Here is a 60,948-nt window from a genome sequence, read left to right on the forward strand (position 1 = left end):
GTATTTGGCGTGCTGTCCGGGGGGAGGGCTCCGAGCTCGGAGTTCGGCCCGAACCCAGAGTACTCCCCCCAAAAGGCTAAAGAGCAGAGGACAGCCGCCGAACTAAGACCCCCCCAAATGAGTGCCGAGTTTGGCGGGCTGGTATCTCGAGAAAGGGTCTGGATGTTTGCCCAGGGGGGCCCGTGATGGTGGCTCACTGTGCCTGGACTGACGAGCCCTGCTGGCCTGCAACGGGGAGCAGTTGTAATTTGGAGCGACCGATCGGGAGAGTTTGCGCCTTCTTTCTCCGCTGTGAGACCAATGCTCGCTGGACAGAAAGAGGAAACAGGAAAGAGGAAAATGAGAGCTTGACCGGGAGATTTTCTCACACTGCGTCCGCTGTGAGACCAAATGCTCGCTGGACGAAAGAGAAAACGTAACTGCTCTACCGGGCAAGTTCTCACTGCGTCCACTGTGAGACCAAATGCTCGTTGGACAGAAAGAGGAAACAGGGAAGAGAAAAAATGGGAGCTTGACCGGGAGATTTTCTCACACTGTGTCCGCTGTGAGACCAAATGCTCGCTGGACGAAAGAGAAAACGTAACTGCTCTACCGGGAAAGTTCTCACTACGTCCACTGTGAGACCAAATGCTCGCTGGACAGAAAGAGGAAACAGGGAATAGGAAAAAATGGGAGCTTGACCGGGAGATTTTCTCACACTGCGTCCGCTGTGAGACCAAATGCTCACTGGACGAAAGAGAAAACGTAAGTGCTCTACCAGGAAAGTTCTCACTGCGTCCGCTGAGAGACCAAATGCTCGCTGGACAGAAAGAGGAAACAGGAAAGAGGAAAATGAGAGCTTGACCGGGAGATTTTCTCACACTGCGTCTGCTGTGAGACCAAATGCTCGCTGGACGAAAGAGAAAACGTAACTGCTCTACCGGGAAAGAGGAAAATGAGAGCTTGACCGGGAGATTTTCTCACACTGCGTCCGCTGTGAGACCAAATGCTCGCTGGACGAAAGAGAAAACGTAACTGCTCTACCGGGAAAGTTCTTACTGCGTCCGCTGTGAGACCAAATGCTCGCTGGACAGAAAGAGGAAACAGGAAAGAGGAAAATGAGAGCTTGACCGGGAGATTTTCTCACACTGCGTCCGCTGTGAGACCAAATGCTCGCTGGACGAAAGAGAAAACGTAACTGCTCTACTGGGAAAGTTCTCACTGCGTCCGCTGTGAGACCAAATGCTCGCTGGACGAAAGAGAAAACGTAACTGCTCTACCGGGAAAGTTCTCACTGCGTCCGCTGTGAGACCAAATGCTCGCTGGACAGAAAGAGGAAACGCAACTGCTCTACCGGGAAAGTTCTCACTGCGTCCGCTGTGAGACCAAATGCTTGCTGGACGAAGAAGAAAACGTAACTGCTCTACTGGGAAAGTTCTCATTGCGTCCTCTGTGAGACCAAATGCTCGCTGGACAGAATTTTTTTTTTTTTTTTTTAAAACCCCGGGTTTTTAATCAATGAGGGTTTGGTGAGCTTTTTTAATGTGGAATCGGTTGGTCCTGATATACAGGTCCTTTTTCAAAAAATTAGCATATTGTGATAAAGTTAATTATTTTCTGTAATGTACTGATAAACATTAGACTTTCATATATTTTAGATTCATTACAACACAACTGAAGTAGTTCAAGCCTTTTATTGTTTTAATATTGATGATTTTGGCATACAGCTCATGAAAACCCCAAATTCCTATCTCAAAAAATTAGCATATTTCATCCGACCAATCAAAGAAAAGTGTTTTTAATACAAAAAAAGTCAACCTTCAAATAATTACGTTCATTTATGCACTCAATACTTGGTCGGGAATCCTTTTGCAGAAATTACTGCTTCAATGCGGCGTGGCATGGAGGCAATCAGCCTGTGGCACTGCTGAGGTGTTATGGAGGCCCAGGATGCTTCGATAGCGGCCTTAAGCTCATCCAGAGTGTTGGGTCTTGCGTCTCTCAACTTTCTCTTCACAATATCCCACAGATTCTCTATGGGGTTCAGGTCAGGAGAGTTGACAGGCCAATTGAGCACAGTAATACCATGGTCAGTAAACCATTTACCAGTGGTTTTGGCACTGTGAGCAGGTGCCAGGTCGTGCTGAAAAATGAAATCTTCATCTCCATAAAGCTTTTCAGCAGATGGAAGCATGAAGTGCTCCAAAATCTCCTGATAGCTAGCTGCATTGACCCTGCCCTTGATAAAACACAGTGGACCAACACCAGCATCACTGACTGTGGGTACTTGACACTGGACTTCAGGCATTTTGGCATTTCCCTCTCCCCAGTCTTCCTCCAGACTCTGGCACCTTGATTTCCGAATGACATGCAAAATTTGCTTTCATCCGAAAAAAGTACTTTGGACCACTGAGCAACAGTCCAGTGCTGCTTCTCTGTAGCCCAGGTCAGGCGCTTCTGCCGCTGTTTCTGGTTCAAAAGTGGCTTGACCTGGGGAATGCGGCACCTGTAGCCCATTTCCTGCACACGCCTGTACACGGTGGCTCTGGATGTTTCTACTCCAGACTCAGTCCACTGCTTCCGCAGGTCCCCCAAGGTCTGGAATCGGTCCTTCTCCACAATCTTCCTCAGGGTCCGGTCACCTCTTCTCGTTGTGCTGCGTTTTCTGCCACACTTTTTCCTTCCCACAGACTTCCCACTGAGGTGCCTTGATACAGCACTCTGGGAACAGCCTATTCGTTCAGAAATTTCTTTCTGTGTCTTACCCTCTTGCTTGAGGGTGTCAATGATGGCCTTCTGGACAGCAGTCAGGTCGGCAGTCTTACCCATGATTGCGGTTTTGAGTAATGAACCAGTTTTTAAAAGCCTCAGGAATCTTTTGCAGGTGTTTAGAGTTAATTAGTTGATTCAGATGATTAGCTTAATAGCTCGTTTAGAGAACCTTTTCATGATATGCTAATTTTTTGAGATAGGAATTTTGGGTTTTCATGAGCTGTATGCCAAAATCATCAATATTAAAACAATAAAAGGCTTGAACTACTTCAGTTGTGTTGTAATGAATCTAAAATATATGAAAGTCTAATGTTTATCAGTACATTACAGAAAATAATGAACTTTATCACAATATGCAAATTTTTTGAGAAGAACCTGTAGCTTTGGAAAGCATCTGAGGACCATCTCCCAAGGGCTTGGATCTGCTGTTGGGAGAGGCCTTTTTGGGCTGCTGAAGTTGCTGCCCCAATACGGAAAGAGTGACTTGAAAAATTCTTTACTGGAATGCCTGACTGTTGGAGAACAGATTTGAGGTGTTTCTGGAACCAAAAACGTGTCACAGGTTTTTTGGATTCGTCTATGAATAGGGGTTCCAGAGGAGATTTAGCCTGGGAGCTTCTCCATTGCAAATATGCCAGAATTGACTGGTATGGTTGGATTGGCGATGAGAGGTTAAAGATGTAGATGAAATGACCTTTTTTGGTTTGGTCGGTCTTACTTTGTTTAATCAAATATGAAATTGTTTCACCGTCTAGTACTGATAAATCTGAGATGGTGGGGTGGATTTTTTGGTCGAATTTGGAAGTGATGGCGAGTTCCGAGCATCTGAGAAAACCAAAAAAGGCTAGGATAAACATGGCGTCGAGTGTGCGGGCGGTACTGATGGGCTGGTAGCCTGTGCGGAGGCCGTGGATACATTTGGTGAGAATGTCTAGCGTTATGGGTTGTCTGGCGTCGGGATGGGTGGGCTGGGATCTTTGAATCCCTTTGATCAGGAGGGAGGTTTTGTGAATTGTTTATCTCAGGGGAAGGAGCGCCGTACATCAATTTATGGAAAAACTGGATGCCGCTCAAGTAACCTTTGATGGACCCGACTTGAAGGCCCTTGACGCTATTAAGGTAGGAAATAAAAGAGGTGATTGAAAGAAGAGAAAAATCAGGGAAAGGCATGTTATAAGAGACATGGAATGATTTGAAACATCTCCAAGCAGTCACGTAGGATTGGAGGGTCCTGGGAGAAACTGCTTGGAGGATAGTGTCGAGCGATGCGTCAAGCAGGGGTTTTAACAGGTGGGTTACGGGAATATTAGTTCTGAATAGCGAGGTACTGGAGTTGGGAATTGATCCGCCTCTGGAGCCAGCGTCCTGAATTTCTGAAACAGAAAACGAGACAGGGAGTCAGCGATTTGGTTTTCTGACCCAGGGATGTGTTTAGCAATTATGATGAATTGGTCGCAAGCTGAAATCCAGGTGAGACGCCTTAAGAGTGGCATCAGAGTAGGTGAATGGGAACGGTCTTTGTTAATGCAATGCACTGTTGCGTCGTTGTCGCAATGCACTAAAATGCTACTAGCAGCCCATTCTTTCCCCCACAGAAAAGCTGCTACTACGAGAGGGTAAAGCTCGAATAGAGCTGAGGATTGGGATATATCCTGGAGCTGCGGTAAAATCCCCCGAAACCGATTGAGGGAGCGGCGTCTGTGAACAGTTGGATATCGATCGGGGACGAAACAAGGTTGCTATAGAAAAAGGATAGGCCGTTCCACTGGTTTAGAAATGTTATAGAAGTATTAGTTATAGAAGTATGAGTTATAGAAATGAGGTCCTCTAGCGAGTGGACGGAGGACGTGAGTGAGAGGAGGTGCGATATGAAGGGGCGGCCCTGCGGAATGATGCGCATTGCGAAGTTTAAATGGCCGAGCAGGGATAGGAGTTCGCGTTTTGAACAATTAGATTTTTTAAGGAGAGTAGAAGAGACGAGAATTATTCGATCAATTTTGTCTTTGGGCAGGGATGCTTGGAATTTGTCTGAATCCAAATTAATTCCTAGGAACTCAATGGATGTTGCAGGGCCCATGGTTTTTTCCTCTGCGATAGGAATTCCTAGCTCAGAAAAAACGTTTTGGACCGTGAGGATGTGCGCGGCTGGGATGGCATTGGGAGACGAGATTATTAAAAAATCGTCTAGCAGGTGAATGAGGTGGGGAATGGTGTAGTTGTTCGACAAAATCCAGCAGACGGCTTCTGATAGCATGTCGAAAATTTTAGGGCTGCTTTTGCATCCAAAAGTTAAACGCACTGCAAAATAATATTTCCAGAGCCAGCGAACTCCAAATAGGTGCCATGAATCTGGATGGATGGGCATTACTTTGAAAGCAGATGTAATGTCGATTTTTGCAAGCCAAGCACCCCAACCTGCGATTTTGATCATGTCGATAGCCTGATCTATGTCGTGGTATTTCAGCGAAAATTCATCGAGAGGGATCAAGCTGTTTATGCTTGGGAACGGGGAATTGTGCGGGGCTGACAGGTCGATTATTAGGCGTTTTTTACCCGAGAATTTTCTTGTAGCCACTCCGATGGGGCTAATACGAAACAGATTAAATGGAGGATTGTCGAACGGGCCAATCATGAAGCCTGACTCAACTTCTTTTTTGATCAGTTTGCTTACAACTTCAGGTTCTATGACGGCGGATTGAAGATTATTACATGTGATGTTTTGGGAGAGCGGGCATTCTAAGCCGGGTTTAAATCCGTTTTTTAGACCTGACAGCAGATAATGAGTAAATTCAATGTCCGGGTGATGAGCTAGTTCAAATTGCATGCGTGAAGTATTTGCAGGAGTCGCCAAATAATTTTTAGATTTTTTATTCACAGATTTGTAAACTGGACATACAATGCGGGCATGAGCGCCGCCACAGAAGCTACAAATGTGCATGAACCGGCAGCGCAATCTGTTACATTTACCCGCGTTGAAATGGTTACAAGGATGTCTGCTTTCGTCGAAAGCGGAATCCTGGTTTGCGCTGGTGGTGGCTATGATTGCTTGATAATCATTCAGTTCGCGCCGCCTGTGGGGGAAAGCTGAACAGATGATTTCAGTGTAACGGGAAAAAGCAATAGAAAATTCGGAAAATGAAAGAACGCGAGATGAGTGAGTGTTTGTGTTTTTTAGGGTAACAGAGAAATCCCCGCAATCTATTTGGTGGTCTGGTTCAGCTGGGGGGAGTAGAGAGAGAAGAGAGGAAAGGTCTACATCCGCACCTGAGAGGATCTGTGCGCGGATGTTTTGGGATACTGCTGGGGGTTCCATAGCGACGGCGTTGGACGGAACGGGCATCGGTGTTGCTGTGAACAGAGAATAAGGTGATTTATGTTGTAAAACAGAACTGGGAAGGGTATAAGCCGGGTCTGCAAATGACGGCGGCGGCCCCACGCTTGGATGACCTGCTGTGGTTTGAAAAGGAAAGTTAGTTGGAGGATATGGAGGAATGGAAGGATTATATGATGAAAAATGGGCTTGAGCTGCAAGCGGAGGCGGGCCCGTGCTTGTTTGAGCTACTGAGAGCTGCAGGCCACTGAAAGTGGGCGGGATTGTAACCTGTTGGATGAAACTGTTGGAGTGATTGGACCTGTGCTGCTAGCGGTGATAGCCTCGCGCTAGTGTCTGTGACAGGAGCTGGAGGCCACTGAAAAGGAAAAGGGTTATAAACAGCGGGAGTATGAAACCGAGTGGTTGTGGGGAGGCCGCTGGGCCCGGCTGTATGCGGCGCTGTGGCAGCAGAAGCCGTGGTGGAGGGCTGGGCCTCATTGAGAGGTGGGGGTGCCATGGCGGAATCTGGTGCGCGGCCCAGGCTCGCTGAAGGCTTGTTGCTGCGTCTTGATGGGCGAAGCGATCCGGATCCTGTGCGGGAAGATGACGGTGGTGATTGGGCAAGCGATTTTTGGGCCCTGCGGGCTTTGCTCTGCCTGTGGGTCGTCTTGGGAGTTGATTGTAAGGAAACATACAGATCATACAGATCCGCCTTGTTCATTTTCCGTGAAGCTTGTACGTCTGAATTCCCCAGTGCTTGTTTTAATCCCGCTACGGTCCAATTCCTGATAGGTGGGATCGTCGAGACGGCCGAGCGGTAGGAGGAAGCCGGAGAAGATGATGGAAGTCTTGCCGGGGGCGGTGAAGACTGGCCACGGCGTCTTGGTGAGCGCAGGGCTGTTCGGGCCGGTGTGCGGCCGCGTGAAGAAGCCTGGGGCTCAGGTGCGACGTCCGGCTTAGGAGGTATGGTCGTGGGACCGGTGGAATGCGCAGGGGCATCCCTGGCAAAGTTTACTTCTTCGTTGGAGGAAGAGCTTGGACGTTCAGACATGCTGCAAACTGTCAATGGAATGAGGTGAGACTGCTGAGTGTATATATACACCTCTTACCATTGATTGCTGAGTGCTCTCCACTTGTGTTAATTATCTGAACGTGCTCCTCCCGAACTTTGTTAATAAAACATCATTTAAAGAGCGTGTTAGTAATATGCGCCTATAGGCGGGTCCACAACGCGTGCACTGTTGTTATTACACAAAGGGACGCAAATCAGCACACAAACATGCCAAATATTAAAAATGAAAGGATTACAACGTAAAAGATTATTGTTGTGTAGGCTTCATAAATATAAAAATGCCTACATGTCTTAATGGATAGTCATTGCATGAATCAGAATAAGGCAGCTCTGTTTCCTCTCTGGAGACGCGTTCAGTCTTTGCACTTGCAAATTCCGCCGTGTAAATAATTCGCCATGGTGCAAACACAACGGCCTCTTAAAGGGAGTTACTCACTAAGAGAACAGGGACAACCCTTTTAGATCATGCGCTGGGCGTGCCGACTGTTTTTCCCGTCGTTAAACTAGCAAAAGTGGATTCGGACACGCCCTAAGTGCACCTGCACCGTGCGCTTTAGACCATGCACTTAGATCGGTAAATGGGGCCCATGATAATCAAAACCAAACAGATGTTTTGGTAATGTTAAGGCACAGCCCTATTCTGGAAATGGGGGTGGGGAGCAGAAGCTAATTTGCATTTAAAGAGACATGCACACACAGTGTGTTTCTGCTTCCACTCAAAATGAGCATTTTCAAAATTATATAATAAATGATCTGTGGGGTATTTTGAGCTGCAAACTCACAGACACATTCTGAGCACACCCGAGACTTATATTAAATATCGTAAAAGGGGGCATAATAGGTCTCCTTTAAGACTCAATGGACAACTCTATGGACATTGAAGCTTTCAGATTTCAAAAAGTATATGTTTCATTGATTCATAAGAAACTGTTACATTAAGTCTTCTGAAGTCATATGATGGATTTGTGTAAGGAGCTGATTCTAATTTAGTCATTGTTAGCTATGTATAAATCATGAACCTATCATTAATTTCAGTGAGCCATTTGATCCAATCCACAAAACTATTCAAATTCATTAATTCAAAAATCAGATTTATGTGACTTGTGCAGGCCATACACCTGCACACGTCACATAATGATAGATTCTCACACAAAACCATGTTTATCCCTTCAAAGGACTTTGTATTGTATAATATTGTAGACAATTTGAGTGGACTACTGTTAGTGGTACTTTTATGGTGAAGCTTGAAACCTCTAGTCCCTATTATAATGGATAAAATGCATAAATACAACCAGTACAGTCATAAAACATTTATTTTTGTGTTCCACAGAAGAAAGTAAGCCATTTCGGTTTGGAATAATTTGAAGGAGAGTAAATGAAGACTTGAACTACAGTACTGCCTCATTAGCATCCTGAGTCATTGTTCTATTGGTGCCTTATTATATGTGTCGACCATTCTGCAAATGACAGCAGCAAACTGTCACTGACTCATAGGCACTCTGACATGTAACCCATGCTTTATTGTTATACAACCAAGCCACTGACACAGTTTTTCTCTGCGGCACTGCCTTCATAATGCCACAGTAAATAGACTGCTGAATGCCTTCTGCTTTCACACCACAGTCTGCAGGATTAAAACCGCCTCACTACTCTTCTTAGTCCCATCAAAGTTCCACACGGGTTATATTGTGATGTAAAATGTTATCCAATGTGTCTGTCTTATTATAGATATTGTAAGTTGATCAGTTGGTGTGTGTGTGTGGGAACTCTCCTCCATCTGACAGATCAGCTTGTTCTCACCCTTCTGACACCACAAGGCATCACTATAGCAACCCCTCACTTTGTCACCCTCCTTTGGTCTTGTTGAGAACGCATGACATGATAGCACACATACACACGCATAAGACGACCTCACCTCATCTATGTTGTTCATTAGAGATGTGAAGTTATTACACTGAGAATTGCTTGGCTTGGGCATTCTAGTTAGCTAGCATCATTATAACTCTGACATCTAGTTGGCTGACTCAATTTTTGAAGATAACATCCTAACCATCATGGAACCTCTTAAGCGACTGTTTTGGAATGCAGAAACTCAAATAGCACTCCAAACTCGACTCTTGACTAGCATTTGATTTCAATTGGCTTGTTAAGTCATGACGTAACAAATAGGCCTGCTGTTTTCTGGTGTAAGCCTCCATTCTGTTTCAAGTGAGAATACTATCTTAACAGTCATTTATGGGCACTATTCATACACCTACTGTATAAGCTAAGGTTTTAAAAAACAGACCTGCAATATTTTACGGATCCATAAAGAATGAATCACTGTCTGGCCAACTGAGACATTCGGTATGGAGATAAAGGTTAGAATCATGATTTTTTTGGTAGTATTACAGCACTTTTTTTTTTGCTTTTGGCATCTGATAGAGCGCTTGGACCCAGAAACCGTGACGTGTGACATCAGAATTAAAAAGCAGTTCGCGTTTGACATTAGCATGTTGCTGATCTAATGCCATTAATGTGTAATAATCATAAAACTACAAACATATTGAGTGAAATAATAAACCTTTTCAATCATGTGAATTTTTATTTAATTTTTATTAGTGCCTTTCTGTATTACATAGGATATACATTTATTTATAATCTTGGCTGGTTCTACGGAAACATAGAAAGTTCCCCTAACATTAGCATATTGTTCCTATTTGTTTTTTGTTTTGTTTTTCGGGAACTAATCAATAATAATGGATTATTCTTTGTAGGCTATTTTTCCTACAAAGAACGTTATATTTAACATTCCAAGAAAGTTCAGTATTTATTAGCTGGAATCATATGGACCTGAGAGGTTGATTTAGGCAAATCAACCAAACCATCTGGATTCTCTAGCAACCATGTAGACCAGTGGTTCTCAATCTTTCTGACTCCAAGATTGTCTACAACAATGTTCAAAAGAAATAAAAGCATTTTCAAGTATTTTGTGATATACTGGATATGGATTAAGGACAAGTTTGTATGTATGTATGTTTTTATTTAATTATTTATACATGCATATATACATAGGCTACATACACCAATAAATATTCCAGAGTGTCTATTTACACTAAAGTACAAATATCTTGCCTTGTTGGCAGAGGCTATTTACACTAACTCTGCCCACCAACATGTGATTGGGCTAGTCAACATCATTAAAGACGGCTACTTATCGACAGCTCCAGTGGCGCAGATGGTAAAACATATATCAAATACAGTTTGATGCGATCAACCCAGGTTTGAATCACATCAGAAAAGCATTTATTTTCAATAAAATTAATCCTCATATGAATACCTCATATATCCAAGTTTTTCTGGTTTTCTATTTTTTTATTTTTTTGTGTGTGTGTGTGTATTTTATTGGGAATCCTGGTTCTTCAAAGTGTTATGACTTATTTTAATGCTCGATTTGTCTCATTTTAAGCCATTTTGAGGCTCATTTGTAAATTTTGCTGTGGCCCCATATTTAAAAACCACTGACATAGATGACAGAAGTAACTTCTATAAGAGCAGCATATACTGCAGCAGCCACCCAAATCATTTGAGCACCATGGGATGCGAGTTTTGCACCGTCAAGTATTGTTCACATTTTGTTTGGGACATTTAAAAATCTACATGGTAATTGTAGCAACTGTTTTACATTATTTAGAGCAAAAGGGTCAAATCATTCTTGTTCTTATTCAAACAGCTTTGACATTGTCATCAAATATTTGCTGAACCTTGTAATGGGAGTGAGTCTAGGTTCTAGTAGATTTTTAAGATGTGTGTTACCAGGAGTGAAATGTGCCCTTGGCTGGACTAATATATCTGGCTGCCCACATTTCCGTCTTTATCCCTCCCTATTCTCACATGTCTGCTGGGCAATGCCAGATCAGGACAAAGCTACAGTGTTCAGGAAACTGTACTGCTGTTCCAGTGCAACTCTAAACAGCTGGGCAGCTCCAGGTGAAATAGACCACCAGTCAGTGGTGCAAAAGAAACATATATACACACACACCCTGAGGCTCTACAGCAACTATATGAGGCATTTTAGAGGGTAGAATCTAAAAATTATTTTTAAAAAATGTAAATGATGTGCAGAGAATGATATTTCACAATGAATATCATTAAACGAAGGTTTCATTCCATTATGCTGAAAACAATAGAAATGACCCCTCAAAGATGGGAAGAAAATGCTTATCTCAACCTTTTTGAATTGTAGTGCTGACTCTGGTTAGATGTTTGTTTCTTAACCAAATTCATTGTTGACTGAAAGAATGTCTCTCACACAAACATGCATTGCCAAACCAACATTCACTTATCTATTCATTTCTGGAATTGTCATATGTATATCCAGCATATATCCAGTAAGTAAGAGTAAGGGTTAGAGCTAGAGCTAGAGAAACATCACCTCTAATGTGTGTGGTCAACCTCATAGCCACTCTAAACTGTAAACAAATTTTCTTTGTGTATGTTTCTAGTTTAGTTCATTCCATCCAATGGCTTCAGAAACCAAGAATTAGAATCAAAAACACACATTTCAAGATCATGATGGCAATGGATGGGCAAATGATTATTAGATCGTTTCTAAGAATTCTAGAACCTCTACAAAGTTTACTTAAACTCCGATCTTTTGGCTGGGTTTGAACTAACTTTAAAAATACCAATAAGGACTGATGAGGAGAACAATGTTGGAATATCAAACCCACTAAGCAATCCTCTAATTTGCTTCAGTTTTGCTCAACTTTTATTCGACTTGAATCTGTATACAGACTAGGCCTCTCAATAAAACACAAAACTTTTTTTTTTTTCTCTCAGACTGACCCAAGTACAGAGATTTTGAAATCTTTCTTGCTCTATTGCTAGAGATCTCTTTAACAAACATAGAAAATGTTAATTGACTTATGACACTTTCACACATGCATTTGGCCTTTTAAGCAGAAGTTTGCAATCTTTTTAAGAGCATCTGATGTGCAACACATAAACCATAATATGTTATATCATGCTGTATTCTCTTATTAGAAAATCTATATACAAGGCAACCAACGTATTTGACAAACTAGTGCATTTAAACATATTTATCACCAGATTTCTCGCTAATTTTCATCATCTCAAGTGAAACCGCAAAGCTTATAGATCAACAGCAGAGGACACCTTTCACCAACATCCTGTGAAGAGCTGCTAGCATGCTTTGAAACCTGTACTGCTATCTTAATGTTCATCAGATGACAACAATAGTGTGATAAAGTGTTGGTTGTCTGACTGACAGCAGACTAGTCACACAGGAAACCAGTGGGCAGACAGACTTGTACATTGCTCCAGCTTTGGTTAGCACTTCCTGTCGCTGGATGTAGCACTTCCTGTTTTAGTTCCAGCTGTTGTAAGCATCTCTCAATGTAAGTTCAAAGCATGTTGCAACAAAACAGCAGTAATTGCATCTAAATTAACTGCATCGTGTATATAAATGTTTTGGTACTTTCTGAAGCGTAACAGGCATCACTAAACTGTTTTTGTATGGAAAAGAGTTTTTTTTATTTTAAATTCATGAAACATTTTTTTGGATTGATGGGTAAATAGATAATAATGGAATTTAAATTTGATAATATTCCTTTAAAGCCTACAATAGGTAGGCCAAATAAGGCATGTCAGTCATTCTTACAGATCTTTGATTGGACTAGATAATATTGTGGTGTAGCCTGATACATCAGCTTTCTACCCAGAACTGATCTGTGAGGTTAAAAGCACCTAGCAGTGCAGACCACGGTCCATATTTAGACCTAACATGTATTCTAATGCTTTCTTTTTTCTGGCAATAGATCAGCTAGACTAGTTTCCCCAAGCATAAACAAGCACCTGTGTTCTTATCCAAATGCAATTTGAAAAGATACAATATTCATCATGGTTTTATTTTCATGGTAAAGTTTATCTAAACTTTTATGTTAGCTGAATGTGTGTGGTCATTTTTACAATATAGCTATTTTAGGCTGATAGATTAAAAACAACAACAACAAAAAACAACATTTAATTGCCTTCCTGTGGCTGTGCTAGCAAAACTAAGCACATAGCAGTAAGGGTTATTTTTCATGTTAACCTTATGCTGCATTCAAGTGCTATCAAATTATGTAAATACCAGCTTCCTAGTCAGAAATTGTACATAAACAGCCTTAGAGAGGCCTTATATGGCCAATTTCCGACTAGGAAACGTACTTTAATTCCGATAGCACGTGAATGCAGCATAAGTTACAACTGAAGTGCTAAGATGTAGTGAAAAAAAATATTTGGGCCCTTGCCTTTTTCTACGGCGTTCAGCAACACGACGACAACGTCGATGAAGTGAATCTTTGTCGCCATCTGCTGGTCACGTGCCATAGCAGGTCATCAGTCTTTATAGCAGCAGGGGGCGTGGCATATATTTAAACTCATCATCACTACATATGCACTTGCTCTGCAAACACGCAAACTGTCCTGTGCGCTCATCACTGAACGGGGCTTTTCTGTTCCTGCTCAAGGCAGCAAGCAGGTTCTGTGGAGGACAGCTGCACGACCCAGTCGCGTGCAGGGACTTCAAGGTGGGAATTCGAGAAGCAACGTTTGCAACAGAGTTGTGTTGGAGGCACGCGCATCGGTAGCGGGAAACACCTTGCGCTTTCGACTCGAGACATCTGGGAAGTGACATTTTCTGAGTAGTTACAGGAAATCAATAAATATATTTGAAACCGGGGCTAGAAGGTAAGTTTTGAGTCATTCCACTTGAGACGCTTGTAGGATGTCACAGGTGCGCAGTGTTATGAATCACATCAAGCATGTTTTGGGGTTGCAAACATGGAGGTGATTGAAGTTGGGGTTTAACCCGTTAAGAGTCACTCCAGGGGACGTCTTTTTTCTTTGGTGTCACCGAAATCCCAAATGATTTTTAGATTATATTAGATGCTGCTAATATATTACTTAAAATATATTGCTTTGCCAAAAAAAAAAAGAAAATAAATATCCATCCAAAAACTACAACTTATCAATAAATTACACCAATAATAGTTCGCCTGTTCTAAATTAAAGGGGTGACAATACTAAGACAAGTCATAATATCTATTTTTTTTTTTTTTTGCTTATTATCTGTGATGTGTTTTTCTTAATGTAGCAAAGACCTGTATACTATTGCAGAGCTGCTAGGTGTGATTTCAGCTGTGATTCTTCTACAGTTTGTCAAATTTTTACCAAAATTGATTGTCTGTGATACATGTTTACTGTATGTTTTGTCTTTTACTGTTTTGCATGTTTACAGTTATATTAAGTTGCAGCTTTATCTGACAACATTGAAACTTCAAATCAATGCTCCGCGGCAGCTATTATTATTATTATTATTGATAAAAGCAACATGGTTCTACAATGATTTTGTATTAGCTTACCATTAATTAAAAAAAAAAAAAAAAACTTTAAATGTTGCAACTGTTTGGAAACAACTGCAGTTGTAATAATCAAAAATAACTACAAATAGCCATAAATGCTCAGTCTTCTTTATTATTTATCTAGCATAATACATAAATATATAAACCTTTCTATACAATTAATATAAATATTTATTTAAATGTATAGTGATTTTTTTTTTTTTTTTTTTGTGTCCTTGAATGTAATTTGTCTCTAAGTGGGTTAATGTTCACACTATTTTTCATTGTGAAATGCACACAGGTGTGATTGCAGCGGTGATGGAGTGGCGTCAGCAGTCTGCAGTCAGCTGTGAGCTGGCGTTCCAGGAGGCGCAGAGATGGCTTGAGGTAATGACGTCATTATCAAGTTTTTCCCCAATCCCCATGCTGGCTGCAAAAGTACAGGTCTTTTCACACTCATGTTCTGTTGAGACTGACTTTGTTCTTTGTTCTCAGAGAATCTAATGTTTTAAATATGTAAGGCAATTACATTAGTCAGTTTTTAAAACAACCTGATAGATATATTATTGAAGTCTTAGCCCAGCTTTAGTATTACATGCACTTTTCAAAATGCAAAGAACATATCCTGATGTGGGTGAGCTCTCAGGAAATGCTTTATTTCCTGAAAGTTATTTTAGGTGGAACAATTAAATGAAGTCTAGACAAGATAACACTCATCATGATGTTCCCTTCTGTCTTGAATGCTTGTGTTTTTAAAGTAGCCTTGGATAACCTGTAGCATTTGTGGTTGTCTTTCTTTATCGGCTTTAAACTATTTCCAAAGAAGTACCATCATCTCCACCTTTATTCACCTATTGATTGTTTTGAATAATGATGTAATGCTTTCTTTGCTTTCACCAGAGTGGGTTTTATAAAATGTCATCCAGGAGTTAGCAGCAAGGTACAAGACGTAGTACCTTTATTATAAAGTACTGTGTCTGTAATACAGTACAGTGATATATTAGATGACTGATGATATAATGAATAATTTTAATATGCTGATTTGCTGCTTGAGCAACATTTCTTATTTTTTTTCAATGCTGAAAACAGTTGTGCTGCTTAATATGTTGTGGAAAAATTTTGTATACAGAATTCTTTGATAAATAGAAAGTTCAAAAGAAATTAATTTATTTGACATTTTATTTTATTATTTTTAATGTTTAGATTTGCATGTTGAATATTTTTTTTTTGTTTAAACAAAAAAAAAAAGATTAGATCCTTTACATTCTGCCTTGGCTCTGTCAGGTCTCTTTTGATGTAGACTGTACACAAGCAGCCATTGATGGATTACATTCCATGTGCCCAAACAAGCTGATGATCAGGATGCAGAATTGGACAGGCATCAGGCATGGATGCTTCAGTGCATCTCAATCTGAACACAAAGGACCCCTGAGTTGTTTTCCACATTCTGTTTGCCACATGCCCACTCCACCACATGACTGGTACGGTCAGGTGCTTCTTGCTTGGTCACCTCATTCTCCAAACATATTGTACTGTGTGGCATAATGGAGGGAGGCTCTGAGGTCCTGTCTGAATGTGCAGTATTATAATGTGTGGATAGGATGACTTGATGGATGGTCATTTGACTGGAACCGATTCAGTATGAAAAGAGAAAGTGTGGTTTTGGTTAGAGCGCTGCCTCAATTGGCTCAATGATGGCTTGGGTTTATTTTGTGATTGTGCCATCTTTTTTGGAAATTATAGGACACTTGTTGATTTTGCTCACAGTTTGTTTTGCTCGCTTAATGGCAGTAAAAGCAATTATGTGGTGTGCTATTGCATATGATGACTGAAGATCAGAATGTACTCTGAAATGTATCTGGTTGGAGTGGAAAGTTGCATGCCATGTTTTTGAGAGGGCCTGTGGTTTCCTGTCTGCGGACCTTCACCAAAGTCCCTTTCAAGGAACGTCTGTTCACTCGGCCGTCATATTTGCAACACTTCCAGGCAGCTCAAACAAGACCAAGGACTATCTAAAAATGAATGGGGGAATCCTGAAATCGATTAAATTACATATTTCAAATCGGCACCAAAATCTGAAATGAACTACCCCATGAATGCTGTTTCTTATGCTCAAATACCGTTTAAAAAGCTTATTTTTCAGGCTAGACCAGCCAATGCGCATGCGGAGCTCCAACGCGCTTAATATGACTGTGCATACGCATCGACTGGTCCAGCCTCAGGTTTCTATGGGAAGCACTTCTAACGGCCGCTGCAGTGATGCAATGACTTTACCAATCAACGATTGGCTCTTTCATTTAGAAGGCGGGACTATTTCGCCATATTGCGCATTGCAGTTTCTCCCATTCGTAAGTATAGGAGTGAACAGTCTTTGTATTTCTGTAGTCTTTGCCTTCACTCAATGAAATGGATTCTTACTCTGTAATCTGTATGTGTTGCTGACAGGATTTGCTTTTATATGTTTTATAATATACACTGACCAAAATTATAAACGCAACACTTATTTTTTCCCCCATTTTTCATGAGCTGAACTCAAAGATCTAAGACTTTTTCTATGTACACAAAAGGCCTATTTCTCTCAAATATTGTTCACAAATCGGTCTAAATCGGTGTTAGTGAGCACTTCTCCTTTGCCGAGATAATCCATCCACCTCACAGGTGTGGCATATCAAGATGCTGATTAGACAGCATGATTATTGCAAAAGTGTGCCTTAGGCTGGCCACAATAAAAGGTAACTCTAAAATGTGCAGTTTCATCACACAGCACATTGCCACAGATGTTGCAAATTTTGAGGGAGCGTGCAATTGGCATGCTGACTGCAGGAATGTCCACCAGAGCTGTTGCCTGTGAATTGTCTCCAAAGGCGTTTCAGAGAATTTGGCAGTACATCCAACCGGCCTTACAACTGCAGACCACGTGTAACCACACCAGCCCAGGACCTCCACATCCAGCGTCTTCACCTCCAAGATCATCTGAGACCAGCCACCCGGACAGCTGCTGCAACAATTGGTTTGTATAACCAAAGAATTTCTGCACAAACTGTCAGAAACCGTCTCAGGGAAGCTCATCTGCATACTCGTCATCCTCATCGGGGTCTCGACCTGACTGCAGTTCGTCGTCGTAACCGACTTGACTGGGCAAATGCTCACATTTGATGGAGTCTGGCACTTTGGAGAGGTGTTCTCTTCATGAATGAATCCCGGTTTTCACTGTACAGGGCAGATGGCAGACAGTGTGTATGGTGTTGTGTGGGTGAGCGGTTTGCTGATGGCCCATGGTGGCGGTGGGGTTATGGTATGGGCAGGCATATGTTATGGACAACGAACACGGGTACATTTCATTGATGGCATTTTGAAAGCACAGAGATACCGTGACGAGATCCTAAGGCCCATTGTTGTGCCATTCACCCACGACCATCACCTCATGTTGCAGCATAATGCACGGCTCCATGTTGCAAGAATCTGTACACAATTCCTGGAAGCTGAAAACATTCCAGTTCTTGCATGGCCAGCATACTCACCGGACATGTCACCCATTGAGCATGTTTGGGATGCTCTGGTTCGGTGTATACGACAGCGTGTTCCAGTTCCTGCCAATATCCTTGGCAGGAACTTCGCACAGCCATTGAAGAGGAGTGGACCAACATTCCAGTGGATCAATTCTATTCGAACGAGATGTGTTGCACTGCATGAGAAAAAAAGGTGGTCACACCAGATACTGAGTGGTTTTCCGACCCCCCAATACAGTAAAACTTCACATTTTAGAGTGGCCTTTTATTGTGACCAGCCTAAGGCACACCTGTGCAATAATCATGCTGTCTAATCAACATCTTGATAAGGCACACCTGTGAGGTGGATGGATTATCTCAAAGAAGTGCTCACTAACACAGATTTAGACAGATTTGTGAACAATATTTGAGTGAAATGGGCCTTTTGTGTACATAGAAAGTCTTAGATCTTTGAGTTCAGCTCATGAAAAATGGGGGCAAAAACAAAAGTGTTGCGTTTATAGTTTTGGTCAGTGTATATAATAAAACATAAGTCATAAATATAAGTTTAGGGTCTGTATTTTCTTTCAATGTTTTTGAAAGGAGCCTTATGTTCAGCAAGGCTGCATTTATTTGATAAATACAGCAAAAACAGTAATATTGTGACATTTTTACAATTTAAAATAATGGTTTTGTCTTTTTAATATGTTTTTAAATATAATTTATTCCTGTGGTGCAAAGCTGAATTTTCATTAGACATTATTACAGTCTTTAGTATCACATGATCCTTGAGATCAGTCTGGTATGCTGAATATTATTAATGTTGGAAACCATTTGGCTGCTTATTTTATTTTTTAAATTTTTTTTTGGAAACTTTGATACTTCAAGATACTTGATGAATAAAAGTAAAAAAAACAAAAACAGCATTTATTAAAAAATAAAAACTTTTGATATTGTTAGTTCTAATTTGTGCTTGTGATCTGTTTGCGTTCTTTGCTTAACAGGAAGTAACAAAAAAGCATTTTGGAAGTAAAAGCTTTCGAGTGGCCTTAGAGGACGGGGTCCTTCTGTGCGAGTAAGTAATTTTTTTTTTTTTAATTATTCTTTTATTTATTTAAAGCTGCAGTCCATAAGTTTTGCCTCTGTCACCATCTCTGTTTGAAAACCTGGAGTTGCAGCTCTGTGCGGAATTATCTTTCGTGCGTGGGGGTTGTGCTCCGCCATGGCTCCAGCGCGGATGAATCTAATGTTTTGATGAGTATGTTTGGCTGTCAGCTGGTGTGGATACTGTACTTGCGAACCACAGATTCTAGCCTACATCTTGGAATATATGACCCAAATAAGAATTTTCACCGTATATTGCCATCTGAACAAGTAACAAGTCTGCCACGTTTGTTCTGACCAACTGAGGAGAAAAGCATTACCATAAATCGTGCTACCAAAGGTGATATAAAGATCGGTTAGCTCACATCACATCAAAACCGTGCAAAGTAGTATTATTGTTATACTTTATTCTCAAATTGTTAATGTTAACAACATCAGCATTGCGTGACAAGGAGTAGGCTATAGTGTGTATTAGCGTATAGATTTAAATTTCTGTACAGTCTAATGTATAATTGTCAGGGCTCCAGACAAAAAAATCAAGTAAGGAGCCATTGGCTCCTATAAAAGAAATAGAAGAAGAATAAAAGTGGTTTATTTTATTATTATCATTTTATTTTTCCTCCCTATTTTAACATTTCAATCATTTTGTCATGTGTTTATGTCTTATCTTTTCTAGGCTTTATCAGCATTTTAATCCATCTTGTAGATGATCAGGTCGACCAGGGGACTAAGGTTCACTTAAAGTGTGAATTAAATGTCTTTTACAACTTGAAATATACAGTCACAAAGAATTGTTCGTTACACAGAATCTGTACCAATATCATGGACCATAAGCATGACTTGGCAACTGAGTGCAGTGCATCCTATAAATGTCGTCAAGTCTTTCACACATTCAGTCTGTTTTTCTTCATTAGTAAAATGCAATTTTATAGGAGTTGAATCATGTACAACAGAATAAGTAAAAATATTAATATGCAACAGCGCATAAATATAGCAAAACGCTCCTCTTTATAGTTATTTTTCTAGCTGACTATTTGATAAAAAGTTTATGGACACTGATTGGTTATTCTGAGGTAAATGTATTACAATGCAATGTTTACAAGCTTTATACATTTCCTCAGTTTGAAACACTGAATGAGCTTTTACATAAAACATTTCAGTAAGTTGTACTATAGGCTTTCTTATTGCCTACCATTTGATCATGTTCATTTCATACTATAGTAGTAAATCGAAATATATAATGGGTTCACGTGCTGCTTTAACTGAGGTGCTAAAGAGATCGCGCCTGAGCATTAAGTGCGATACTCTCCGCTCGCGCGATCCGGACGCATACACGGACCGTGTGGACGCGGGGTACTGGTGTTTATATTACCGAAAGTGTGCGCTTGTGGTCCGCATTAAAGAGCATCCAAACCGCATCATTTGAATTTCGTAGCATTTTAAAGCTGATACTTTGTTTATTAAAAAGTAAGACAGCACAAAGCTTTTTGCGATTACTGGATGGCAAGTGCGCTTCAAATAACAGGAAGTCCATGCATTAACAGAACACAGCATATAGACTAAGATCTCGATAAGAAGAAGCCATATTAGTAATGATTATAAATGAGAATTGTTGACGATATTGCCAGTATCCGCAGAGCTGACAGCTTTACCTGTTGAAGTTTGTTCAAGTTGTGCACGAAATAGACACGGCTTTTCTGCACTTGCACTTTGGGGCTGTTTACACCTGGCCACTTCATGCATTTTTTCCTGATCGGATAGCTATCTGATCCTGAAAAGACCAGGTGTAAATTCCGTCCGAAACGCATTCGAGACGGATATAAATCCAATCGCTCGAACCACTTCAGGAGGTGGTCTGGGCGAAACCGGACAAGTGTAAATGCATCTGGTTGTTGAAACCACATATGGTAATTTTACTCCTCCCATAATATTAAAATAATAGACGTGTGAGAGCGTTTTATAGGCTATATGGCATGTTATAGTCAGATATGACAGCGCAATGCAACAAGCATCACCGCGGATGAGTAGCGGAGTATTTCTTCAGCAAGCGACGCGCAAACTGAATGAACCTGAAAGTAAGTCGCAGACGCTCAACACACAATCTTCTTCATTAAAAGTAGCGAGACTAGCCTATCTTTCCAGTGCTGATGCCGCGCGCTCTCTTGTTGCGGTCTGTGATATTGAAATTAGCTGATAATTAATAAAATTATCCATTGCTTTCATTGATGTGAACTCCGTTATATTTGCATATGAAGCGGGAATTGAAGAACGGATTTATATCCGTTTTGCGAAGACACATTTATGTGGCCAAGTGTAAATGGGGAAACGTTTTAACAAATCGTATAGATATCCGATCAGAGAAAATGCATGAAGTGACCAGGTGTAAACAGGCCCTTTCAGGTCTCTCTCACTTTGTTCAGCAGACTGTGTGCGGCAGAGACGAGGACTGTTTGAAACTCTTTTCTAGTAAAACTTTGATGCGCATCGTCTTATGTAAGTTTAATACGTGAACATAACAAAAGATGTGAGCGCAAAACAATCGGGAAAAAAGTCCTTTCATGCAAATTATATATAGTCGCCAGTGGCGACCTCAGCAAAAACTTCACTCGCAAATTAATATTTTTGGTCGCAAATGCGACCATTTTAGTCGCAGTTTGGAGCCCTGATTGTTATACCATTCGAATTAGGGGTCGACCGATATGTGTTTTTCAGGGCCGATACCGATTATTACAGACCAAGTAGACCGATAACCGATATATTGAACCGATATCTGGTGTAAAAATGAAAATTAATGTCAAAATTAAGAATAACAAGGGCTCTGACAAAAACGGCCTTCCCTAGTGTTGGTTGCACTTCTTACTCTTGTCTTCCCCCATGCATCCATCTACAATAAGGGTAATATATAAAGAGAGAGTTAAAAGTGAGGCCACTGCATGCTTCATGATTAAGCCTATGAATACTAAATACTAAAGCTAAACAGCTTAGGGAAATGTAATGTATTTGGCTTCAATAATTTACATGTTAGAAATGTATGTGTAATAGCATAACCTCTCATAATTCTTCATTAATTATTTTCGGTTGACTAAATCATAACCTACAAGAGGTGACTATTCAATTCATCATCTAATGCACATCAATTGATTAATTTAAAAAGCGCAATGTATATAATACGTGTAAATAATTTAATTGTCTTCATAGCTCCATTGTAGAAGTTGCAAAGAAGACCGCAACTATTTTAATGAAACTATAACACTAATAGCCTGTTATAGGCTCACTTGGTTCAATAGCCTATTGAAATGTCCCAATTTCCGTCATCCTAATCTTGGCCTATGTGACAGTAACTTAATCTTGGCCTATGTGACAGTATCTTAGTCTTGGCCTATGTGACAGTAATTTCCATTAGTTTTCATTTACAGAGCAGTGCAAATGAAGGCATAAAATATTAATTTAATTTATTTTAATCAAATGAGAGTTGAACTCTATTTTTTGGCAAACAAATGTGTTTACTATAAATTAAAACATGTAAGAAATAGCGTATTGTGAGATTGTTCTTTTAAACAAGTTGTAATAATTGTAGTAGCATTAATAAATAAACTGAACTTTTATTTTGACGGGTTGCCATGAGGACCTCTTAAGTTTCTGTAGCCTATTTATGATATGACGATCGTTTTACTCAAACGAAACAGTCAAATGCTCATGAAGTAACTCTCAGAGCAGTTCTGGGGATGATGTTCATGTATTTATGTCCTCATTTAGTGACATGGCAGATGCGGAAAACACCGCGAGCGTCGCGCACTTCAGTGTGTGTGTGTGTGTGTCAAAACCGCGCATCTGTGCCATTCACATATACAGAGATACGCCGAACATGCAGAATTCATATTTAAATAGTCTTTTTGCAGCTTAATGTTTACAGATAGTCCATATCATGAGTCGATGTAAGTGTCTTTTGATTAATTCATCCAAACTTTGACTAATTCCGTGACTCCGCGTTATACAGTAAATTCCATATGACTGGATTCCGCGATTCCCCCTGCGTTTCCCCCATCTCGGAAACCATAAATAGATAAAATTGAGGTTTTTACAACTTCAGTGTAGTGGATTGTAATTTATTGCAACTTGTGCAAGGTCTGCTGCTGCCTTTGAGAGATAACTGATGCGTGATGAAGCAGCACCAGTTAGCAAGCGCTTTCGGTGTGAGAGTGCCTTTAGTCTTCCACGTTGATTGGTCGGACTCCTGACTCTCAACAAATCAGATGCGCGGTGGGCGGAGACTGCTCTAGGCCACAGAGTGGTGAGTGCCGACAGGCTGCATCAGAGCCAAATAGCGCGTTTCAAAATTAAATAATTTTATTGGCACATCGGTTTTGAAAATGACCGATGCCGATTATCATAAAAATGCTTAATATCGGTGCCAATAATCGGCCAGGTCGATAATCGGTCGACCCCTAATTCGAATTTCATATTAAGAAATTCTTTTAACCCAAAAAGCAAACTGTTCCCTTCGAACTGGTTGTCTTAAAATTCAAACCTTGTGTAATCCCAGGCTATCTGTAATCAGAAGCACATTTAAAACTAGAATATAATTTAATTTCATTCACGTGTGTTTCATAAACGCATCCTTTCTGGATTACAATCCGCCATCGAAATGATAAATTTATTTAATTATTCCAGCTGCTGTGAGAAAAGACTATAAACGAGCCACCACCTACAGGATCCTCGCATGCGATAGCCTACTAGCCCGGACAACTTTGTTTACAGACGTGATGTAATGATGCAGTGCCATGCTCGAATGTCCCGCAAAAACCTACCCGTACCACTCAAATTAAAAAAAACATTATTATAAGCTAACCGTTGTGAATCGGGCTAAAGTAAGGCGTTAGTTTTGAACACTAGCTGGTTATGTACTTCCTCAAATATTTTTAACCCAAAAAAGTTACGGACTGCAGCTTTAAGCATAACACTATGATTTGCAGATTTTTTTTTTTTTAAGGTTTACTTAAAGTATATTTCATCCGTTTTCAGTCTGATCAACACATTGAAGCCGGGGATCATTAAACGAGTGAACAGGTTCTCCACTCCCATTGCAGGCTTGGTGAGTGTATTATAAATGCAGATTTATTTAGATTCAGTCAACCAGCTTCAATGAAATAATTATTTAACATGAAATGATTTAAGGTATAAATATTGCACAAATGTCAAGACATTTTCCTACGAGTCCAGAGAACTTCCAGTAGTAAATGCTGACAGGACCTGACAACTGTCTCCTTCAGTTCCCACCCCTTTTTCTGGTTAACTAGTCTATCTTTTATACTGGTCTCTTCTCAGTGGAGCTTCGTCATCCAAGCTTCTCTGCCTAGTACTCTCAACTCAACTGTATTACTTCATCGGATACTTAAGAATTACAGATGACATCTAACTTTTCATTAACAATAGCTGCAATAGTCAATGCTGGTTTCTCTTCAGGACAACGTGAATGTGTTTCTCAAGGCTTGTGAGAAGTTGGGGCTTAATGAAGCACAGCTCTTCCATCCTGGAGATCTGCAAGATGTGTCCACTCGTGTGACTGTCAGGTGAGCAGAGAGAAGTAAAAGCAGAAAATGGTTGAAGTCTCTGTAATAAACTGTCAAAGTTGGATTTGTTGCCTGTGCCTTCTAAATGTCTCTTTTGCATTATATTTGTGTAATTCAATAAGCCTTAAACATCTGATGCAAACCTATCTACATATATTAAAACTTTTATTACTACTTTAGCTGTTTGTGTGAGTATAAAGAAAGAAGTGTTCTATGTGACTGACTGAAGAGGGTTAATTTGAATAGTGTTTGCAGTCTGATTACATTTCCATACCAAATGAAAGGCTGGATGGGTCCTGTCACACATTATCTGTCCAGCATCAAACTCAAACAATGATACCTGACCAACCCAGACCTATGTTTTAGTCAGGTTGCCTTATGAAAATGTATTTTGAATCGAATCTGATGGCATTTAAATGGCAGAGCAGTCAGACATGACACATTAACTCATGGTCCGTCATTATTAAGATCAGGGCCCGAGATGTTTTCTGAGCATAAACCACTCTTGGGATTAAACATTTGTCAACTTCAAATGGCATTCATGGTTCAGTTTACATTCGCCAGAATCGTAAATGTTGTGTCTATCCCATGTAATTGGAGAAAAGAGGTTTAAAACTAAAAGGGCTTGGTTGATGTCTTCCTAAAATCCAAGTCTTATTAGAAGCAGGGCAAGTTGAAAAGATTACAAAGACAAACATTTGCTTTTGGAATAACATTGTGTAGATATTTAGAAGAAATACATTGTTTAAAGCAGGGGTGTCCAACCCTGTTCCTGGAGATCTAACTTCCTGCAGATTTCAGTTGTAACCCTGATCAAACACACCTGTCTGTAATTATCAAGTGCTCCTTCAGATCCTAATTAGTTGGTTGTGTTTGATCAGGGTTGGACCTGAACTCTGCAGGAAGGTAGTTCTCCAAGAACAGGGTTGGGCACCCCTGGTTTAAAAGGATGGTTCACCCAAAAATGGAAATTGTCATTAACTCACCCTCATGTCATTTCAAACCTGTATACGTTTCTTTCTTATGTTAAACACAAAAGAAGATATTTTGATGACCCAAACAGTTGTTGGTCCCCATTGACTTCCAGGGAAATCGAAAGTCAATGGGGACCACCAACTGGTGGATTACCAGCATTCTTCAAAATATATTCTTATGTTCAACACAAGAAAGAAACTCATACAGGTTTGGAACCACATGAGGGTGAGTAAATGAGACATTTTTCATTTTTGGGTGAACCGTCCCTTTAATACATGCATTAGTTGTCTGAAATTTGACAGTGTTTAGAAGTTGAGTTATGGTGCTCATGTGGACATTGAGTTTGCGTTTGGCTTGTGTAATGTTTAGTTTCCATTCCTTCTATCTTGTTTATTGTCCTCTCTCTACTACAGTGGTTTTCAACCATTTTGACAAAGTCCCCTGTAAACTTTATTACTTTAAATTTTATTACATCTAATGGCCCCTATAAAGGTTTGTTGTGGGCCACGACCCCCTGTTTGAGAACCACTGCTCTGTTATCCCTGTCTATGCAAAAAAAAAAAGTATTTTCAAAACCATATGGAGTTTCCATGAAGTATTTCCAATAACCAATTTCAGTCTCAACTCTTGCTTAATGAATTTCATCGCACTGCCTCATTTTTCAGGTCTTGACTCAACCCTGAACAATAAATCATGTTGTCCATCCTGCTGAGATGTCCCTACCATTGGCCTTCTAGAGGGACGAGGGGCACGAGAGGGTGGAGTGGGGGCACAGTGACCTCTAAATTTAGCTCCATATGACTGTCCCTTCAAACCAAATGCTATAGTGGATCTGACTGCTATTTTTAACTTGCATACTTTCTCGGAGTCATGTTGGTTTAGGGCTCAACGAAATAACATACACACTTTCACTTAATAACCTCTTCTTATAGCCTGTCTGACTTATTTTTGAGATAACATGACACTTAGTATCTGGTGTTTAAATAGCTGAATTCCTTTGTAAAACCATATTTGCTAGTTCATGGTGACAAACAGATGGCTCACATGTCTGGTGTCAGCACGCTGAGGGAACAAGTATGTTCCTCTGCCAGATAGTTTAGAGTTTCTTTTTGAACATTTGCTGATTGCCTTTGTTAAATTAGCACTGCAAGCTTTGTATACAATGCTTGTTGTGAATAAAACTCAATGTACATGATTAGTGACTTACTGTAAAACTTATGTGGTATGTAGTTGAGGTCCATTTATAGAAATGACTTAATTTTATTGAAGGGTATGGGGTGGATTTAGTTGCTGGTACTGTTGGTGTGAGCTGGAACTGATCTGTGTGTGAGACAGTGACTGTTCATCACATTTAACCTCCTTCTCTCCTTCTGCTTAGACGTGAAGAGACAAGCAGGAGGCTGAAAAATGTAAGTGTTTTTGCTATTAAAAGCTTGTTCGTAATCGCAAACCAATAACTTATGACCTAAACAGAATGCATCAAGTGAGTATACGCATGGCTTGTCTTTAATGTGAACTCAATTTGGCCTTTGACTCTTTAGTTTGCATACCAAACAAGTTGATTTGTAACTTTATCTCGTCGCAGTCTTCTGCTGAAGGTGTTATTGCGGTGTCATTTAAAGCCACTTAAAGCACTGCTTTGCATGCAAAATATATGGATTAATGACTCAATTGAAGACCAATGTTTGAACTATGAACAATTGTTTAATTTAGAAAAGTGTTTTAGTGTTACACCTCCATATGGTCCTCAAGTAGCTCTCTTACATTCTCACGATTGTTCTCCAGTGCACTCGTGATTGTTTCCCAGTAAGTAATATTAGGGGAAAAAAGACAAGTGGTACTGATGATGACTAATGATTAATTCTAATAAGAGTTTTGAACATGTAAAAGGAATTTGAACTGGAACTGCACAGCATCTGCAGGTACCGTCTGCCATGCATCTTTGTTTCATTGGTAATATGTTGTTTTGCTAATATTTGATTCCTCATTAGAATAATTCATCTTAGAGGTCCAACAGGCACCACAAAGCCCTGTTGTCTTCATTGTCTTGTACGTGTGCCACATTCCTGTCCTGTTGGCACCCTGTGTGTGTGTGTGTGTGTGTGTGTAAATGGTCATAGTTTTGTAGATGAGAACAGGAATGTAACTGGGACACAGAAGCCATTCATGCCTCACGCACAACACTGAATTCTCAGAGGCTTTGCTTTTGTCATTTTGTCATTTAAAATTCAGAAAATTCTGATTTAAATAATTAAATGATAAATTAATATCTACATGTTAATTACGGAAAAAATACAGATTCAAGTTTATCTTCCTCTTTGTTGTCAATTATATTTTGTCCTCATTTGTTTGAAGTCTTTTATTTTTTTTTTTATCTCTTTCTATCATTCTGTTATTACATACAGGTTTTGATAACTATATACTGGTTGGGGAGGAAGGCCCAGTCTGATCCGTTTTACACTGGACCACAGCTGAATCTAAAAGCCTTTGAAGGTTTGCTGGGCACAGCATTATCTAAGGTATTTACTTTTGATGTGTGTTTTTCCTCTCTACTCTTACTTTCTTTTTATTCAAGGAAGTGCAATGTAAGTTTGAGAGCTGAGGCACAAGAACAATGAATGTTAGTTTTATGTGTTTATAGCCTAAATTACCTTTTACTACAATTAAACTTTTACTTTTTTTTTTTTTCATTTTTAATTTATGAAATTATTGTAAAAAAATAAACAAGGATGTAATTACCAGTGTTGCTAAATTAGAAATGTCTGCTTTTTATTGCTTAATGCCTTCAATGCAATGAATTTACTTTTAAATCATTTCAATATTCAATAATAATGATAATAACTATTATTATTTTTATTATATCATATATATATTAGTTGTTGCACAAACAATAAAATGTAAATTTGTTGTTTATAGCTTAAAATACCTTCTCATTCAATTCTAAAACATTTCACAGTTTTTACAATTTAATTTCTATAAAGTGTTTGTATTGGAAAGGATCCATAAGACAATCAAGCCCCTCGCTAGTCAGAATCATTACATTAATGAATTGGAGAGATGTTACAGTTGAGTCTTACGTGATTTGGACGTTTTTTTTTTTTTTTTTTTTTTTTTTTTTTTTTTTTTTTTTTTTTTACAAAGGGCGTCATGCAGGTCCAGAACTCCCCATTAATTTTGGCTACTGATAAAATGATTGTCAAACGTAAGTCAGTGTTGTCAGTCTCCACATAGTAATTATCAAAGAATTGACCGAAATATTACTCAGCATGTAGGTAATTTCTTCAGTCAGTAAAATGAAAAACCACTGTAAAGGTCTGCTGGAGCTCAAGTCTGTTCGCTAAAACTCTCTCTGAAGTTTTGGCTCTTTATTCACCACCTTCCAGGCTCTGGAGGAGTCTGTGCAGTCCAAGTCGAGTGTGAGGGACAGTGGGTACGCGGAGGGCTGGTTCTCTGACAGGGAGGATCTGTTCAGCCTGAAGCAGTCGGGCTACAGGAGAGAGGACTCAGTCGAGAGCCTGGACTCAGTGGAGTCTCGCACACTCAGCGTGGCTTCAGACTGCACTCTCAGAGCCGACAGTGAAGGTAAGACTGGATGTGTGTGTCTGGTGGTGGTGTTTTTTGTGTGTGTATGTAATTGTGTAATGTCCTTTTTATTGTACTTGTGCTCTATTTGATTTGGTCATCACAGTGGGAACTTTGCAGTGGACAATGGGTGTTTTAACATGCACTGATTTTTAGCAATCTGACTGAATCACATTTCAGATTCTGGAAGTAATGTTTATATACACTTTCAAAGGTTTTGAAAAGTTTTATTTTTAGAAATGTAATTATTTTATTCAGCATGGATGCATTAAATTGATTAAATGTTACAGTAAAGACATTTACATTTGTTACAAAAAACTCTAAAAAAGGTGTTTAATAAACTGTCAAATCATCAAACAATACTGAACAGCAAATCAGCATATTAGAATGATTTCTAAAGGATCGTGTGACACTGAAGACCATCACAGGAATAAATGATATTTTAAATTGTAATATTTCACAATATTAACATTTTGTATTGTATTTTGATCAAATAAATAGTCTTAGGACTGCATTTGCAAGAGACTTCTTAAAAAAAAAAAAAAAAAAACCCTCAACTTTTGAACAGTAGTGTTAGTGTACACACCCTAACCTTTGTGATCTGATTCAAAAATTAATTTACATGGTCATTATTTAGAACAAAATTTCGGTGCAAATCCAGTCTGTAACAGAGAAAGTCACTGTGGGAGTGTTACTGGAATTAACTGATATAAATAGCTTTTTATCAAATATTCAGTGTCCTCTTTACTGAGCACTTCGTAATAAGTTAATACATGAAGTTAGTACATGAACGTGAATGTTTGTATGACCTAAATAAACATACACATGACTGTGCATATGCACAAGGTATTTCTGAATCCAGTTGAGAAAGTAGTTTTGCAGTAAGCTAATGGCTAATATTTTCATATTTAGCAAATTATTTAAGATCTACACCACCCATTTTAATCAGATTGAAATTTCATTCCAGTGAAGCTCATTTGAATCAATTAAGTAGTTTAAATGAAGGCTTTTCAGTCCCATTAAGCCATCGATCCGATTATTAACTGATTATTAGGTTGCATATAAATGTACAATTTTTCTTTACCTCAATTTAGCAAAATTGTCAAACATTTGCTTCAAGACATAACGGTCCATACTGCTTAAATATCTCTATCTGAAGTGTTATCACTAAAATCACATTGTCTTGGTTACTTTGTGACTTCAATATTGCATCTCTCAAACACTTGGTAATGAAAGTTTGCTACGTAGACCTTGTCCCTTCACCCCATCCATTCACGTAAGTGTGACATTCCTAATCGTTCCACACCCATTCGGTAATGCACAGAGCTGCTGCCAGCTGAAGGATGGAAGACTGTGCGGTGCTCTAGGGTTGTCATGATACTAAAATGTTAATGGCAAAAAAAAAATAATGTGCCGTTTAAAACGCATGAAATATACACACACAAAAATAATACGGTGGCATCATGTAGTCTGCAAGTATATCCTGATTTCTCAAATAACTTTCTAAATGATTCCAGTAAACAGAACAACAAAACAAGCAATAGAGACTTAACGCATAACTGCTCTAGACCTCTTCACAGAGTATGCACAAAAATATCTGAGGTGTGCTTGACATCTCACTTGACTGTTGATTTTTTTTTTTTTTTTTTTATCATCACTTGTCTTTTTCTCTCTTGTGATCTCCCAGGTTGCTGTAGTGACGCAGAAGCGGAACATTGCTTCAGGATGGCAGAAGGCAGTAAAAGTGATGCCCCCGTCAGGGAAAGAGTGCATGTCCCATCTGCCCTGAGGAAGAAAAGACAGGAATACCAGCAGGGAAACAGGAGTTATGCAGGCAACCTTACTAGGTATGATATTCGCTTTTCTGGCTCCCTTCGCTTCAGAAACTGACTCTGCATACAAATGTTGGATGATAACTTTTGCTAAGCTTATAACAGATAAACAGCAGGGTGTCAACCCCAAAATGAAAATCCTCACCCTCATGTCGTACCAAACCCGTAAGACTTCCGTTCATATGAACACAAAATAAGATATATTTTTTTTTATAAAGTCTGAGAGCTTTCTGATCCTGCATAGACAGCAAGCAACTGACACATTCAAGGCACAGAAAGGTGATAAGGACATCATTAAAATAGTCCATATGACACCAGTGGTTCAACCGTAATTTTATGAAGATACGAGAATACTATTTGTGCGTAAAGAAAACGAAAATAACGACTTTGTTCAACCATCTCTTCTCTTTCGTGTCAGATTTCGATGCATGTTCACAGCAGTACGATGACGCATGCGTGTGGATTTCTTTGCTTGCTTGTAAACACCCCTCTGTGCATCTGGGGTCTACATCTGGGGGTCTAGAACGCCTGCTTCTGTGTCAGCAGCACCACATGCATACATCGTGGGGCTGTCGTGAATGCACAACAGAAACTGACACAGAAGAGAAATTTGTGTGCAAAGAAAACAAAAATAATAAATTTACTCAAAGTATTCTTGTTGCTTCATTAAATTAAGGTTGAACCACTGTTGTCACATGGACTATTTTAACAATGTCCTTGCTACCTTTCTGGGCCTTGAACATGTTAGTTGCGTTGCTGTGCAGGGTCAGAAAGCCCTCGGATTTAATCAAAAGTATCTTAATTTGTGTTCCGAAGATGAACAAAGGTCTTGCGGGTTTGTAACGACGTGAGGGTGAGTAATTAATGACAGACTTTTCATTTTGGGGTGAACCATCTCTTTAAGTTTAAGATTATTTAAATTCACTTCTTAAAATTTCCAGAAAGGCTATAAGAATCTTAAATGTCTTGTATAGTTATTAATAATCTTAAATATTGTTTTTGTAATTTGTTTTCATGCTCTCAGAAGTCTTCACATGGCATTTTATGTGGGTAAATGTTTTTCAGTGTGAAATGTTTCTATATAAAAAAATGTGTAATGTTAAGTAAAATACAATATACAGTAATAAACTACAATAAAACAATAACATTGATTTACCTTAATTTTCAATTAATTAAATTTTTTGGCAATTTTTTTTAAACATTTAATGTTCATTATTTGTATTTGCAAACATTTAGTATCACTAAGTTTATTATATTTTAATTTTATTTCATTCTATTTTATATTTTTATCTTATTTACAGTATATTGTCCAGCCCTATTTACCATGTGTTTAGTTCAGCTTTTAGTGTTAGTAGTTCAGTAGTTCAGTGTTTAGTAGCATCACTGTGGCATTCAAGGAAATGTTGACCTACAAGATCTTGAATTTTATTCCATTATACATGTGTATATATCCTGCTTCAGTTTTGAGATCATGCAGGTTTGCTGTTGTAATCTAAAAGAAATTTAGATTATTAATATATTCCATATAAAAAGTCTTCAATTTTTTTGTTCACAGTTTATGTTAACAGAGTTGGCTATAGAAAATATATTGTGCGTGTAATTGGAGGTGGTTTTCTTAGTCTGTCCACCATCTTTTGGCTGTAGTGAAAGTGGGAGGGGCTTATGCCATGACCTCCCTCCTGCTTCTGCCTTCCTCCAATGGGCAAGCAGTTACCAGAGTGACAGTGACTCTGATGCGGATCGCCCTGAACCAGACCTTGTGCAGGACGACCTAGCGAGTCGCAGATTTCACTCCGTAACCTCCGTGGCCCCTGTGAACTTTGCGATCCCTTCAAAGCCTGTAGGACCCAGGGTGGTCCCTATGGTGACCCCAAGTGCTAGGAAATCATGGCTCACCTTGTCAGATACCTCACGGCTGGCCGCAGTGCCGCCACAGAGATCAAACCAGAGGTCAGAGTTTAGAGAGTGTTTCAAATATAGACTTTGTCTGCCGTGGTGCCTTAATATTTGTGCTTATGTCCATCCAACTGGTCCTAACTAACTTTTTGTTCATCTGTTGATTGTAACTAAATAAGCTCATTAATTTAGAAGACATGCTTAGTTTTTCCCAAACTGGTGTTCTACTGTAGTGGAGCTCGTTTACTTGCTTGGCGTGATCCTTCAATTTCAAGGTTCATCTTGGCACTTTGTGGATCTTCACTAATTTGCTGTTCATTCATCTCATTACTAAAACTGCTTGTGGTTTGATGTTGCTGTGTGTTCCACTAACTAGCACTAAAAAGAAAGGAAAGAAAAAAAAAAAAAGTTAACAGTTTTGCATGCATGCTCATGCATGTGCTTCTTGGAGACGTTTTTGCACTCGTCTCATATGGATAACTCTGTCTTGGGAAGCAGCGTGTCATCCATTCCCTCTGTAAATGGACGGGCAGAGTTTGAAACAGCCACTTTGGAGGAAGAGTTTCTTCAGCGAGCCCTAAACAATGGCATGAGTGACTCTGACGAGGACAGAGGATATGCCGATCCGGTGCTGGATGACCTTTACACCCGTCGGGTGCTCGTCTCGGAGCATCAAACCTCCGTCAATGCCGAGTCAGACAAGTTCCTGCCCAAATATTGGACACCTGAGGAAGATCTACATGTGAAAAAGATCAGGCTAGGGTCCCAGCGCAGACCATGGTATAAGAAGATGCAGGGCTTCAGGTTTGTGTCATAAGGAGAAAGAGGGTCTTTTTTATAGAACCAGTTGGAAATCTGGTATGGAATCCCATTTTTCAAAATAAAACTAATACAAAACATTTCTGTTACTGAGCTTCTCCTATGCTTGTTTTCTTCAAGAATGGTCCATATTCCTAACCCCCATAGAGCCACTGAATCAAAATGACAACCCCTGTAAAAATAAAAAAATAAAATAAAAAAATATTGGTTAAAGTGCACAACAGCAAGTTGCATTATGAAATGTATTCCTGTCTGTTTTTTTTAAACCAATAGCTTTCTTAAGGGGGTTAAGTATATTAATTATCACTAGTACATACTTATGTGACTCCGTGTACTTGGTCTTCCTTTTTCATTTATTTAAAATGGTTTTTTCCCTTTTCCTCTGCTATTGCTTCTTCCCTTTTCTCTGTCTCTTTGTCTCTCCTTTCTGTAGCCGAATGATGTCTGGTTCCTCTGAGGACGACTCTGATTTTGACATCACTCCTTGGCTAGCTGCACCTGCTCCAAACTTTTCACCTGATTCCAAATCCCCCCACTGCCTTTGAGACATTCTTACTTTTTTCTTGTGTAGTAGTGCATTAGATAATTAACCCAAACCATACAGTATTTGGAGAAGGATATTGTACGCTAATTAAATGCGTATGTGCAGAACGTTTGTATGAAAATGTATAAAATACTTGGTAAATAATCAGCATAATCTTTTAGCTTTACTTAATTTGCGAAATTATCGATTTGCAATATTGGTGCAGCAACGTTTTAGCTGGTAAAAGCAATTTATATGGCAGATACTATGTATGTTTGCACCAAAACTTTGCTTCCTTTTTAATGGAACTTAATTTTAGTTGTGGCCATTTTGAGACTGTAACAAATTCTTGATTTGGTAACATCCATCTAATCTCGGAGCCTAATTTCAGTGTTTCCCATCGTTAGCATCGTTTATTTATTGGTGTGCTTTGACTTATAAAGGCCTGAGCACATCCACTTCAAGCACAGATAAAAGGCTGTTTTGGAAAGCTCAACTTAAACTCTCACTGTTACAAGTCCATATAGCACATTTACATACAATAACTGTGAGAACAGCCACTAAAACTGCATTTGCGCAGTAATTTCTATAAGATTTGTTTTACAGTGGGATTAACCAAAAATCTCCAAATAAAGAAATCTTGCGAGTTATTTGAGCTGATTTAGTGTTACAGGTGATTTTAAATAGCTTTGCTACACAGATGTCATTATATAATGTAATAAATTCTGTGTGTATGCAGACGTGACCGCTGTAGCTCTGTTCATAAGCTGTAATGTTTGTGTCTGTCTGACACGTCAAACAACTTGCACTGAAATGTCAAATTAACTTTTTTGGGCCAATAAAAATACCAGCTCAGTTGCACATAGATTGTGTGAATAATTTATTTTTATTTATTTATGTTATTTTCTTTTGATAGTATAGAGAGATAGTAAATCATGCAGGTTTTGAAAATCATGAGGGTGAGTATATGAATTTATTTGTTGGTGCACTCTTCTTTTTAAGTGATCCTCCTTGAAGAGAAACAAAAAATATATCCACTTACTATCAAATATTTTCATGATTTCCCAGATTTCCCATGAGACACTCTCGGTACTCAGGGTGAGTTCTGCAATTTTTGATGTTGCTTCAGTGTCATCTTGCAATAGCAAACTCCTTATTGCTTTTGCATTTGTGGCTCCATTACGCAGGCTGCTTTTTGTCTATAGGAATGTGCCTTTTTGAAGGACTTGTCCCTCAAGTAAATTATAAAATCAATCATCTCACAGCATTTTACAAATTGTTACATGCTATATAGCAGTGCTTTGCATTCTGTCTCCTGCATTAAGACGTTATTTTCCGGCATAAGCTTTAATGCATTACGCATGTTTATGTATGTACTTATGTATTGTAATATTATTCTATTATTTTTCGATCATTGTGTGGAGGTTTTGCTGAATTATCTCGATTTAGTTTGATACTAATGTCTTTAACACAGCTTTTACTGGGTACAATTCAGGTCTAAACCTCTAGATGTCAGTATAACATAATTATACCTGTGTAAAAGCCAACATTCCAAATTTCTGGTCTTTTGAATGGAGATTATCATTTAAATGACCATGTTCAACTCCACTCAACAGAAGCAAATCTATGGGTGACATCACACTGGAGCCCATTCCACAGGAATCTGACAACTGCTCCAGCTTTGACCAGCTGGGGTCACGGCATGTTCACCGGAGGCCTGTTGGAGAGGTGACCCTTGACCCCTCAGCCATACAGAGGGTTCAGCAGGAGCAGTTACAGAGCATCCGGGACAGAATAAAGGAAAGTGAAGCCAAGTGGCATGAAGTAAGTGATGCTTATTTGCGTAACACTTTTTACATCATGATTGTGGAACTACTGAACACACAGATTTTAATAATAAAATAAGTGTTTAGTTCAACCTAAAGTGATAGTTCACCCTAAAATAGCAATTACCATCATTTACTTAGCCTCGTTTTGTATCAAACCTGTATGTTTCTTTCAACATACAGGAAGATATTTTAAGAATTGTATAGCCAAAAACTTATGTATATGTGTATGTATGTGTATATGTACAACCCGAATTCCGGAAATGTTGGGACGTTTTTTAAATTTGAATAAAATGAAAGCTAAAAGAATTTCAAATCACATGAGCCAATATCTTCTTCGCAATAGATCAGAGAACATAACAAATGTTTAAAATGAAAACATTTACAATTGTATGCACAAAATGAGCTCATTTCAAATTTGATGTCTGCTACAGGTCTCAAAATAATTGGCACGGGGACATTTACCATTGTGTAGCATCTCTTCTTCTTTTCAAAACTTTTTGAAGATATCTGGGCATCGTGGTTTTGAGTTTCTGGAGTTTTGGTGTTGGAATTTGGTCCCATTCTTGCCTGATATAGGTTTCCAGCTGCTGAAGAGTTTGTGGTCGTCTTTGACATTTTTCATTTAATGATGCGCCAAATGTTCTCTAAATCTGAAAGATCTGGACTCCAGGCAGGCCAGTTCAGCACCCGGACTCTTCTACTACGAAGCCATGCTGTTTTAATAGCTGCAGTATGTGGTTTTGCATTGTCCTGCTGAAATGGATGTCATCTGGAGAGGACCATCTGTTACTCTAAAACCTTATATACCTTTCAGCATTCATAGTGCCTTCCAAAACATGCAAGCTGCCCATATTGTATGCACTTATGCACCCCCATACCATCAGAGATGCTGGCTTTTGAACTGAATGCTGATAACACGCTGGAAGGTCTCCCTCCTCTTTAGCCCGGAGGGCACGGCGTCTGTGATTTTCAACAAGAATATCAAATTTGGACCATAGAATGCTTTTCCACTTTGAAACAGTCCATTTTAAATGAGCCTTGGCCCACAGGACATGACGGCGCTTCAGGACCATGTTCACACATGGCTTCTTTTTTGCATGAATAGAGCTTTAGTTGCCGTCTGCAGATGGCACAGCGGATTTTGTTTACCGACAGTGGTTTCTGGAAGTATTCCTGGGCCCATTTATTAATGTCAATGAAAGAATCATGCCGATGAGTGATGCAGTGTCATCTGAGGGCCCAAAGACCATGGGCATCCAACAAAGGTCTTCGGCCTTGTTCCTTACGCAGAGATTTTTGATGTTGTGCACTGTAGATGATGAGATTTGCTAAGCCTTTAAAAACAACATTCCTCAACGTCAAATTGCAAAGTATTCCACAATCTTTTTACGCATACTTTCACAGATTGGAGAGCCTCTGCCCATCTTTACTTCTGAGAGACTCTGCCCCTCTAAGACATCCCTTTTATAGCTAATCATGTTACAGACCTGATGTTAGCTTAATTAGTTGCTAGATGTTCTCCCAGCTGAATCTATTCAAAATGTCTTGCTTTTTCAGCCCTTTGTTGCCCCTGTGCCAACTTTTTTGAGACCTGTAGCAGGCATCAAATTTGAAATGAGCTCATTTAGTGCATAAGTTTAAAATTTCACTGTTTAAACATTTGTTCTCTGTGTTCTATTGTGGTTTTTTTTTTTTTTTTTTTTTTCTCTTAATAAACAGTGGTTTACTGAACAAGTTGCTTTTTCTTTAAATACATTCACTTATAGTTTATTTTCTTATCCTTTTGTGTAATAAGGTTACAATTAGGCCTGACAACTTAACCTAAACTTAAATTTAATTACTTAAACTTAAATAAAATTTAACTTATAAATAACTTATAAATAATTTCTAGGCTATTTGTTAAAATATATTCAGTTACACACTGGCTGTCATAGCATGTTTCATAACAGATTAGTTTAAACATGCATTAATTAAGACTAATCAGGTTTAGTAAAGTATAATGAGAATATGGTGTGATATTTTGCGAAATGTTCCTCTCTTGACTTAATTTCTCTAGTGAAATAACGAGCTGTGAACACCACTGACTTGCTGAGGTAAATTAAATGTTACATGATATTTTATTTCCACACTGTTTTGTTGATGTCTTTCTGTGGTTGAAACACTGAGCAATTACATAAGGCATGAGATGTTTATTCAAGTTAAAACTAGTAGTACAGAGGAAAGAATGATCACGTTCACTCATGCTCCGCTTTGCAGTCTGGGGCGCGTTACGACTTAGACATGGGAATTGGAGCCATTCATTTTAATTTCCTGAAGAAAAAAAAATAGGCTTACTGTATTCGTTTGGTACACATGCGTACTGAAAGACTCGGTTCAGTACGAATCTCGAAGCGGTTCAGTAAGAAATACCCCTAGTGTATGTGTGTGTATGTATGTACAGTGGTATGAAAAAGTTTGAACTAAGTATTTATTTTTGCTGTTTTCAGAGCCTAGGTTTGTCACAGAGGAAAATGTAATTCCTCAGAACATCCAATTCTGGCGACATTTTCTGTGTCTTACTCCATAAAATGTTGGTTTCTCCTAAATTTAAGTTTCTCCTAAATGTTGCTATGTCTGAGTTGGCACTGTGGGGGTCCTCAGTGAGCCAAATAATAACGGTAATGTTTTGTTTTGTACTGGCCTTGGAGAAGAATCTTTGCACCCTTGCTTTTTTTTTTTTTTTAAAGATCATTCACACATCACACTTATGTTATTGTCAGACAGGTTTTTCTTCATTTATCACTTAATTTTCACCTCTGTCATTGCAGGATCTGAACAGGTGGAAGAGCCGGCGGCGTAGTGCACACTCTGACCTCCACAGGAAGCGTGAGGAGAGGGAGCAGATTGAATTTATTACCTGTGGGGGAGGGACCAGTGCCATGAGGACTGCACAGCTCACCGGGGTGCCAGAGGAGAGGTAATATACTCTATAATATTTTTTTTTTACTCTCACAGTAATGCATTTTCTTTTTGCCTTAATACTTTTTTTACAGGAATAGTCCAACCACAAATTAAAATTGTTAATATTTATTTACCCTCATATTATTTTAAGCCCAAATAACTGACAAAGTAGGGAATTCAGCAGAATGTCTGAGCTAGTTGTTAATGTCAAACAAGTTAGAAATTGATTTGCATTTTAATGATTGAAATAAGTATTTGATCCCCTATCAATCAGCAAGATTTCTGGCTCCCTGGTGTCTTTTATACAGGTAACGAGCTGAGGTTAGGAGCACTCTCTTAAAGGGAGTCTCTCTTAGAATGGCTAAAATCACTTAATTTTTTAATATGAATTTGTGTAAACAACATTCTTAATGTTTAAACAATTACAGTAGATATTACTATTTTTGTATTTTAAAATTGGCCTGTTGAAAATCCTTACACGTCAATGACCTATATAGTAGTTCTTTCATGACCACTCTCTTGAGTTTAACATGGTAATATAAATGGTAGTTATATTGTTAGAAGTAAAAACTGGTGCTGCACAGACAATATATATGAAATAACCCCCATATATAACATACATGAAATCACCCACGTAACAGATCTATACAGGTGGAGCTGGGGAAGGTGGAGGGTTTCTGAAGTGCGCTGCAACTGCTACCACAAGAACTAGCCAAGTTTTTGAAAGTTGAGCAGGAAGTACATTGGTTGTTGATGTGAAAAGGACCAATCAGCTGTGCCATGTGAATGATGGTGTAATTAATCAGACTAAGTTTGAACCTTTTGGCCTGCGCCATCTAGAGTTTCATGACAGAACTGTGTATAACTTGTGACTGCTTTAGCTCTATTCAGTGTCCTCTGAAAAAAAAAATACAGTAGCTTTGCATAAAGAACGGATTAAAACATTTTTACTGAAGGGCGACTTGGCGATTTCTAAATAATGCCTTTTGTGTTCATGCAAGAAAGCAAGTTTTTAGAAGACATGATGCTGATTAATAATGACAGCATTTTTATTTTTCTCCCCAATATTCTTTTAAAAGATTCACTAAAACTGAATTGAAAGTATGAATTAACTTGAGTAACATCAGCCTTGATTTATCATTTTAAAAAAATCTTTCGCGACCCCCAGATTACTTTGTTGTATGAATATCAGAACATGCTATATATTAAAAGAAAGAATAGAACCTCTGCTTAAATAAATAAATGACATTTGGATGTATGCAAGTTATGTTAAAAAAAAAATTTGAACAAAAGGCTGAGAAAAAAGTTTTTATCAAAGGATGGGATTTAGTTCTACTTTGTTCTACAACCCGAATTACAGAAATGTTGGGACGTTTTTTTTTTTTTTTTTTTAATTTGAATAAAATGAAAACTAAAAGACTTTCAAATCACATGAGCCAATATTTTATTCACAATAGAACATAGAGAACACAACATGTTTCAATTTTACACTTATCCACTAAATGAGCTAATTTCAAATTTGATACCTTCTGCAGGTCTCAAAGTTTGCACGGGGTAAACAAAGGGCTGAAAAAGAAATTTTGAAAAGATTCAGCTGGGAGAACATCTAGCAACTAAGTTAATTGACTTCAGGTCTATAACATGATTAACTATAAAAGGGATGTCTTAGAGAGGCAGAGTCTCTCAGAAGTAAAGATGGGCAGAGGCTCTCCAATCTGTGAAAGAGTGCGTAAAATGATTGTGTAAAAACTTTAAGAATAACGTTCCTCAACGTCAAATTGCAAAGACTTTGAATCCTTTGTTATTCACGGTAGATGCTGAGATTTGTAGAGAAACTGGAGAAATCTGTGCGCAAGGGGCAAGGCCGAAGACCTTTGGATGCCCGTGGTCTTTGGGCCCTCAGATGACACTCCTCACTCATCGGCATGATTCTTTCATTGACATTACTAAATGGGCCCAAGAATACTTCCAGAAAACACTAGCGGAAAACACAATCCGCCGTGCCAACTAAAGCTTTAACATGCAAAAAGGAAGCCATATGTGAACATGGTCCAGAAGCAACGTCATGTCCTGTGGGCCAAGGCTCATTTATTTGTTTCAAAGTGGAAACGCATTCTATGGTCAGACGAGTCCAAATTTGACATTGTTGTTGTAAATCACGAGTGCCGTGTCCTCCGGACTAAAGAGCAGGGAGACCTTCCAGCGTGTTAACAGCATTCAGTTCAAAAGCCAGCATCTTCTCTGATGGTATGGGGGTGCATAAGTGCATATGGTGTAGGCAGCTTGCATATTTTGGAAGGCACTATGAACTATCTATCCATCTATCCTCTATCATCTATCTATCTATCTATCTATTGTAACAATGTCGCTTTCTGATACTGCGTTTGAATTTTCATGCCATGTTATTTGAAATTAGCGTGGGACAAACATTTCTCTCGCGGCCCGCGGGCTGCCTATTGAGGAGCCCTGTTTTTCAGGGAAGGCCTTGTGTATTTCAGCAGGACAATTCAAAACCACATACTGCAGCGATTACAACAGCATGGCTTTGTAGTAGAAGAGTCCGTGTGCTGAATTGGCCTGCCTGCAGTCCAGATCTTTCACACCAAAAACTGCAGAAACTCAAAACCTCGATGCCCAGAAGTCTTCAAACTATTTTGAAAAGAGATGCTACACCATAGTAAACATGCCCCCATCCCAACTGTTTTGAGACCTGTAGCTGGCATCAAATTGGAAATGAACTCATTTTGTGCATGAAACTGTAAAATTTCTCAGTTTAAACATTTATCTATGTTCTACTTTGAATAAAATATTGGCTCATGTGATTTTAAATTCTTTTAGTTTTCATTTTATTCAAATTGAAAAAATGTCCCAACATTTCCGGAATTCGAGTTGTACACACAGATGGAGTGGATGGCTTCCATCAACACCCCCAAAATGTTTCATTTTTTTTTTTTATATAAACGAATGCATTTGCTTTCTTACATGATTGCTTGTATCTGCTCCTTCGCTGCATTTTGATCCAGAGATTTAGGACTCTTTCAGATGTGTAATGGTGCCCCCTACTGTATAATAGTGAAAACACAGAAATACGAAAAATTCTGTCAATGGCAGGGAAAGAGTTAAGTAGTTCTTCAGCAAGCACTAGAATCACTGTTCTCGGTGTACTGTATGTACCAATATCACAGTGGATGCTGCACTGCCATCTTTTGACATGGATCAGCGTGATTGTTTTATGGAAATTACACTGATATCTGTCCCAAAAAAAGGGCACATTGAGCACTACTCAAGATTTTCTGTCAAATCTTTCCACCTTTTGTCTTTTTATTGTTATTTCTGTCTTCTGGCACCAGACTTTTACATACAGGCATGGATAGCCTTGTCTCAGTTGGTAAACAACAGTGTTTAATTTTCACTTTTCACATCATGAAACTGATGTTAACAAATTGAATGTTATTCTAAACTGTTACCACTTGGTGTTCACTTGTGGATAATAGAGACATTTGATAGTTACACCTGCCCGCCAAGCCTTCTCCACCCCCCGCTCCCCTTCCCACCCTTTAGTGCACAGGTGACCTCTAACAGCCATGTGCTTTCCAGTAGAGTCCTGCCCCATCCTTAAACTCCTGCCTTGGGATCAGATCAGCCGTTCACTCCAGTTGCCCGTTCACTCTCTTCCAGCTCCAACATGCCTGGACCCATGAGTGATGCGGGCTCCAGTGTCAGCAGTACTGGGTGGTCCACCACCGCACCCCTCACGAACAGGACATCATCTGCTTTGGCCAGAGGCACTGACGCAGAGACTACTGACTCAGCTGGTGAATTCTTCACCCCTCCATCAGCTGTTGTTTCTGAACAGAGTTCACTGACCACCCTGACTACCATGAATTCAGAACCATATGAGCAGCAAGGTCCAGACTTCAGCCGCCGTGCAAGCCTCTTGGATAGCTTTTATAGAGGGGGAGCACGTGTATCTGCCACTCTACCCAGAGGTTTTAGAAGGTCAGAAGGTTCCTCACGCCTCTCCATGGGCGTCACACCACGTCCATTTGGAGCCAAACCCTCCAAAGTGACATCACTGCCCAGAGTATATTCAGTAAGTGCCCATTATTAGCTTTTTGTTATAGATCACTTGTTCTTTTGTTCATTAAAAAAAAAAAATAGATTGAAATGTTTTCATATGAGTATGGATTCTCACAGTGAAGGCTTTTGATTCTGATTAATGGGATTTTTGCTATCGGTGTCCAATTCACATGGTGTTTAGTATCTCATTGTAAACAATCACACAATATAAAAGTGTGTTTTTCTTTTTTCTGATTGGTTATTGCACCATTTTGCGTGGTCTAATTGGTTAGTGTTGGGACAGTATGCATCTAGACCGAAACAAATTAAAGTGAAAGTACGCATTGATGGCTGGAATGTATGCAGTGGTCATAAGTAGAGAAATTCTCAAATGTATTTTTTAATGATATTCATTCTTAATATTTATATATTTGCTTTGAAATGGCTTATATTCAATTAGAAGACATGTCACCCAAATAACAATTATACTGTAGGTATTTGTCTTATTTTGACTCGAACAGTTTTAAATGATTGAAACCGTTTAAGCTAAATCAAGGAAATGAATCCAGTCTTCGTCTTATCGCTCCCATACTCAACAGTCATGAGACCGGAAAGGACTGCAGTACTAGTGTAATGCTCTTAAGGAAATGTAATGGTCAGTTAAAAAGGAGCATTGAAATTATTGTAATATTAATGATATGGCTTAATTTGAGATCATCAGTAATCAATGTGTATATATAATGACAATATTGCCCATCACTTACTTCCAGTGGCTCTTACAGTATACTTTTCACCCCACAGTAACTGTTAGTTTCTAAATAGTACCTAAATGGTTGATAAACACCGCTGATAAAGGAGTGGGGGATGAGGAAGAGTGGTAGTGTTCAGTGTTCCGTATGTGAAGTTTAGTGTTACTCCTCATCACCTGATCATCTAGCGGCTGGCTTATGAATAATGGATAAAGCCACTACTACTGCTCTGCACTCCGGGTGCTTCATGAAACCCAAGCTGTGACTTTGTTGTATGTGTGTGTGTGCTCTTTTCCATGACGAGCTTCTCGACTGTACATGGTCACATGCAGTCTCTGGTCACGGTATCTCGAACAAAAGCAATAATGTATTCTCTGTAGCAGTAATTTATATGAAGACTTGGAATCTAATAATATAAAATGTAAAATAAAATTAATAGGGTCATGTGCCACTGAGACATTCCATTTTTTCATTGCTCTCTTAAATATATAGTCCTAATTTCATTTGAATGCTTTCTTTATAAATGTCTTTTATAATGCAGTCTGTTGAGTTTTGATATCAAACAGAATTGGGCACTGCCAGTGCTGAAGTGGTTGTAGAAGGAAGTAACCACTTTATGTATTTTCTTTTATCTTGGGTTTCTACAGATGGACGACTCCCATAAATGCCTTCTCAGTGGGAACAGAGACCAGTCATTTATCCCCTCTTTCCTTAGTAGTCAAGGAAAGGTCACAGCCTCTGCTGACACAGGCCACTTTCGTTCAAGCACTCATCCAATCAAGAAGGAAGAAGAGAGAAGAGATGGAAGGTCATCAGCACCTCCAATTAACTCTTTTGTCTCTAAAGTGACTATGGCCACCTCCAATATACAAACATCTCCTCCTGTTGCCTCTGAAATCAGGGGTATTAAGGTAGGCTGCTTGACAATCTGAACGGAGTAAATTACATCTCGATGTCCAGGATATCCTTAACCTACCTAGAACATTCAGTGGATGAAAAGTGCTATATATTATTTATGATATAATAATACAATGTGCTGTAAACATACATGTATAAAATTACTTAATGTTAAAATGAGTTTTCATAGAAAATTGTTTTAGTTTTGTTTGTGTTATACTGACTGGAGCAGATTTCTTGAAGATGGTGTCATGGGATCCTCAGGTGTCACATTCTCTACCTGTATCTCTCTCTCTCTCTCTCTCTCTCTCTCTCTCTCTCAGGTGGGTCAAAGTGAAATGCGAGTCTGTTTGAATCAGAAGCCAAATAGTGGGAGAGACTTTGGATTCAAGGCTCACTGGGACTCAATTGGTGCTTGTGTGAAATCTGTTCAAGCAGGTAAGACTTATTTAATATTATTCCAAGAGTGTTTGACTAGAAAACTACCATTAATTTTAAATTCATCCAGGGTTTGCCATTTCAGTTAATAGAGGGTGACGTGTAAGCGGTCTGTGAATCAGTCAGCTTAGATGTGCAATATATACAGTATAGATGTTTCTACCAAACATAATCTCAGTTTAGGGAAAGGGCGCATCGGTGCAAATTTGGTTGTGTGTGTGTGTTTATGGGTGAACGGAGGTGTGTAGATAAGAACAGTGTATTCAGGATTTCGATAACAAATAACTTATTATCCTAAAGCTTTTCATAAATATCTGCTTTGGGAAATCATGATGAATGCTGCGCTTTCTGTACTTGTACTTCTGTACTTCTGTCTCAAGTTTGTGAATGTTTGTGTATCATGCTGTCCTCAGAAGTTATTTTCATAGTTTCTTTAATTATTGAGAATGCAAGCGTTTGTGCATATATTTCCATGTGTGCTTCTGTTCAGCCACACATACCCCTTTTCCACCAAGGCAGTTCCAGTGCTGGTTCGGAGCCAGAGCCTAGTTTCAAACCGGTTCTTTGTCTTTCGACACCCAAAGCACCAGCTCCGAACCAGGAAAAGTGGTTCGTAAGTAGCACCAAAACATTGCTGGGCTAGAAGGAAAGAACCGCTTGTGTCAGGGGCTGGGGGCGGGGTTATCGTGACCAACAAGACGACAGAAAATTTGGACCGCAGCTAAACAAACGCGAAAGGAAAGGGGGTAACTGTGTCATTCTCTGGACTCTGGAGTGAGATTGAGATGAATGATTTATGGAGAACAGTGAAGGTGTTTCTTACTATGCATTAGTCTGATTGGTTAAACGGAAGAAGTCCTGTAGGGAGTCTGGTCCTGAGTTTAGGATGTGTCCTAATGAATGAGAGGAGCTTGAGCATTCAGCTGTGACCTGTGTGCTTAAAAAAATAAATAAATAAATAAAAGCAGGTCAGGGCAGCCATGCATGCAGTAAATAGAACGTAAAGACCATCTGTGTTATATTAGCTTTCATCTGTACAGAAGAGTCTGGGAGCGTTTGGTTCTGACACTTGGGATCATTTTAATCAGCTGTATCGTGTTGTGTTATGAGACAGGGTGAGGTGTTGATCTCCTTCCCCAGAATTCCATTAAACACACTAACCTACATGTAGAGCTTCATCAATGATGTATGAACCTGTTCTGTTATTTTCAGTTCCATTTAGGGCTGTTAGTCAGGTAATATGTCATGATTTACAGAAGGAAAACCTGAATGCACAAAAAAACCCAAAGATATTGGTAATTCAATTTGGTAAAATGTATGTGTACCATTATTGAATACATTCAAGACATCTGGCTAAGGTAGATTTCTGCAACGGTGCTCTTGTCTCACTTGCACAAAAATCCATATATGAAATAACTGTCACAGAGATCTGACTTGATCATTATCCAGTCTGTCTGGAATGACATGAAGAAACAAAACAAACTGAGAGACTAAATCCAGAAGAACTGTGGCAACGTCTCCAAGATGCTTCAAGAAACATACCTGCAAAACTATCTGAAAAACTGTGCGCAAGTGCACCTGTGGCAAAAGCTGCTTTAAACACAAAGGGTGGTCACACCAAATGTTGATTTTAATTTAGTTAATGGAAGGTAATTAATAAAGAAAATATATTTATGACATTATTTTTGACAGCATCCTCATTTTACAGCATGTGCCTAAAAGTGCCTAAAACATTTAACAGTAATGTCTCAGCTTGTTCTGTTTCTTCATGTCATTCCAGACAGACTCTGTGTGGAGCACTGGCTATCGTCAGACTCATTGTGCAAACAAAAATCTCACTGGATTATTAATGGCAAAATGGCAAATTTAATTAATGGCAAAATTAATGTTTGGAAATGTAAACTGATATTTCCTAATGACAAGCTACAGCAAAAGATAGAAATAACTGACTTTAAACCATTTTTAGCTGGTGAAAATACTAGTGTTCTAATCCGTTTGGTCACCAATGTACAGAGATACACATTTTGACCATCCTGTTTACACTTTACCAGATTGTTTCACATGCCATGAATGAAAACCCACGAGAACAAGATTTGTATTCAGTACAAATCTAAAATATACTATTGGTCCAGGTCTAGAAGTAAACTTGATTTATGTACTCTCACAAACCCTCACAGTTTGACTTGAAGGCACAGCCTTGTCCTGCTTCATCTTCTTAATCTGCATCACACAGGCAGCCCAGCAGAGTTGTGTGGTCTGCTGATGGGTGATGAGATTGTGGCACTGGGTGGATGCAGGGTGGCTGAAATGAATTATGAGCAGTTTAAGGGCAGTATGGACACAGCACAGCAAAAGGGCACTTTACTGATGGACATCCGAAGACACGGCCAGAACGGTGAGGATGTGGAACCTGTCTGTGAGAATGCAGCACTGTTAAAGGAGTACTTCACCCAAAAATTACAATTTGCTTTAACTATACTCACTCTTGGGTCATTAAAATGTTGAGTTGAGTCAGAACAGATCCGAAGAAAATCACATTACATAAATTGCTCACCTCTGCAGTGAATGTGTGCTGTCAGAATGAGCCCAAACAGCTGTTAAAAACAATCCGAAAAGCTGTTTGTAAAACAAAAAGAAGACCATTAAGGCGCTTTTAACTTCAAACCGTTGCCTCCATTGTTAAAAGACAAGTCTTCTATACATAATAATGCTTCCACCAGTGTAAACACAGTGCTTGATCTGTGCATATTTCTCTCCTGATTCAGACAAGATGACTTTTATACTGGAGAAAGCATATTTTAGCCAGAAGCTATGGTTTGAAGTTAAATACATGTTAATGATGGATTTATTTCATACAGACACACAGCTTGTGGATTTATTATATTACTTTTAGATTATTGTGATGGTTTTATCAGCTGTTTAGACTCTCATTCTGACGGCACCCATTCACAACAGATGATCCATTGGTGAGCAAGTCATGTAATGCAAAATTTCTTCAAATCTGTTCTCATGAAGAAATAAATGCGTATGCATCTTGGATGGTGTGAGGGTGTATACATTTTCATCTATTTAATCAGCATAATTTAAAATGTGTTTATTTATTTTTTTTTACTTTTTTTTTATTTGAACTTTTTCCTTAACATATAGTACTATTTGATTGTGACAATGTTAAAATCATTAATTTGTTGTTAAGTGCTTTTTAAATCAGACTTTTTATATTTCTGACATGGTTCCTTCTGCTTCTGATTTTTATGAGCCCAGGAAGTGAAGGTGCTGTTCCAGATTCTGATGCTTTATCTGTTGCTTTCTGTCACTGTGGGAAGGTGGTCTATCTGTCTGTCAGTCAGTCTCACTGTCGGGTCTGAATAATCTGCGGGTTCAGTTTCATTTCCACCCCCTTTACCACTGGATAAATAATCTTTGCTTCAATTTCAACAAAGGGAATAATTATGAGCATCCTTTGATTTTATTAATGGAGACATATATGACAGTATAATTTTAAGCCACTTAAAATTCCACTTTCACAAATCACAATGCTAAATCGCAAGTTCACTAACATGTGACTTGGCATTTCTGATGTATGTTTTGGGTACTGGACAGACTGGGGCAGTGACCAACCTTCCCTACCGTACAAGAGCCATAAGACCATCAATTTGACCAGTGCCAATTCAACACTTATAGGGCGGCCCGAGCAGTATGTCTCGATTAGCACTACCTCTCCAGTGGAGACCATGGTGAAGACACAAGTCAACGGACAGCCTGCTAATGTGAGTCAGTACAGGAGGATAATGAATGTGGAGTGCGGGAAATCAATCAATTTAGCTGTTGTTGTTGTCGTTGTTGTTGTTTTGTTTTTTTAATGTTATTTTTAATACTTATCCCCAAGTTGGTAATTCATATGCTTGCTTGTACATTGAATGCTTAAGGGTAGACTATGGTTCAACAGGATCAATAATTAGTTTGAAAGAAATTAATACTTGTACTCTGCAAGGATGTAATAAATTGATTAAAAGTAACAAGGACTTTTTATAATGTCACAAAATATTTATATTTTCAATCAATTGTTTTTTTGACTTTTCTACTTATGAGATAAATGTTTTTTGAGCATGAAATTAACATCGTATAAAGATTTCTGATAGATCATGCATGCTGATGACTGGAGTAATGGCTACTGAAAATTCAGCTTTGCAATCAGTAATACTGTTTTTAAATGTATTCAAATTATTTAAAACTGCAATAACTTTTATTGTATTTTATTTTTATTTTATTTATTTTTTTTTAAATACCAACCCCAATAATTTGCTGTTGTACATTCTATTTTAAGTAATTAATTTTAAGTATTAATTTGTCTAATTTGATTTTTACATTTTTTTTCAGGGAGTTCTGTCTAAAATGGTGAATGGACGTATCCAAGACAATCCAGTTTCTCTAAGAAAAAAAGGTAGGTGCTCAAGACCCCTTCAGCAGTCAAAACGTTGTCCTTGTTCAGGGTTAAACTGAATAATTTTCATGTTATTTAAAAAAGACACTTGAATATGTGGAAAATGATCATCTCTTTCCACTGTTCTTTCCCCACCTGTGTTGTAGACTATGAGAACATAGTTTTGAAAAATCATAGAAGAAAGTTAGAATTTTTCATGCAAAAAGGTAATGCCATTCACTCAGGCTGTAGCAGTTTAATACTACGCGGCTGATCGATCACTGCAACTTATTCATTTAATTATACTGTGACTGATTTGTATTAAGCACACTCTTAATGGAGTGTATTGGTGCGGTCTGTTCTGTTGAATATTAATATCTGAATTCGCTCAAGAACAGACGGGTTTGCTTATTCTGCGTTCTAAGGGCCTGACTAACTAAAGCATTTAGTACACTCGTTAAATCTGTCACCCATTTAAGTTGAGATTTGGCATGCTCTTTTCTCACTACTGTATGTACTAAAAGCTTTTTTTAAAGTCAAACTCTAGGACTGAGCAGTAAGATCTGAAATTGCTCGGTGGGTTTCTGTTGCTTTCCATTTTATTGCTTTTAAAGCTAATGCTCTGTCCTTCAGGTGCCACGGTTAGCTCCTGGGTCTATCTCTGTGGTAAATCAAGATGTGTGCTGTGATGCACTGTAATTGTCTGTATGTGAGGACTGCTGTTTGTCGCTCTCTCTTTCTGTCTTTTTTTTCTGTATCTGTTGTGGTTCCTGTCATATATCTTTGCAGAGTTGTTTACAAAGACTATTTTGAGTTAGCTAGTCTCTTATAATTCAGTGCAGATCCGTGATTTTGATTCCTCTGCAATTTAAGTGCTTTTCACTCTGTGTGTGCTACTCCTATGAGGTGTTTTTTGCACTCTCATCATGTTTTGTCTGTCTTGCGTGTTGTTTAAAGCCTGCATACCAGCATATGAGTGTGAATTTGTTGTGTGCTCTCTTGACCGTGGTGGCTTTGGTTACGGTTTTTGTCATATGAGCAAGGGGTGTGTGTGTCAAAAGCCACTGAGCAGCATGAACCAACAGGTTACAGGCATGGAAAACTCATGGATATGTGTGTGCTTTATGCTGTTTAAATGGATAAATAATCTTTGTCTCCACCTCCTTTCCTAGGTGGCTCGGAGTCTGCCATCTCTGATGTGAGTCGTATCTGTCATTCACATTTAGTCTTTATTCCTTTATCTTCTGATTTATCACTTTACCTTTTGGTTCCTTCATCCTTATTTTCTGTTGTTTATTTTTCTGGGGTATCAGCTGCAGGTTCCCTCCATCAGTACCACCTCCTCTCGCTGGTCATGGGATCATGAAGAGGAGAGGCGGCGGCAGGAGAAATGGCAGATGGAACAAGAACGCCTTCTTCAGGTACCACCAAACCACATAAATGCTCTTTTTGATTCTTGATTTTTGTTTTAGTTTCAGTACATTTAATATAGTAATTTGTTTATTGTAGTTAATATATATAGTTATGCCAATATAGAAATACTGCGTACTTTTCTATCAACCCAACTGCATGTCCAGCTGAAATGCATTCTAAAGTGCATTTAAACTACACTTGCATTTGAGCTTTTCAATGTATTAAGCTAATAAAAAAATCAATAAATGTTTGCTAGTGGACTTTTTTTCTACATTGGTTTCAGGAAAAGTATCGACGCGATCAGGAGAAGTTGGAGGAGGAGTGGAGGAGAGCTCAGCAGGAGGTCTATGGAGAGGAGCACAGTAGTACTGAGGTCAGAAGACTATAATAGCATTCATCTCTCATGCTTCATCATTCTCTAATTTCTCTCACTTACACTAACACAGCATGTAAATAAAAATGTTATACTGTGATTCCATTGCCTTTAGACTCTGCAGCATTATAAATGATGGATAAGAATCATAACAATGTTATTGTATACCTCCTGCCGATAATAGGAGCAGAAATGCACTGATGTGCTGTCAAATGGAAATGCTACTTATATTCCACCGCCATTCTTCAACCAATCCATTGCTACCACTTCAGTGGCATCCAATCAGAATGCAGAGAAGGTGGAAGCGACACAGAACAGACAGACCGCTGTGCAAACAGCAGCAGCACAGCAGTCACTAAAGGCAGAAGTGGAGTGTGATTCAACCACAAAGAGTCGGTGGTAAGGAATATGCCAAACACAAGTTAGAAGAGAAGTTGCGGCTGTTTTATGTTAATGCTAAGAAAAAATTGGGATTTAGCATTTCTGTAAATATTAGGCCAGTCATATAATAAAACAAATGCAATTGCATATTTTAAGACAAGCACACAAATGAAGATGATTTGATCATTTCAATAAAGACATTCAGTAAATGTTCACTGAAGGCATTGTTGTAGCTGACAAAAGACTCAATATTTAATATTCAAGAGATTCCATTGTTTTATTCCCATATAACTGAACATAATATCACCAACACCTATCCAACCCACAAGAATCCAGTTTGTCAACCCGTCTGAGGAAGATTTAGGGGACACTTTTCTTGTAATTGGTGGTCTACAGAAACATGCAGAAAGATGTTTTTGTTGAATCTAGCTGTTTTTCAGCATCTCTCACCATATTTTTACCCTGACAAAATTAACTGTATTAGTTGTATGCATGCATTTATTTATTTAAGCTTATGTGGCATTTGTAGTTTGTGGTATGTGTACATCTTACTGCTGCTTTGGTTATTGCTCGTATGTCTATCTGTCTGCTTCTGCTTTGTCCTGCTTCAGCTCAGAGGAGTCCTACGGGTTTGCCAAGCTTACAGTTTCTGACAGGTCAGTTTGCTTTTGGGGCTGTATTTGCTTCTTTCAATGGCTTTTGTGGCATAAGGAAGATGTGATGATGCATTTGGCAGCACTTTTTCTGTTTTTAAAGGTTTCGTAAGGGGAAACATGTAATTATTTTTCTCATTATTAAAATACTTTGTCTCATTGAAGGAAAAACTTAATTCTGGTTCAGATTTCAATTCCATTTAGTGACATTTCATGTTACCTTATCGCTCTCATCACATTCAGTTCTGTCCCCATTGCCAGAAGAATTTGGCGATTCTTTGTTTGTGATGCAAAAATGACGCACCTCACCTTTACAGTTAAACTTTACAGCGGCGCTGTATTTTTTATCAAGCGTAGCGTTAGTGCTGGCAGGTTAAAGGTTGCAATTCATGTGTTTATTCTGCATAGGACAAAGTCAAAATCTACCCCTGCACTTCAAGACCTTCACAAACAAGATGCTAAAGGTCTGATTACTTTATATTTGGGTTATTTTTATCTGAATAGTTGAACACCAGGTACAGTTCTCCTCTTCTTTGCCTTGTCCCTTCATTGGCAGCAGGAAGCAGTAAAAAGAAGGGACAGGTGTCACAGGCAGAAAAGGAACGTCTGCAGCTCCTGGAGGAGATGAGGAAGAAGACGCCGCTCCTCACTGACAACAGTTGGATCCGTCAGCGCAATGCTAGCATCAACAAAGAGCCCATCACTGTGGGAACATCAGTCAGGAGGTCCTGATGAATAAACATTTTCCTTATATTGTTAAGCACAGATTTTCTTTATCAGCCCTACACTACCATTCACTAGTGTGATGCATGGAATAATGGCTACTGAAAATTCAGCTTTACATCACAGAAATAAATTCCATTTTAAAATGTATTAAAATAGAAAGCGGTTATTTTAAATGTATAATATTTCACAATATTGAATTTTTTTTTACTGCATTTTTGATCAAATAAATGCAGCTTTGGTAAGCATAAGAATTTTTTTATTTTTTTTTTAACATTACAAAACCTTTCCAACCCCAAACTTTTGAATGGTAATGTGTCCTGGTTGACAAAGGAAACCACATCATTTTCAATCCGAAAGTCTTTAACATCTCAATCTCTGCATCACAGATATGAATCTCTGGACAACCTCCACTCAACCAACTCCTCCTGGTCCAGGCAGTCCTACAGTTCAAGTATCGCAAACGGGCCCCATTCTGCTTTGGGAAACACTGGCACTTACAGGAGTGGACGCAGCAGCCTGGGCCCTGATTCAGCCATCTTCTCTACTGGTCTTAAGCAGAGCTCCTTGTTTGCCTCCAACTCTCCCACTCCACCAATCACAACTATGCCTGAGCCATCAGACCCTAAGTCCCGTCCAAACTCTCAGCAACGTGGCAGGTGTGGCTTAGTCCTGACCCATTTTATGTGTGGTATTTCAGAATGAATTTGTGCTTTGTCTTTAGTGAATAAATATGTAAATGCTTTTTCAGTTGAAACCCTTATTTTTTCTTAAGAAGGATTTCACTCTACCTGACCTTTAACCCCAGGTATTTTAGAAAACAGTGGCTATGTTCTGAATGGAATACTAGTGTGCTGGATACTGCAGTATATACTGTAGTGTACTCTACAGTTCAAAAATTTGAGATCAGTATGATTTTTTTTTTTTCAATTTTTAAGAAATTAATACTTTTATTCAACAAGGATACAACAACTAGATTAAAAGTGAAAGTAAAACTTTTACATTCTTAAAGAAAACTTCTCAAAGAATCCTGAATTTTTTTTAAGGTTTTAAAGAAAACGGTTATTTCAAATTGCAATACTATTTCACCGTATTACTGTTTTCCTGTATTTCGATCAAATAAATGCAACCTTGGTAAGCATAAGAGACTTCTTTCAAAAACATAAAATCTTACAGATCACAAACTTTTGAACAGTAGTGAACTGTAAATGCTGCAGTGTACTGTATATTGTATTGTATACTGCATACAATTATTTCATATATATATATATATATATATATATATATATATATATATATATATATATATATATGGCTGTTATTAGATATGCAGTCAAGGTAGTAATGTGAAAATTGTTATTGCTTTTTAATTTTTACACCGAAAACTCAAGTGGAGCATATTGCATTGTGGGTTACAGTATTCCACAGATCATGCACTCATTGTGCACATTTTGTCAATCTGGGTATTTCACTCATACTAAAACTTGTGTATACTGTGTACAGTATACATGCAGTATTATATGGTAGTATGTTATTCCGAACCTTTCAGTACTCTGCCGCCAGCCTCCTCCTGTTAAATGTAGTTGAATCAATGCAAGGGCAGAGCAATGCTGTCTTCTAACTGACATTGAACTCTGACACTGGCATGTGGTGCATGTAGGCTGGTCAGTGGCAGGCGGATGTGCTCGAGGTGCGAGCAGCCTCTGGGGAAGGGAGCTGCCATGGTCATCGATTCCCTAGAGCTCTGCTTTCACATTGGTTGCTTCAAGGTGAGACCGGAGGTCACCTGAAAATGAGTGATCGGGCACGCCATGGACTATTGCACCTTGCCTGGGTTTTTAACCTTCATCATTTGGAGTAGCAGGAGATCATTAATCACCTAATATCAATAAATTATCTTTTTTTGGTGTTGGCAGTCAGATTACAAGCATGCAAAACAAATTAGAAATGATGTAGATCGTAATTTAAAGTCCTAATTTTGAATCCAAGGAAAAATTATATAAGGGAATAGAACAGAAAAATTCCAGTATTGCTTTAAAGTGATAGCTCACTCAAAAATTAAAATTGTGATTTAATTACTCACCCTCATGTCGTTTCAAATCCGTAAGACCTTCGTTCATCTTTTGAACACAAATTAAGATATTTATGATGAAGCGTGGGTTTGGAACAACACAAGGGTGAGTAATTGATGACAGAATTTTCATTTTTGGATGAACTATCCCTTTAACTTGTGCTTTAATTCTAAGTCAAATTGAAATAGAAATTTGTTCAAATTGAAGTTCAGCCTGTTTTCTGAATGCCTCATTGCCAATACACTTAGCAAAATGAGCACAAATTGTGGCTAACCTCAGCACAACCATTACCATTGCATCACCAGAACCCTGCCAGTCACTGATCACACAGGCTTTTCAAATCACAAAACTATACTGTATTTTCCAGAATATATATATATATATATATATATATATATATATATATATATATATATATATATATATATATATATATATATATTTTTTTTTTTTTTTTTTAATAATCTGAAACGTGCTGTGAGTTATGTGCCCTTTACATATGTATTACATCACTGAATTCAATAATGAAATGTCTTTAACTGAAAATTGAGTGTTTAATCTTATTATTATACATTACTGACACTCTATTCTCCAATTTGATACTGTTAAGTGCTTTGACACAATCTGTATTGTTAAAAGCACTATATAAATAAAGGTGACTTAACCTGTACATATTACATTATTTCCGAGTACTACAGTTATTTATCTAGTGAGAGAAGTTAAGTTACACACCACGCAACTTTTAGTCAGGTGTAACTTATTTTTCGGAAAATACAGTATTTGCTTTCCTTCTAATGAAGCTTGTCCCTTTTTAGATTCCTTTGGCCGGTTGCAGGGGTTGTGTTTTGTTTACGGTAGCTGCTTGTTTCTTCACTGCTGCACAGGAAGATTACATCACTGCTTCGCCAGCCTTCACTAAAGAAATCACCTTTTCAGATCTAGCTATGGTGGAGGATCTGCCCACGCTGTCCCAATAATCAGTATTCCTAATGAATAAATAATTTTGCCTGATTTGGAAGGCTTTGGGGGCTTTGGAGTGTTAAAAAGGGTTGTATTGACTCATCTTGATGTGTGTCCAGACTCACTGTTTCTTGTTGATCTTGCAGTGTGTCAGCTGCAGGACTGACCTTGGGAGAGGGGCTGAGTCCGGAGCTCAGGTCAGAGTCCGACACGGACAGCTCTTCTGTAACGCCTGCTACAGCAGAATCAGAGGTAAGCTAGAACCAACATGCCATTTATAAAACCAGATTCAATTCAGCGGTTGCTTTGAATAACAGTACTCTGAAATCTAATGATTTACTAGCCTGCAGACTAGCCTTTATTGATGAATGAAATTACACTGCGAATGGTGCTGGGTCCTGATTAAAACAAGCCTAATTTTGGATATGTTACGAACAGTTGAAAACTACTGCATCTGCATGATGCAGGATCACTTGCCCTCACATATATTATATGTTATGTTGTATTATATTATTATATTATTTATTGCTGTCAAAATTAGCACTTTAATGCAGGCGATTATTATTTTTGTTTTACCAGTTTAACAGTGTAAAAAATATTTCAGGTAAAAAAAAAAGTGATTTAATTTTTTTTTGTTTTAATCGATTGACCGTATTGCATTGTATTATATTATGTATTAAGATATTATGCCTATCAAGGCTGAATTTATAAAACAGTAATACTCTGAAATATTATAAATATGATCTATTTTAAACAGTAAATTAGCTGTTTGCTATTTGAATATTTAGTAAAATGTCATTTATGTCCGTAAAGCTACATTTTCATGATCCTGCTGCTCAAGAGTTTTTTTCTTATATAAATATATTATTAGTAGTTTTAAATGGTTGAAAGAAATATACAAATGTAGAATAATAATAATTGAAAAAAATCTATTTTAAAATGTATTATTTGGAGAGAATCTCTGCTAAATCTCTCAAGCGTTTATTTTTTTCTATTGACATGACATTTGATGTCAATGAAACATTCAAGACTGTGGAACAAGCGGCGAACAAGTGAAACATTCCTTTATCATTATGATCCTCAGTTCAGCTTGTATTAAATAACCTTTTGTTTTCACAAATAGACAACTTTCAATTTGAAACCTTTGTTTTTAGTTTTATTAGAACAACACTGTGCTAATTGAAAGACTGTATGCATTTTCTCTTAGTCTGTTCCTCCATCTCCAAGTGACCAGAATGCATTGCAACAGGTCGAAGAGGAGTGTACCATAGAAGCAGCCTCAGGAAACACAACTATTAGCACAACCTAACCACTGCAGAAGGCTTTATCGACTGCTTACTTTCACTGCTTTGACAATCAGTATATTGAGACTGATATTTCTGTGATTGTTCTCGTAGTATAACCGCTACATGAGTTCGAACATGCTGAAAAGTTATGCATTCCATGTGGCAAGTAATAACATGTCGAATGACTTCTAAGAACTGTTTGTTCATTTCTGAAGTCCTTGCTGAGAATCCTCTCATATCTTTAATATAATCTTTCCTCTCATAATTATTTTATAAATGTTCTAGCACACTTTATTTGGTTATCAAGCACTTTTTTTCCCTTTCATTTGTAGAAATCACACAGTGGTGATGGTGCAGGGGTTAAGTCATTGTTCTGTATCAATTAATTATGAGCATTTTTAAACAAGCCGTTTAATAGAAATTTATTTGATCCATCATACTTACAGATGTTGAAATGTATTATCCAGTAGGTGGCACTCTGGTTGTAACCGGCATTTTTCTCTCCATTTAGTAGATGCAATGTTCTATCAATCAGATGGCCTGCACATACTGTAGAAGTTGTATTGCATATAATTGTAAAATCAGATTACCTGGGATGCTTCTTTCCAAGCCCATATGCCAGATGTTTCTGTTTGCCATTTACTTGTCTCTCTCCTTGTATGACATAGCCTACATAAACTGGCTAAACAAATTAAATTAAGTGTTGCCATGGAAATAAAGCTTACTTTTAAATGGAAAAAATATGTACTGAAACTATTTTCACTGAAGAACTAAAACCCCTTTTTTTTTTCTTAAAAAAATAAGCATTTACTTCAGCTTTTTTCGCCTATATGTATCTCTTCATGTTTTGAAACGGATGCATACTTGAGTCAGAATATGGATAATTTAAGAGTGGCTGCACATCTCCAAGCTTTTCTGCTTCCTGTCATTAACTTGTTCCCACAGTCATCTCCATTTTTTTAACAACTGTAACCTCGTTCTCGAAGGCTCTGCAGTTCAGATTTGTCTGAGAACTTGATTGCCCTGTGGAGTGTTGGAATAATAGCTTCTGAATTTCCATTATCTTTTAAAATGCGTATAACCAAGTACTCCAAAAAAAAAACAACCCAAGGAACATTATCAACAACTATGGAAGTTTGTTGTTGTTGTTTCTGGTGTTTTTATGATGGATGGCATACCTGCACATGTCACTTACTGGACTGGAGTGTGAAGCACTTTATTTTTTTTATTTTTTTTATTTTTTTTTTTGCTGAACGGTTCCTTTAAAAGTGGTTTACTGGTTTTATTGACCTCAAAGTGAATATTCTGTCTTTCATTTACTCACCCTCATGCATTTACAAAGTCTTACGGCACACAAAAGATAAGGTCTCTTTTTTTTTTTTTTTTTTGTATGTTGTAATTAAGTGAGAACTGGTACTCAGTAAAACAAAACTATGCCCTGGTTCATATTACACAATGACTTGGTGTGAAGAACAATCATTATTGACTGAGCATCCAACCTAATTGTCCTTGGCATGTTTGTAAAATAGGTGTCATCCAGAGTGCCTGAATGATTTAATGAATAGAACTGATTTTGTTCTTGTGTTCATCTCACTGAACTGGTCTCAGTGGAAGGGACGATCATTAGTGAATATAATTCTGTTTTTCACATGAAGTAATTTTATGGCTTCAGAAGAAATGAAATTAAACTTATAAGCTTGGAATATTAGCAAGTTTGAAAGCTCAAGTCACCATGGGGAAAATGTCAGTGTCGTCTTTTTTGTACTTCGAAATGAAGAATATCATATGAATTTGGAACAGTAAGATAGTAATGACCCATTCACACCAAGAACTATAACTATATTAGCGTCCAAACTAACATAACAGTTAAAGTTCTGTTCAATACAGTAAGTATGCTGCAGTTTTGTTGTCTGGCACTTTAAATACTCCATTTCATTAAACAGGGTCTATTCTGTTTGCCTGTCATTGTTTTTATGGTTCATAAACTGTAAAAAAAAAAAAAATCTTTCTGAAAGTGATTCTAACAATATCTTTCCTCTGTCCTTATCGTTATAGTTGACTTCACTATGTCAAATTAAAACTTCATAGTTCTTTTTTAATTTTTTTTTATTATCATCCTTGTGTAATATTTGCACAACCGTGATAAGAAAATGCTATTTTGGTGAACAGATGGTGCTCCTCTATCCCTCATGCATGCAGATACCTCTTCCCTCAGCAGTATGTTCTTCCCAGAATTGTTATGGAAGTCATGACCTTAGTGCACTAGCCGCAAGGGTTCACATCGCCCATAAAGCACAGCATTCCGTTCATGCGTGCAACCAAGTCTCAGATGTGTCCTCTTGCTAGTTTGCCAGTGACGCTCAGTTTATGCAATCTGAGCTTTATATCTGCTGGCTGAGGTCAACAGACTCCCCCTGAGAGACCCAGGGACAATTGGTATCATTCTTCAACTGATTTAAATACACCCAAATAACCCTGCAATTGAATTTCATATATAGGGACATAAAAGCCAGCCTGGGTCACATGATACTAAACAAAAGAAGGCCACACAAATCAAATAAAGTCTTCTATAATGGTGCCTGCCACGGTTTTTTATTTGTCCCGTGTTTGCAAAAGTCTCCCTATTTATTAGCATAACCTATTTTAGTCCTTGTTTTTCTTTATTCATGTTGACATTTAATCTCTCTATCTGTTGTGTTCAAGACCTGTATGTTCCCTTCAGCTAGTTCATAACACGACCTTTTTAAGGGCATGGTAGCACTTCAGTGTCTTTATTGGAGTGCTGTGAGTTTGAATTTGAGCTTATTCTTTACCGTCATGGCAGATCTAGGACTGTCCTCTAAACCCCTAAAGCAGAATAACAGTTCTCAGGCAAATGTAGAATGTTTTGTTTTCCCTTGCAAAGCATGTCTGCAAACGAGTAGCAGCTCGTGTTAGCTTGGGAACAGAGCTGGAGAACATACAGAACGGTTTGGAAAATACCTCCCACCCCTGAGTTTGTGCATATTGTGGTGTTTCTGTGTATCCCTCAGATAAGGCCTCTAAGACTATTACAGGAAAGTCTGAATTCACATTAAATTGTAGATTACTGTACCACAGATCAGTGGAATTGTTGCTTAGGTCAAGGAATGAAATATAAAAACCTCATTGGTCTCACTTTCCTGTTAATGTTTTGGGCCTTTTGTGAAAAGAGTGTTCCTGGAAATCCATGTAAACTGCATTGTCGGTGTGGAAAATACGCATTGCTGAATTTCCCATAGCTATGAATGGAAAATCAGGACACTATGCTTAAACTATAAACGTGCAGTTAATGCACAATGATGAATGACTGCAAAGAAGTGTCCTGTGGGTCAAACTCCATCTTTTCTAGGTATTCAGAAGCAGATGAGATTTATGACGATGTACCGGTGTTTTGTTTTTTTTGTGGCATAAAACAATTACACAA

At 38.5% G+C, this 60,948-nt stretch overlaps 1 protein-coding gene across 2 annotated transcripts; it reads left to right on the forward strand.

The window, feature by feature from the left end:
* Positions 1-13,526: 13,526 nt before the first annotated feature.
* LOC306872161 (LIM domain only protein 7-like) lies at positions 13,527-58,238 on the forward strand. Of its 2 annotated transcripts, XM_079420593.1 has the most exons (30): positions 13,549-13,868; positions 14,823-14,908; positions 19,014-19,084; positions 24,136-24,205; positions 24,577-24,683; positions 27,037-27,067; positions 28,064-28,177; positions 29,042-29,240; positions 30,928-31,087; positions 32,717-33,022; positions 33,467-33,772; positions 35,927-36,134; positions 38,947-39,095; positions 42,758-43,172; positions 44,535-44,798; positions 45,108-45,222; positions 47,456-47,617; positions 48,823-48,989; positions 49,600-49,663; positions 50,815-50,840; positions 50,956-51,063; positions 51,339-51,428; positions 51,613-51,827; positions 52,421-52,465; positions 52,871-52,926; positions 53,022-53,187; positions 53,575-53,844; positions 54,846-54,954; positions 56,364-56,469; positions 57,425-58,232. In XM_079420593.1, exons 2-30 carry the CDS (start codon positions 14,840-14,842, stop codon positions 57,445-57,447), a joined length of 4,191 nt encoding a protein of 1,396 aa, XP_079276719.1. In that variant the 5' UTR covers positions 13,549-13,868; positions 14,823-14,839; the 3' UTR covers positions 57,448-58,232. The 2 variants fall into 2 exon arrangements, with proteins under 2 accessions (XP_079276718.1, XP_079276719.1); XM_079420592.1 differs by lacking the exons at positions 32,717-33,022; positions 33,467-33,772; positions 54,846-54,954 and having other exon boundaries at positions 13,527-13,868; positions 48,904-48,989; positions 57,425-58,238.
* Positions 58,239-60,948: the final 2,710 nt, after the last annotated feature.

This window comes from Barbus barbus (genome assembly GCF_936440315.1).
Source record: "Barbus barbus genome assembly, chromosome: 7".
Lineage (NCBI taxonomy): Eukaryota > Metazoa > Chordata > Actinopteri > Cypriniformes > Cyprinidae > Barbus > Barbus barbus.

What these genes read in the sequence shown, in the direction of transcription:
- LOC306872161 (XM_079420593.1), top strand. Translation starts at nt 14,840, where the DNA reads ATGGAGTGGCGTCAGCAGTCTGCAGTCAGCTGTGAGCTGGCGTTCCAG. An exon ending in CCACTCCCATTGCAGGCTTG is followed by an intron (nt 24,206 to 24,576) that starts GTGAGTGTATTA and finishes GTTTCTCTTCAG; the next exon opens with GACAACGTGAATGTGTTTCT. An exon ending in TGGGCACAGCATTATCTAAG is followed by an intron (nt 28,178 to 29,041) that starts GTATTTACTTTT and finishes ACCACCTTCCAG; the next exon opens with GCTCTGGAGGAGTCTGTGCA.